General features: G+C 42.4%; 1 protein-coding gene across 4 annotated transcripts; it reads right to left on the bottom strand.

Annotated features, from left to right (window-relative positions):
• Nucleotides 1-26,463: 26,463 nt before the first annotated feature.
• Nucleotides 26,464-52,743, bottom strand: LOC147886522 (ARM repeat superfamily protein). Of its 4 annotated transcripts, XR_015543295.1 has the most exons (16): nt 52,338-52,743; nt 52,019-52,195; nt 48,861-48,985; nt 48,578-48,710; nt 48,313-48,462; nt 48,175-48,228; nt 47,879-47,974; nt 35,225-35,284; nt 29,495-29,569; nt 29,356-29,409; nt 28,649-28,750; nt 27,884-28,519; nt 27,504-27,638; nt 27,249-27,356; nt 26,886-27,138; nt 26,464-26,772 (listed from the first exon to the last, which is right to left on the bottom strand). XR_015543295.1 is itself a non-coding variant. In XM_087395350.1 (15 exons), exons 1-15 carry the CDS (start codon nt 52,695-52,697, stop codon nt 26,989-26,991), a joined length of 2,415 nt encoding a protein of 804 aa, XP_087251476.1. In that variant the 5' UTR covers nt 52,698-52,743; the 3' UTR covers nt 26,464-26,988. The 4 variants fall into 4 exon arrangements, 3 of the variants coding, with proteins under 3 accessions (XP_087251476.1, XP_087251477.1, XP_087251479.1); XM_087395350.1 differs by having other exon boundaries at nt 26,464-27,138; XM_087395351.1 differs by lacking the exon at nt 47,879-47,974 and having other exon boundaries at nt 26,464-27,138.
• Nucleotides 52,744-72,089: the final 19,346 nt, after the last annotated feature.

Below are 72,089 nucleotides of genomic sequence, written 5' to 3'. Positions count from 1 at the left end.
GAGCGTGCGTGAATGCTTGGAAGCTCAGCAGCTGTGTGGCAGGAAGGAGAAGCTCTGTGGGAAGCTTTGTGGGTGACTTTACTTGCATCCAAGTGTGCATAGACCTTGGAGGAACCTTTGGAAAAGTCACTTTGGTTTTGCGAAGTGGTTTTGAGAGCCTGTTAAGTGTTTTCAAAGAAAAAGTCGTTTTTTGAGCTTTTTCCTATTCCGTTCGATGACAAAGACTCCGTATTGACTTGTAGAAGCAACTATTGCTTGCTTTTGGTGTCCACTTCACTTCAGGAGCTTGGAAACACCTTCATTCTTGAATCTGAGATCATTTCATTGGATTTATGACTCACTGTGTCAGTTTCTGCGTTTTTCTGCCCGGGTGTTGGAACTCAAGTTTGGAGTAACCATTTGCAGATTTGTCAGTTCCGGTGGACTCAGGAGGTCCTAAAACTTCTATGTTGCTCATCATTCGCACTCCAGTGGAGTTTACAAATAGCTCTGTTTCCAAAAACGTTTTTTTCAGTCTGTGTGTTGGACCCAGTGATTGAGACCACGGTTTCCAAAACCATCTGTCCCATTGCGTTCCGGACGCCCAAAAACCCCTATCTGTCAGTTCTTGCACGATTTGGTGGAGTATTTTCAGAGATATAGATCTCTGTGTATTTGATTTCGTCTCTCTGTTATGCATTTTTCATTCTAAGGTTTTGAAACCTTAGATTTATGCCACATGGCAGTGGATAAGTGTTGACTCCCATTTCTCACTCATCGGTTGGGATTTTGGAGTTCCGACAGAAGAGAGATATTTGTAGATTTTCTTGCTGAGTCCGATTATGCAATGGTGCCCATGTTTTGAGGCATCTCAGGTTCTATTTTCAGTAGCGGCCTTTTCTGTGGGACCATGATTTCTTGAGCATACCTTATGCAGATCACTCTGGTTGCAGTTTGAGCCATGTTCGCTCATTTGTGGTGTGCATTGGCTTGCAGTGGATGATTTATAGGCCATTTGGATGCAATATTGCGATCCTTATTGGATGCGCTGATAGGCCCAGATTGCCTTGTGGGATGCTATTTTTTATGGATGCTTTCCACATGGATGCTATATTATGCTGAGGGACAGCTTTGACACATTGCAGGTGATGCACTGATAGTGTTATGCTCTCTTGGATGAGGTATTATTATGCTTATGCCCATGGACGGTGTTTATGCTTGAGGCATTTGGCACTTATTGGCATTTTGGATTGCCATTGCAGTTGGCATTTTCTTTTGGGCCAGATTTGCTCATATGGATGCATAGTACATGCACATGAGTCAGCTGTATCTTTTAATGCTTTGAGCTTTGAGTTTTGGTGATATTTCACTCTATTGTGGCATACACATTTGGGTGCACCTAGTATTTGGTGTGATTCTCTCTTGCAGGTACTAGCATTTGGGATTTTGTTTCATTTGCATCATGGCATCCTCTTCCATGTCTGAAAAGGAGTTTTTCAGCATTAAAAAGTTTGATGGGACAAACTTTTCTTTGTGGAAAGAACAAATAAGGGATGTGCTTATTCAAAACCCTTGGCAAGTATTGAAGCTAAGCCTACAGATATGTCTGAGGATGATTGGAATGAGTTGGATGCATTAGCAAAGTCTACTATTAGACTTCATCTTGCAGAGTCAATTTATTTCACAGTAGTAAATGAGCAGACTACGGAAGATTTGTGGAAGAAACTGTGTGCCACTTATGAGAAGGAAATTGCCTCTAATAAAGTTTACCTCATGAAGAGGTTGTTTGAGCTGTAGATGAAGGAAGGGGTCTCCATTGCTTCTCACTTGAATGAATTCAATATTATTTTCAGCCAGCTTCAGGCTCAGAAGATGAATTTTGATGCAGAGACTAAGGCAATATTTCTCTTATGTTCATTGCCATCCTCATGGGATACCTTCCGTACAGCTGTCAGTAACTTTGCACCTGGTGGAGTACTGAAATTTGATGATGTTATGGGTAGCTTGTTGGCTGAGGAGATTAGACGGAAGTCTATGGATGGCAACAAGCAGGATGCAGCCTTAAATGTGCAAAGGGGCAGATCACAGTTCAGGGGGAAGTCCCAAGAAAGAGGGAAGTCTCGTAGCAAATCTAGGGCACAGAACATTGAGTGTTACCACTGTGGCAAGAAGGGCCATATGAAAAAGGATTGCTACAAGCTGAAAAGAGAGCAAAAGGATAAGAAAAAGAATGCAAATTGGGGTGCAAATCAGAAAGAAGAGAGTCCAAGGGAGGACAAAGGAAAAGTGAAGATCGAGGAGATCAATGCAGTCACACATGATAGTGACAATGACGTTCTCTTCATGTCTAGTTTATCTGCAGAGTTGCTTACCACTTCAGATGATGCATATTCCCAGGATTGGATTTTGGATTTTGGTGCTTCATTCCATGTTACTCCCCATAGGGATTGGTTCTCCACTTATGACAGTGGAAAGACAGGTTGTGTGCATCTTGGAAATGACTATGCATGTGACATAGTGGGAGTAGGTGACATAAAGTTTTCTTTTGCAAATGGGTCTGCATTTATTTTGAAACATGTGAGACATGTGCCTAAGTTGACCAAGAGTCTTATTTCAGTGGGTCAGCTAGATGATGCTAGTTTTCACACCACTTTTGGCTTTCAGAGTTGGAAAATTCAGAAGGGTTCTATGCTTTTGGCCATGGGTGCCAAGTGTGGGACTTTGTATCCCTTACATGTATCACGGGTATTTGATCATGTTGTTGCAATAACCGAGTAGCCAAGAACTTCTTTGTGGCATTGCAGGTTGGGGCACATGAGCCAAAATGGAATGAAACTCTTGTGCCGTTTGGGTTATGTACCACATTTGAGTTTCTCTGATTTTGAATTTTGTGAGCACTATCTCTATGGGAAGCAAACTAAATCAACCCATAAAAGAAGGGGAAAGAAAGAGTTTGAAAAGCTTGATTTGGTGCATTCAAACGTATGTGGTCCCATGCCTACACGGTCATTAGGCAGGGCTGAATACTATGTGACATTCATTGATGATGCAACCAGGAAAGTGTGGGCTTATGCTATAGCTCGGAAGAGTGATGTGTTCCAGGTATTTCAGAAATGGCTGGCCTTGGTTGAGAATCAGTCAGGTAGAACGCTTAAATGCCTACGAACTGACAATGGTGGAGAGTATCTCTCATGACTTTCAGCATTTCTGTGATACACGTGGGATTAAGAGGGAGCTCACATCCCCTCATACTCCAAAGCAAAATCCAGTTGAAGAAAAGATGAATCGTACCATTCAGGAAAGGTTGCAATGCATGCTTTCCAATGCAAGTCTTTCTGGTGATTTTTGGGCTGAGGCAATGAAGACTGCAGTGCATGTGATCAATAGATCACCTAGTAAGAGTTTGGATGGTGGTATTCCTGAAGAGGCATGGAGTGGCAAGAAGCCCTCTTACTCTCATTTGCATATATTTGGGTGTGAGGCATATGCACATGTGCCGAAAGAGCTTCAAAAGAAGATAGATCCTAAGTCTAGGAAATACATCTTTCTGGGTTATGGTGAAAGTGGAGAGATGGGCTATCGTCTCTGGGATCCAGAAGCAAAGAAGATCATACACAACCATGATGTAGTCTTCAATGAGAAGAAGATGCATACAAGATGCATACAGCACCCATGAGGGATGTGGAAATGAGGAGAATCACTTTCCAGGATGTGAATCCCCCTGCATATGTTGATAGACAGCAAGTTGTCCATGCAACAAATGTGCAAGAAATGGTACCACCAAATACTCCCACAGGTATACAATCAAGGGTAGATGATGGATCATCTATTGGTGGAAATGATGAGCCAAATGTGGCTGATATGCAGGTGGGACAGCAAGCTAAAATGCCCTTGAGAAGATCATCTAGAGTGTCTAGACCATTTGATAGGTTTGTTCTAGGGGTAGACTATGTGATGCTTACGGATTGCGGGGAGCCTACTTGCTACAGAGGCTCTATGATGTGCGAGGATCAACACAAGTGGGAGTATGCTATGCAATCAGAGATGAGTTCACTTATGAAGAATAAGACTTGGGACTTGGTTTCTTTGCCACATGGAAAGAAAGCATTGCCATGTAAATGGGTCTACAAGATGAAGGTCACAGGTGTTGATGTGCCTAGGTACAAGGCCCGTTTGGTCGCTAAAGGATTCAAGCAACAGAAGGGTGTGGACTTTGATGAGATATTCTCTCTAGTTGTGAAGATGACCACACTTAGATGCATGCTTGGACTAGTGGCAGCAGAAGATATGGAGCTTATGCAGATGGATGTCAAGACAGCTTTCTTGCATGGGGATTTGCATGAGGAAATTTACATGGTGCAGCCGGAAGGCTTTGAAGAAAAGGGCAAAGAGCATTTAGTTTGCAAGCTGAAGAAGAGTCTCTATGGTCTTAAGCAAGTGCCTAGAGAATGGTATCAGAAGTTTGATGCTTTCATTCGGTCCCACGGTTTTAGAAGGAGTGAAATTGATCACTGCCTCTACACTAAAAGGGCTAAGGATAATAGCCTGATACTCGTGACACTATATGTGGATGATATGCTATTGGCTAGCAAGAATACTTATGAGCTAGATGCATTAAAGGCAAAGTTGCATGAGGCCTTTGATATGAAGGATTTGGGACTTGCAGGTCATATTCTTGGTATGTGTGCATCACACGTGATCGGAGTAGGAAACTCCTTTGGCTTTCACAGAAGGAGTATGTTACAAAAGTATTGCAGCGTTTCAATATGGAGGGGGGGAAGGCAGTGAGTACTCCATTGCCTCCATATGTGAAAGTGAGTCATACAGATAGTCCCAAATCAGATGAGGAGAGGGCCATGATGGCCAAGGTTGCTTATGCATCAGCAGTTGGGAGTCTTATGTATGCTATGATAGCTACTAGACCAGACATTGCATTTGCAGTGGGAGTTGTTAGCCGGTATATGGCTAATCCAGGAAAGAGGCATTGGGAGGAAATTAAGTGCATCATGAGGTACATGAAGGATACCAAGGAGATGTGCATATGCTTTGGTAAAGGAGACATGCGTGTACTTGGGTACACAAATTCAGACTATGTAGGGCATGTGGATAGTAGGAGATCCATTTCTGGTTATGTGTTCACCTTTGCAGGTGGTGCAGTGTCATGGATGTCTCATGCACAGAAGTGCGTTGCTTTGTCTACCACAAAGGCTGAGTATGTTGTAGCCACAGAGGGTTGCAAGGAGGCTATATGGCTTGATCGGCTAGTGGGAGATTTGGGGATTCATACAAGTGTACCAACATTGCATAGTGATTCCATGAGTGCTATTCAGCTAGCACGAAATCCGATCTTTCATGCAAAGACCAAACACATTGAGGTCAGGTACCATTTCATCAGGGAGGTACTTGAGGACAAGCGCATAGAGCTTGTCAAGGTTCATACAAATGATAACCCTATAGATATGCTGACGAAGAGTCTACCTAGTTAGCGGTTTGAGTATTGTCGTGTACTGATGGGCATTGGATAGTATGCTCACTGGTTGTTCTCCCTTAAAGGCACATTGTCCTTTAAGTGGGAGGTTATGGGGGTTAAAGGTCACTGTGCCTTTACCCCAGTTATGTACAATACTCAAACACATATATAAATGAATGAAAAAGAAGATTAGGGTGGTTCTGCACCCACCAAAACTTGTGTGGCTCTCTGTTTCTCTCTCTCCCTCTTCCGTTCTTGCTTTCGTTGAGAGCACTCTCACCATGAACTAAAAGGAGAAAACATTAAAAGAAATAACATTTTAATTTAATTGTCCATCATCTTTTGAAGCAATAACTAGGATTTGACAGACAAAAAATTAAATGTTGCACTAGTCAAACACATTGTTAGCAATTTTCAAAGTTGTCGGAGGAATGAAATTGGCACTATGCATGCACTTCTTCACACGCCGACTGATCTTACCACCATTTAAGGAGGTAAAGTAGAAGGACTCTGACATGCTGTCCTCCATGACCAATAGGTGTTCTTGCACATCCCTTAGAGTCCATTGCAATGTGACATTCACATTCTTGACATCTCCCTCTTCAACATCAATAGACAAACTTACTCCCGTATTGTCTTCATCATTAGAGTCTAGGGGAAGCCACTGGCCATTTGTTTTCTTCCAGCGCCTGTACTGAAAAGCTAAATACAAAATTTGGCATGACAAATGGTATCTAATAACCGCATTGTTTTTACATGCGTGACATTGAAACACATCACCCTTTTGGTCGCCTGACCTGGTTTCCCAATTCATCCCAAGTAAATCTTCAAGAGACATCTAACTACTACAATATATTAGAATAATTATTACTGCATGTTAAAATATAATTATTATATTGAAGGATGCCACCAAAATAAAATTATAATATCCATGGACCAAAATTAGTGGAATAATGGGAGAAGTTTAACCAGCAAAATTTATTGGAGAGAAAGATTGGGGGAAAAGGGGGGAGTTCTTTTGAAAAACACCAATCAATAGTTAGGAGGGGGGAGAAATCTAAAAGGGAAAATGGGGGAATCCTTTATAAGTGTGCGTTGGTCATAGTCTAGGAAAGTAAGTGTGTGTGTGTGTGACATTTTAATATGCTAGAGAGAGAGAGAGAGAGAGAGAGAGAGAGAGAGTAAGACTAGCGGGGTTGGTTTAATTTAAGTGGTGTGTGTGTGTGTGTGTGTGTGTGGCCCACCCCCAACCCAGAGGGCAAGACCACATGCTGGGGAGTAAGCCCACCATGTGGGACTTACTCCCCACCTAATAGAATGCAAACTGAAATGTATATTAAGGTAGAAAATGGAAGAGTATTCTAAGTGTAAAAAGTATTTTGTCAAATTACTGCCACAAGTGGTAGGATAATGGGATTCCTAATCAGTTGGGTCCAGTGTTTTTGCACAAGGGACCAACTATTAGAAATCAAAGGAAAGAGTAGCTATTACTAAACTGAAAAACAATTCTATGGTACTAGCCTAGGCTAGTTGGGAGATCAATGTGTGTTTAGACTTACTAATCCCATCAATAAATGAACCATACAATCGATTCAATCATAGAATAGCTTAAAAACATTAAATAAAAATTATTCACATATGGAAAATAAATACATGAAGAACTCAAAGTTATTTTTATTTCAAATGGCCAAACACCAGTAGGGTTTCAAAAAGAAGTCTAACAGTGTCGAATCCGTCAGGTAGTTCAAGCACCATGGTCAGGGTCCACTTACCTACCACCATCTAAGAGAAACTAGCTATTAGAACAAAATGGCATCAAGTGGGTAGACAGGTAATGCATGTTAACCCCAGCTTATTATTGCTTTTACCAAAAAACAAAAACTACTCTACAAATTCTAAAGTGATAAATAATAAAGTACGATAATATAAAGATTATGAAAAAGGATGGTAGCAATAATTGTGTAAACAAAAGTTATTGATTTAAAATATCCCAAGGGATGACCAAGCAATTAAAGTGAAAATATTTCTAAGGGAGGTATGCCCCACCATGTAGAATTAATGGCCACAAAACTAAAGATCATGACGGGGGTTATCCACACCCAAGATCCTCAATCATGTGACAATAAGACATAATTTCAAATGAAAGAGGAAAGACTAATTGATATCCCAAAGAAGAAATATTATTAGAAAAAGTTAGAGAATTATTAATTGAAAAGTTAGAAAGATACGCATTGAAAAGTTCAAAAAATATCCACCGAAAGGTTAGGGAAGAGTTAGAATACTACCAAATGAAAAAAGTTAGAAAAAATATATTAAATGAGAGGCACTTAGAAGAGTTAAAAGTGTGTGTGTGTGTGTGTACATATATATATATAAAGTTAAACCAAAGTGTTTATAAATGAGGTTTAACTCGAAGCTTGGACTAGAATAATCATTAGAGAGGATAGCTTAAACCATGTTTATAGGACAAGCGTAAACCACAATAACTGCTTAAGGAGCAGCAAAAGCATGGGCACGTGCCAACAACCCATGAGAGCAAGAAGGGAGATGATTCAGAATACAAAAGTGGTGCATACGTTACTACATGAGAAGAGCAAATCAGTAAAGAAGGCAATCAAGCAATAAACATAATGGAGCCACCGCCTAGGAGACGAATTAAGAGAACAATGGGACATAAAAAGGAACAAAAGCAGCCACAAGAAGGTAGTGGCGGCAAGTAGAAGAAAACTCTGAGGACCAAATGAGATGGCAGCTACAAGACATGGTGATGGAGTGACAAAGAACTTCTCGCATATGTAACCGTCCCTCTTTGAGTGTAGAGGGAGCCAACAAAGACCCACGATGAGATCAAGGGACATAGTAGACTAAGCCATAATAATAACACTAAAGTGGAAGCCGGGACGGGAAGACTATCGAGCAAGAGAGCCAAAGCAAACCAGCAAAAAGCTGAATCGTGAGCATCAAACGTGGACATCAATCATAAGTTGGTAGGCTTTTTCTACAAGCTGCCTCATTACTTGCATGCTTCCTGAATCGGACGTGAAACATCTGAGGAAAATATAAGCATAGAATAAATAAATGTGCCCATCAAAGTAGATCAAAATACATAAGTTTATGAAACACCATTTGCAACCTTAGTATCATACGAGAGGATCGATCAGGATAGTAGAAGACACCGTCAAGCATACGCTAAGCTATAGCGGCAAATGAAAGGCCGAGCCACAAACTAGACACTCCACAAAAACACAGTATTGCCGTCATGTAATTGTAAGCAAATGCCACCATAAGCTAATGCACGTGAAGATCCAACTATCCGTCGGTTCACCAGAAAATCTCCATTATGGCATATTATCTACGTATAGTTAGATACTTTTGCTAGGGGGTTGGTAGACCAAACAAATTAGTGAAAGGATAGTGCAAATGACTAAATATCTAGTCATCGAATCTCATAGAGATCAAAAGATAAGAGATGATCCAAAGGGTCGGGATTGGAAAGCACTTGAGCACATCTATAGCTAAAGAAAATACATTATTCTCCTCGCACACATGATATAGGGAGCCAGTACCTGAAGTATAGGTAGCAGTGAGAGCAAAGGAGCGAAAAGAAGCAAAGACTATACCTGGCACCAAGGTGTAAATGGAGTAGAGCAAAAAGTAAATCATGAAGAGACACCAAGAGAACCACGAGGTCGTATTTGGGGCATGTAGTAGCACACACTCAGCGGGAGAGTTCAATGGGTTGGCCATGAAAGAAGGCAGAGGGTACAGCCACAATGAGGCAAAGGTAAGAGCATAGAAATGAGCTTCGAACAATGAGGCAGAGATGCCATGAATGAGCTCACGGGGAGATAGGAGGAATTCGATAGAAGAAGGAAGTACGGAGTGTCACAAAATCTCCTGATTGCATGGCACAAGACGCTCAGGCATGGAGAAGATGATGAGTAGAAGGTTGAAAGGGGAGTCAAGCCAAGGATGAGCTGGGATGATATGCAAGGCGTGGCACACCTTACCTTCCACTGCCATCCAACTCATACTCAAGTGCACCTCTTCAAAAAGATACCTTACCCTTCTAGATTGCTAATAATCATTTAAAACCTTATTAATAATGTTCTTTCAATCTGATGGGCTCAATACAAGAAAGAACGTCTAACTACCACAATATATTAGAATATAATTTTTACCACATGTTAGAATAAAATTATTATATTAAAGGATGCCACCAAAATAACATTATAAGATCCATGGACCAAAATTAGTGGAAGAATGGGAGAAGTTTAACTAGCGAAATTTATTGGAGAGAAAGACTCAGGAGGAAGGGGGGTTTCTTTTGAAAATCACCAATCAATAATAAGGAGGGGGCATAAATCTAAAAGGGAAAATGGGGGAATCCTTTATAAGTGTACATCGGTCACAGTCCAGGAAAGTGTGTGTGTGTGTGTGTGTGTGCACGTGCATGCGCATGCGTGCGTGCATGCATATGTGCTTACATGCATGTGTGTGTGTGTGTGTGTGTGTGTGTGTGTGTGTGTGTGTGTGTGTGTGTGTGTGTGCGCACGTGCCATTAAAGGAATGTACCTATTTTTGAAAGAGTAATATAAATGTGGTGTTATACAAGAGACAAAGAGAGCCTCCATCTTTGGAGGGAAATACCTAACAAAATACAAAAGCATTTAGGATCTTCACAAGAGGACAAACAAAAGACAAGAACATGTATGACCTCCACTAGGAAACAAAAACCTTAAACCTTAAACAATTAGAAGCCCTTAAAGCTACTGCTAACCCACAATTTGCATGCTCAAATTTACCATGAACATTCCTCAAAACTATGGACCTAATTAGCAACTCACTAACCACAAGACATCCCTTAGGACCCTTGCAGGGACAAAAATGCGTTGGATGCATTTATGTTCTTCCCTGGGCTATGGTGGTTCTACACGTTATTCTCTTCCAAGTTCTATACATAATAACAATTATAGACCCCGTAGAACTATGGGATCAAGATAGGGATCTACTATGAAAATTATTCAAAAAGCACATAATATTTTGGCTCCTTAAACGTCTTCCAAGTTCGCGAAAAGACTTTAAAGACAACGATTATTATGTGCTTTCATCACATGTAGACTCTCTGGTCTTTTCTTATCATTTGGGCTGGCATGAGAGAATCAAACCCTTTGGAATACGTTTGCAAAGCATCAGTGCTCCTGCAACCATGTGTGCAAATGTGCAAAATAAGTGTGTGTGTAGAAAGTGTCTTTATAAGGGCAACAAAATCTCCTCCATAGGAGGCTCAAGGAAGTTAAGCATGGCTTCTCCACATGTTGGGAACAACCTCTTACATCAAATGCGTAAGTTTGAGGCATGAATGTGAGCTTAGTCATTTGACTTGATTGGCAAAGATCTCTAACATAATGCTATAAGCATAGGCATTGACTTCATTGGCTACTGTAAGCATAGGCATTTGACTTTATTTCTAACAAAATTGGTAAAATTGGTACAACCCACCTATCTAACAAGACAAGCTAATCATTTAGAAATATATAACAGTTGACCATCTAGGAATATATCCTCAATTCCAAGAAGAAATCATGGAAATTTGAGGTTTTTTTAAAAAGCCTATTCATGTGTAGGCGTAGTGGCAAACCAAGGTGCGCAAAAACTTCAACTTCTCTAAAACTTAAAGGCCACACGAAGGTTGCTAGGGTGGCTTGCTTTAGAAGTCAAAACGGTTTGATGCAAAGAATTGTAGCTCAAACAAAGCACTTGCCCATATCGATGAAATAACACCTTCTACTAGGCAGGGTTTGCAACTACATTACCTCCAACGAGGGTCATGGTTGTCAAATAAATGAGCAATAAATGATTTCATATACCCTCACATGGCTTCCAAAGTTTACAAGTGGAACCCCATTTGGTTCTCGCCCTTACTTTGCTATGCAAATTAGGGGCAAAGTATTGCAGTTTTTGTAATTATTTCTCTTGAAGTGTTGCATCTCCTTGATCCTCTAGTTGTGAGCCTATACGCATGCATTTAAAGTTGTGGTCTTCAACCTAGGAGAGGAAGGATGTTTTTTTTAATTTATCCATTAGGCACACAATCACAATGGTGGTGGGATTTCAAATAATAATTTCGGCTATGGTTGGAAATGTGTACAGGGGTGAACTGAATGAGGAACAAATTGAAATATGAATGACTTAGTGCTAGTACCCAAGCAAGTTTCAATGGTCTCCACATGTCCATTTTTTGTGTGCTAATTGGTCCATGCATCCAAACAACACTTGCTTGATTTCACTTGATCCTTTACCCTATAGATTCCTCATTCCTCTCCCCAAGTTCTCAGCATATTAATTACTATAGAAAGGGTCTGAGGGGCCAATATGTTGGCCCACAGCAAAACTGTTCCCCTTTTTGTTATGCTACCCTCCCTGATCTCCTAGGTGGCTACTTGTGATTTGCATAGAAGTGGAAGAAATCTAATCCCTTAGTGAGGATACTCTTTCATTTAGTGGGGAACATTATTGGCACTTTGTAAGTTGAGGCAATTGTGAAATTTATATCTTACACTGCTAACACTCCTCATGCTCCTAATCATGTGCATGCCTCTATCACTAAATAGTAAGTCATTGTCCACAGTTGCCAAAAAATGAGATTTTCTTATATTGGTCCTTGTTCTCTGAGAAGTTTTATGCATAATGTTAACCATAGATTGTACGTTTTGGGTCTAATATTCCAATGAAATGCTACATGCATAACAATGGCTTCTTTCTTCCATTTGTCATGACATTTCCAATGAAATGCTACCTGCATAATAATGGCTTCTTTCTTCTATTTGTCATGACATTGCTTGTTTGGATTCTAAGTTAATCTCCTTTTTATCTTTCCAGATCTTGTTATTCTCTCCTCTTAGAGTATAGTGGAGTGGCTTTATCTTTGGGAGATCAATTGTGCTATCAAATTTTCCTATCCCTTGGTTTAGAACAATGTGAGCTTCCATACTAGTGTATTCAATCAAGAGGTGCATTGTTTTGGCAAGCATTTAACATTGAACAATAGAAGAACATATTTTCTTCTAGCAAGCAATTTCAGGCTTAGGCAAGCATATTCTCTCTCTAAGTTCTATCTATCCTCTCTTTGTTTCTCTTTTAAAACATAGTAAAAAAAACCATCCCCCTTTTCTCCAATTCAACCCCATTTGTAAATAAATACACTATTAAAAAAAAGTCCCCACCCTTTCCTCTCATTAACCATATGCCTTTTTATTCCATTAATCATTTTATCGGCGCATAACTGCGTTGATAGCATCTACCAACTTTCAAGCCGACCTGCCCTTCATAACATATAACAAGAGTGAATGTGTGCATTGCATATGATGCATAATATGAAAGTAACAACACACATAGTCTATACTTACTCTGACATAGTGCCATGGACGGATGCCACTCAATTGGCAAAGAAACACTTCTTGGCTAAGGTGTCCACATCCACCAAACTCCAATGTGAGCTACATTATCAATAAAATTAATTATTGTTTATATATATATATATATATACACTTATTTCACACACACGTACATACATACATATATATATGTCTGTGTGTATGTACATACGTAAGTGTGTGTGTGTGTTTGTGTGCATGTGTGTGTGTGTGTGTGTGTGTGTGTGTGTGTGTGTGTGTGTGTGTGTGTGTGTGTGTGTTTGTGTGTGTGTGTGTGTGTGTGTGTGTGTGTGTGTGAGAGAGAGAGAGAGAGAGAAAGAGAGAGAGAGAGAGACTAAATATTCTAAACTTCATGTACATATTTTTGCTCATAAAGGCAAAATGATGGTGTAATTTATGTAGGGTTCTCAGCCATGGGCTGCCATGATGCATCATTTGCTCTCTCAACTTACTACCCCTGCCTTTGGTTATTAGGAGCTGGGACTTTATTTTAGGTTCTATTCAGGGAAATATCAAAGGCTGCCCACTAATCTCCAACATGTTGTTGGACTTTAAACATATTCTATCTCACTTGGAATGGAATAGCAAGGATTCATGACAAGGCAATTCTTTACGTTTCGAAAGCATAGATTGGTCGAGAGCATTTTCCCCTTCGTTGGCTTTGCAGGAGCCTCGACGTTCAAATTTTCTGAGTATTAAGGGGATCCATTCTGTTGCAGACGTGATTCATGTTGATGGGACCCCTCTTTCTTTTCCTCAGGCTGCTGCAAAATTCAATCTTAACATGCCTTACCGTCCTGTTTGGTATCTTATTACTCATATGCTTTAGCCTTATATTCCAATACCTCCTTTGGAAATTCAGGATCGGCTTCAAGACAAGACACTTCATTTGCCAAGGTCAACATGTCATCCCTTGAAGCTGTCTCGCATAACAGTTTCTTCTTTGTATAAGGTTCTTCAGCCCTTGCCTTGGGTTTCATAGTGGGCAAACAACCTTTGGCATATGAATCGTCCTGCATAATGGTGGCGGAGATTGCGAGGGATTTGGAAATCTAAAATTCCACTTCGATAGTAGGTTTTTCTTTGGAGAATATTGTTAGTTCTTCCATATGGACAGTTTCTGTCACGCAGACATGTTGCCCCATCTGTTTGTCACAGATGCTTGGCTCCACGAGAGTCAGTGCCTCATCTTCTTTGGCATTGCTCTCACACAGGACTTTTTGGAATTGTTGCGCCGGATTTTCCAATGCTGCTTTTGGAAAATCTTTCTGGTTATTTGGGATTTACCCACACAGACAGGATTTTGATTTGTTTTTTGCATGGGTTCGATATTGGGCACTATGGACTCTCTGGAAAGATAGAAATCATAGTGTCTTGGGTGATCCCGTTTTCCCCCTACACTATTTCTTCAGGCACTCTTTGCAGCAATCTTTTTTTGATTGCTTGCAGACAAGTACTTTTGATCATGATGAATATTTGTCATATCTTGACATCTTCTCTTGATGTACTTGAGCGTACTTGAGCACATCTTGCTTTGGGATTGTGACTATCATATAAAAGAAAAAACTTTTCACAAAAAAAATGCGTCGCGCATGCATGTGCATGTGTGTATATGTATGTTTGTGTGTGTGACAATTAAAGACTAAGAAATTAAATGCTAAAGATGGTTTATTCTACACTACTTGTAGGCTATCAGTATATCGTTGATGTGTATTCACAAGTGAACTCCCAAAATGTTTGTGAAAAGCACTTAGTTGACTTATATCCACCTCCATTATCATTGTGGATGATCTTAATGATTTGCTAGTCTATTTTTCCACTAGTGCTTTGAAATCCTTGAATACATTGAGAGCATCTCATTTCTGTTTCAAGACAAATATCCAAGTCTTCATCATTAGTAAAGGTGATGAAGTAGAATGCTCTCTTCAACAAAAGATAGTACAACCCAGATTTTAGAATGAATGATCTAGAGAACATATGAGCCCCAAAATATGATGTTGAATATGGTTGTTGCATGTGCTACTTTCCCATGTAAATTCATAGACAACTTTCTAAAAAATAGACATGTAAAAGACCTTGTAGCATGTTTGATATTTTCAATGAAACTAGGCTCAAGAAATTAAGGTGTCCAAACCTCTTGTGCCATTGTGTACTGAGGTATGCGTCCTAATCTTGATGGAGAGAAACGAGTGCTCTTTGAAATCGAAATTACTCATGAAAGCTTGAACATTATGCCAATCTTGGCACCTTTTAGTAATGATTAAACAAGGATTTATTTGTTGAAAATTATTCCATATCATTCAACCATTTGGCCAATGGAAAGAAGAATTGTGCCATAGTTGGAACATGAAACACCATACTTGGGGTTAGACTTGCTAGCATTCAACATCATATATACCATACTAATAAAGAATGAAGTTACGTCTAAGAAACAATTTTTACATACGACATACTTTCAATTCCTGGTGATTCATGAAGATGGCATTAAGAGTTGACAACATTTCTATGAGGCCACTTGGGTATTGTGTGACAAGAACTAGAGTGCTTGGCCAGCTGGTGAATACTTCTCTCTTTTGCTATCTTGTTGAGGTTCACATGAGTCACGTTGTCAGAAATGATGCAGAAGATTGATGTTCAATTGCATGCAACCTTTTCTAGAGATTTCGTTATCATCCAGTCCTGCTTGCACTTGATGTTGTTCATGTCGACAGTAAAACGTAGTTTTTCTTTTTTTCGGAGGAAGACAAATTCCTATTCTTTGCACTGTAAGCAAATCTATTGTCATTAGACTTCGAGCGAACGACGAGGAGATGTATTTCAGAAATGTATAAATAATAAATCAAAACCAAATTGAGCCAGAAGCATGCAACTGTGACAGGAAAAATCCAAACCCAAAGCTGCATTGCATGTACGATAAAAGTTCCAGCACCATTTGCAACTTCATTGGATCCCTTTTTTCTAAGGCACAAATGTTTATTTTTTGGGTCAAATTATGTTCCTACGCTTTAGGAAATAGTACTTCCGCGCTCTGGTCGGATGGCCCTCGAGCGTGTAGTAACCTAATGGACCTATTGTGTTGTGGCTCCTTATGTAGTACTACTCTAAAGTTCGTGCTTTGTCTACGGTGTCTGTTGTTTCCAAAACTTTGATTTCGAAATTTTCTTCGAAGGGCTTGTAACGTTGCAAGTCCTCTTTCATTTTCGCCGGTGGTTTTTTATTGTGCTTGTTTGATCCTTCGCGGCAGGTCCGTCGTGCTCCCTATGTACTTTCTGTTGTTGGGCTTGCACGTGATGCAGTAGACGACGAGGCTCGCGCGATTCCCTTGCGCGGGCGCTTCAGTGGAGGCTCCTCCTTCATCTCGAGGCTCGCGTCTTTCAATGTCGTACCTGCGTAAACATTGACAGTTACGTTAGTCATCGAGGTTTTGGGACTTTTTTTTCCCGTTTGAGTTCCATAATAGATGCATTTATTTACTTGCCCTGGTTTTTCTCTGTTGGCATGAAAGGATCGTTTCCAATACCGAAGCGCTCCTCGTATAAGTCCCTGTCGAAAATATACGTTAGCTTCTCCATTGTCATCACGGGTGCGTCGCGTCGTGCGTCCCTCCAAATTGTTCCATGAATTGTTCGAGTATAGCCGTTGCTTGATCGCGCGTCGTGTCTCTCAGCAACTCCAAGGATACGTTGTACCCGTAATGTAGCAGCTCGCACGCATACGCTGTGATTCCTTTCATCTTCGTGTCTAGTAGCTTCTGGCCCTCCAAACTTTCCATCATCCTATCGGTCTCATCGAACTCAATGTCAAGCTCGACAAGGATCTCTTTGAGGAGTCCTGCAGGAGAAGTGCAATCGATGATGAGTTTGTTGTTCTTGCAACTCGTTAATTCTTTTTCTCAATTGTTGTGTTTTTTTTAAATTTTCGGAAGCATTATGCACCATTTGCGAATCTCAAGCCTCCCGGCTCTCTTTTAGCTGGCAAACGCCTATTGCAGTTGTCAATGAAGTCGCGTAGTTCCGCATACGTGTTGAAGCCGTTGATGTAAGCTCCCGGACATTCTCTTGCATTGTTTGCTAGCCGGAATTGCTTTGTGGTTAGGAAGAACCTCCTCTTTGCTGGTGGAGGTTTTGTTGCCTTCGCGTTGCTTTTGTATAGCGCAAATAGCTGCTTGCAGGCACGACTTATTACACCGTCTTTTCAAATGAGCCGTCTTTTTAAATCTTCAAGAAAAAAAGATTCTTTCATGCTGGTGGAATTTACCTTGTCTGCGTCCATGTCTTATGCTGCAATGTCCCGAGCTTTATGATTCTCTGCACCTGTTCTCGACAACAGACAAGATATTAAAACCATTTTCCTTGCACGCATGTTTGACGCAACATATTCATGACTTGCCTCTGCCTTTTTCAATCTCTGGTAGTGAATACCTTTATGCACGTGGTTGTGTTGTCGGCTGTGAGAACTCTCGTGGAATTGGTCTGAATATGTCTGGATGTGGGCAATGTAGTATGCGCAGCCTCGTTCTCTCAGTCACTCTGGACAACATCACGTATGCCAGGCCAGGGGCAAACACTCCTCGGAATATGAGCAGCGCTTTGTTGGATATGGTTGCGCCTTGGGATTTGTGTCCCGTGATAGCGTATGCTAGGGTCAGTGGAAATGTGGACTTGTGGGACCATTTTCCATTTATTGCCTTTCGCTGATGCTTCGAGCGTCGTAATGTGAGCACGGCCGCTGTTGTGTCCATGACGACAGTGATACCGTTGATTTCCCCCCTGCTAGTTGCATTGATGCTCTTGATTTTGCACATTGCTCCATTTGCGGCACCTATTGCGAGGTCGATGTTTTCCGTTATCATTGCCTTCGCCCCCACGCAAATTTTTCCTATCTCGTTGAAGCTTTTGTCCTCCAACCATTCTTTGAGAGCTGGTTCACTCGCGGCGTTACTGTGTATTTGAACATGCACAATCGTCTCGGGAGTGTTGAATTTCTCCACAAGCTCATCGTTGAAGGTAGCGACATCGACTCTGTGTGTGCAAATGATGGTTGTTTTGGCATCGATGAAGTGGCATGCACCTTCCTTGTCGACAATGCACTGCCCCAAACAGTCGAAAATCTCGTCAGTTGTGGGCGTCCTGAGTCTTATGGTATGCAAGAATGCCAGGAACGGCATGTCTCGTGCATGTCGCACCGAGAATTGCATGTGGTACATTTTCGCTGCAGGCCAGTGCGCGGAGGACGTGATGTGGCATGGCTCGCAGAGATCCTCACGGTGTTTGCAGACTGGCGGTAATTGTGCCAGGTCACCAAAAATTATCAGCATTTTGTGTCTGAATGGCTCATGCAATGTGCCATTAGTGACATTGACGATTTGTCTTACCACGAGATCGAAAGTCATCCTTGTTAGCATGGACATCTCGTCAATGATGATCGCATTGGCTTCCTTGATTGCGAGGTGTCGCTCATCCGTCTCATGGATGTTCAGTGGGTATTGACTGCTGCGCACAGGGATCTTGAATTGGTAGTGTATAGTGGTTGCAATCCCGCTCAGCCGCGTCGCAGCCGCCCCTGTTGATGCACATAGTATTGCCGTTTTGTTTTGCGCTACCAGATGCGAAACATAGTACCGTATCAAGAAGCTTTTGTCGCTACCTGGTGTTCCACAGACAACGTGTAGCCCCGAGCTTATTGAAGCCAGGCTTTCGAAGACTCTTTGTTGTTCTACTGTCAATACGGCATTGGCGACGGTGCGAAACTCGGCCTTTTTTGCAACATCCTCGCGCGTGTTGGCCCTTTGACGGTTTGTTGGTCGATGTTAGGCGCTTCCATCAGGCAGTCTCGGATGATCGCAACCTTTTGCAATATCATATTGATCAACTGGTCCGTGTGGTCAGTCGCTAGCAAGTTCCTTTGCGTGTATTCGGTCACATACATCTCGAGGTCCTCGTTGCTCAATATGAGGCCGCGCATTTGGCATTCGACAAAGTAGGATCCAGCTGTGTTGGCAGGTGATATGAGCTCCGTTTCATTCCTGAAGCTGAGTTTTCGCAAGAGCATGTTGTAGAAGTACCCCTCTGGTTGATGTCCAGAGTGGTAGTCAGTGAATCTGACTACTCGCTCACATTTTGCCATCCTGTTGCCGAAGAGGTCAAGACCGCGATCGTTCCACGTTGCGTTTCCTTGGGCTTTCGTATCACATATTGCCTATGGTAATCATAGAACGTGCTCTCCTCGATGACGCTCGGTCTCCCGCAGTATATGTCGACCGGGTGCAGGGTGACGTTGTTGTTTCGCGAGACGATGCGTTGTCTTAGAGATGGTGGCGAGGAGTCGACATAGTGAACGGTCTCGCTCCTTGTGATTATTGGTATCTGCATGCAGTTTAGCGCGGCCTCTGTTGGAGAGGTTGGTTTTGATAGGAGGCTCGCGGCGATGAGTTTCAGCTTTACTTCGTCGAGATGTTGCAACCCCAAACGTGAGGCGTCTTCTGAATGGATGTTCAGTTTGCCCATTGGTTCAGATTTCATCGCGTACTTGAGGAGGTAGTGAGAGATTGAAGAGTTTGTCACCCGCTATATGTTCATGTGCACACCCCACAACAATAACACGGAAGGGTGGTAAGGGACGACGTTTCGGTGCTCATGTCCCGGCCGGTAATACAACCAACGTTGCGTCAGAGGGTCGAGGATGGGTTCATATTCTGGCTGTGTTTTGCGAAAGGGAAGCCGTGCTTGCAACTGTGGTGTGACGGTCCGACGTAGCACGCTTTCCTGCATACGTGCAATTGCTTCTTGAGAACTAGTTCTCGCAGCCTTGTGTTTCGAGGATCCAGGGCCTCGTCCCTGGGGACGTAAGCTGCAATCTCATTTGCAATTCGCCGACGGTCATCATGGTGGACCCACAATATGACATGGGCGTGTAGGGAGCCCCTGTTTTGTATCTCATAACGAACGACATGGTGTTGTATTCGGCCAAGCAGACCGTCGGATGAAAGCAAATGCTTGCGCATGAACATGTGGAAGCGTGCGTGGAAAAGTGCCACGCATTCAACAGGACAGTCCTTCCAAGTGAATTGCGCATTATAATGCGTTGCGATGCTCTCGATCACATTAATTTCTTGCCACCGTGTATCGATGACCTCGTCTGCAGTGAATGTCAGAAAGAAATCTGGGAGGCCCCAAGCATCGACCATCGTTATGAGGTCCTTCAGTTGCCGTCGATGCCACGATGGGGACCCCGGCATTGTTGATGGCATGCTGTAGCAAAGCACGTGTCTCATTGCATCTTCATCGGTCGTGGCAGGGTTGGCTTTCCTATATTGGTCGATGTCTCGTTGCAAGCATGTAGAGTTGCTTGAATTGGCAATCATCACTGCCTGTTTTAACTGGAACATGATCAACACGTACGGCTTGTAGAGCGTGTAGATAGAGAATAAGGTGCATATTCTCATTTTCACATAGTTGTTGAACTGTATGCAGCCATCATAGTAGCCCCGTCCGAAAGGGAACAGGAATGGGAACACTGCTGACTCCATGGTTATGTCAACGCACGCACTGCCAGCTGCTGCTACTTCATCGACGTGGAATGAAGCGACCCTCTCTGAAAGCATTTCTGTACCCCGTAGCTGTATGGAGGCAAACTCATGCTTGTCCCTTGCATCAAAGGCACGACGGTTCGCGGGGTCCACCATGTTTTGCAAAAGCAGGAGCTTAGGCTGAGATTCCGCTATTGACATTAACTCGAAGGGAGGTGTCTCATCGTGTAGTTCCAAGATACCTGCAATGGTTTGAGGACTCAAGATGCACATACCCATCTTGATGTCCGCACGCTCTGCTAAAGAATTGTACTTGCGCAATATTGGATTGTTCTCGATGTTGTATGCGAGCACACCTGATAGCTCGTTCGTCACGATTTCTTGAGCCGAGCTTAGTGGGACGTTTCGCCAAGATATCAGAGGATTGTCTAGAAGTGACCTTCGATCGAGTGTGCCATGAGCAATCGCATTTACAGTCGTGGTAACTGAAATGGATACATCTATGATGCTTAGCAGTTGCGTGTGGAGGTGGTTTGTTTTAAGCAACTGCCGAGAGTACTGTGGCATCAACCACACAATGTATCTGCTCCGCTGGGCATCTCGTGTGCAGCTTTGGCATTTCCAGTAAGTCACTTGCATGCCCATATTCTCGCAGGCATCCAAAAGTATCATGTTTCCGAGTGCGGCACTGTGGCTTGAGATCCCTATGCCTTGCGAAGAAACGATCCTTTGGTTTGCAGACAGTAGCGTGGTTATGCCACAGACATCGCAGATTTGAAGGCTAGAGAAAATAGCCGCACAATTACTAACCCATTGCTTGTATCTATTTGCGATGGTCAACCACGATGACGTAGCTGGCCTCAAGGACATCTTTCTTGATGTTATATCAAGTTGAATAGCTCGACCTCTGGCTGCTCTGAGCGTTGACGAATGGTCATGTTCGAAGGAGTTTCCGATGGTCATTTCTACATCGTGACATGAATCGATGTCTTATGTTCGGGTTTAAACACCTACAGGAATTAATAATAAAAAACATCCGAAACTTTGCTATAATTTCACTCACGTGGTTTTGTCTAAACGCAACAGGAAAACCAAAATGGACTGAACATCTATCTTTAGAAGGTGAAAGAATTGATAAAATAACTTGAATCAAGCAAATACATTTTGTTGTGCGTACCTTTAGGAGAAGACACTCGTTTGGAGGCTGCAAACATCTCGAAAACAGAAGTGTTGCAGACATGATTAGTATGTTGGTCGAACCAAGCAAATGTAATGTTCCCTTGCAGAAACAGAATGTGCGAAGAAGTGTGCGTGCTCAAGATGAGGAGTTAAAAAAAAAAAAACCATACGTAATGTATGGTGGAGAGCTGGCACATGTCTCTCCAAAAATTATATATCATAGGGGAACGTGCCATCCCCCCGTTTTGAATAGTCACCTCCAGTGTTGGAGGTGTAGCGCATTAATGCGAACCAGAGCAACAGACGGTGCAGAAACATTTCAGAATTGAAATGACCGTACATTCTACGTACGTGGAGTGTCCTTTGTGACGTCCACAGCTCGACGAGAAGTCGCCTATTTCTTTGCTGGAATGTTGGAATCTGAAAAACAAATATGATTAGTCAATATGCATTCCTCGTGTTTTGCATGTTTGGATATGTTGGTTAGCATATGTGCAATTTCCTAAAGATGATAAATTCTAGCACAAAAGCTATACACAATCTAACGTCAGACATCGTCCATGTGCTGATATCTATCTCTCGGAGGCTCAGTTCCTTTAGTAATTATTTGTCAATGCTGCGAGCTTCTAGCGAGCTAGAGAATGTCAAAATTTCTCATCAGCGTTTTAGTACTTTTGTCTATCGACCTATATGCACTATTGATTGGAAATTCTGAGTTGTAAAAGGGGGTTCACATCCCAACCTACAAGATTGTGGCAAGCCAATGCAACCTTGTTGCTTTGACCTGTGGTAGCGCTGCAATTACAAGCACACTGTGCTTCTAACTAGAGGGAACTCTCCCGGATTCCAACACGTGACCCTCTTCCTCCCACTCAAAAAACTATCGCAACTTAGTACCTATTATGCACCAATTGGCTATAGCGTTATTTTGGGGCCTTATGGCCTTATATGCCAACCTTGGTTCTTGGCTGGACTGCGCAGCTCCAAGGTTCCGTCCGTCACTACGCGGCATGTGTTAGATTATGAAAGTGAGGGTGATGAGTTATGTTCGAATACATTGAAAATGTAAAAAGATATGGCATGAAGGTATATTGGAAATGAAGCACAATTGAAAATGCTTTCTTATTTGCATAACAAATCTTTGTTTTATTGTTATGTATAATTAGATAGCATTGTTCACGTCTTGTATATAACCACACATTGATGTGGATAGAGAGTTGGCATGTGCATAGAAAGTTGGCATGTATATAACCATATAATCATGTGAAAACATGATCATTTGGGCACAAATTTCACATGATATATAACCACATGTTCGTGTAACTACACGCTCATGTAGGGGGAGAGTTGGCACAGTTTCTCTCCAAAAATTATAAGACCAAGGAATGTGCCGTTCCTTGGGATCTTGCATCATGTATTTTGCAAATTGCATAATGTATGTGCGTTCCTTGGAATCTTGCATCGTGTATTTTGCAAATTGCATAATGTTTTTTGGACATTGCATAATTCTTCATTGTCAAAGCCATGTAGAACCCTCTGTCATTCCGTCGAAATTTCTTACTTTCAGACGGCTAATATATATTGTGTCCAATCAAGCGTATCAAGAAATATATGTGGCTTACCATCATGAAAATGGCATCTCGACTCACTGACCTCATAGCTTCCTCCATCTCTTGCCACAAAATGCAACTAGGCCTGCCTGCAAAGGTGGAAGGCTCATATTGTAAGCCACCAATTCCATATAGGAATCGCTAACTAAAGACTTGGCCATTCCGGGTCAAAAGTGCAATTCCACATACAGGAGTATACGTATTAGATCAAGTACTAAGAGCTTGGTTTTTAATTAGACCTGGAACTCGTAAAGAATTCTTCCATCTCGCATGACATTCTTCTCAAAACCACAGCGAGCTCCTGATGATGACGCAGCGAGCTCTTGATGATGACACGACGGCAAGTGCACACAGATGAACCGGCAGCTCTTCGCATTCCACGGAGCTACCTGAATTCTCAAACATGTAGAGCTGCCTTCACGTCATAGACTTCTATCGTGATGATCGAAAATATATTAGAATGGATTGAGACCAACAATTGCATCCAAGCATGTGGTTTGGAGCGGATGTCTGTCAGCATTTCAATGGATGCTCTTGTGGAGCGAGGGCATGAGATTGGTTTGCTACTTCAAGGATAGAAATTTGTAGATCGAAGTTCTTTCTACGTGATCTATGGGCGATCAAGCACGTAGGAGGCTCTACAAGACATCATTGTGGATGAGTTCACCCGATCGCGCTGAATGCAAGTCTGAGAGGGATCTCTGAGCGAGGGGAGCCACGAAAACCCAAAATCAAGAGCAGTGATAGGAAGAATGATTCTCAGGAACGCGAGGAAGAATCCATGAGAAAAGGGTCTATGAACGGAGGAGGTGGGAAGCGAGGAACGATCTAGAAGGGGAGAGACAATTGGAGAGGTTTTTCTGAACCGAAGTTCGCAACCCAACATCATGGGCATCTTTGCCATTTGAATTTACACTGTCGCATCCACCGAATCACTCAATTGCAGAGATCGCTGACCTGCGATCAATCGGAGCTCGTGCTCCCCATGCTGGGCCGCCTTCATGATGAGGAATTGCTTAGCTTGGACTATTATCTAGCCGACCAGTAAAAGAGCCCAAACACATGTTCTTGGAAAGACGTTTGGCAATTTCCAAAACCGATCGGATGACATCTTTGTACTCAGCTTCGCAATCTTCATAAGACTTCATGGCAGAAACAACAGGAGGATCTGCATTTTCCTCAACGTTTTCTTGTGAAACTAACGAATTCCAGGTTGACGCTGAGGAAGATGCGGCCCCACTGATGCCAACAAAGAAGCACAAGATGGGGGGTGAGTGAGGGACTTGGTGGGGGGAACAAGGGCGGCGAGGAGGGCTTCGATGGAGAGGGAGGAGGAGGAAAGCATGGATTGATTGGACGACGGAAGCATCGATGTAGCCGACCAGTAAAAGAGCCCAAACACATGTTCTTGGAAAGACGTTTGGCAATTTCCAAAACCGATCGGATGACATCTCTGTACTCAGCTTCGCAATCTTCATAAGACTTCATGGCAGAAACAACAGGAGGATCTGCATTTTCCTCAACGTTTTCTTGTGAAACTAACGAATTCCAGGTTGACGCTGAGGAAGATGCGGCCCCACTGATGCCAACAAAGAAGCACAAGATGGGGGGTGAGTGAGGGACTTGGTGGGGGGAACAAGGGCGGCGAGGCGGGCTTCGATGGAGAGGGAGGAGAAGGAAAGCATGGATTGATTGGACGACGGAAGCGTCGATGACAAGGGGGAGCCATGGTGAAGGTGAAGCTAGAGCTCGTGGGGCTATGGTGTTGAGCGAGCTCGACGGCTATATGGCTATGGCGACGGAAAGCTTTCACACAACAAACAAAGCTCGAAACTCACAGGAAGTAAAGCAAAGGACCACCTTATTAGCAAGCGTCGGCCGGTCGAGCAAAGCGATCGTGCAAGGCAGATGGCAGCGAGCGAAGTGGATCAGCAACGGAGGAGAATTCTGCGAGAGCTTCAATCTCTAGTTGGCGGGGATGACTCCACAACGGCAGGACTGGATCTGGAAGCTGATGTGACGGACACGGAGTGGTTCTACTTGGTGTCGATGATCTACTCGTGCCCCCTTGGTAGAGGAACACTTGGGCTGGCAGAGATACTCGTATTTATGTATGTTTCACCTATATTTAAAGGTGCAGTTGGCTTTTTACTTGGCTTTCAAAGCTTGGCTTTTTACGCAGATGGCTTTTCAAAAGCTTTCAAAGCAAAGCTTTTGGGCTTTCAGAATTTAAATCTAAGGGTGTATATTGTGCCATGTGGAAGCACAGGATTTCAGAATTTGAAAAAACGTTCTAGTGCTGGCCAAGTAAAAAAGTTGACACCTCCTTTCGAAGAAGTTTTTCCTGTGTTACAATTAAGGACGATTGGATCTCGAAGTGGAGCCCCTACTATAAGATTAGACATCACCCGCGCATCATCCCCTCTTAGTTACAATGATCGCTGATGCTTGGCTTCTCGACCCCTCTTTGTATTAAATTGAGAAGCACAAGGAGGAGCTTGATAGTAACGACCACCAAGCAAATTGCAGGGACCAATGGCCCAAACAGGCAAATAAAGATGCACATGTTGCACACGTACAACCTCAACCATAACAACCCTTTGGTACTTCAAACGCTACAAGCATTTTCCACCTATTGTACGACCCCTCTTTGTATTAAATTGAGAAGCACAAGGAGGAGCTTGATAGTAACGACCACCAAGCAAATTGCAGGGACCAATGGCCCAAACAGGCCAATAAAGATGCACATGTTGCACACGTACAACCTCAACCATAACAACCCTTTGGTTCTTCAAACGCTACAAGCATTTTCCACCTATTGTAGCAAGGTCTAACCCAATTTGATCTCGAGCATTCTAAACTGTGGGAAAACTTTATATAAACGTTCTCTAGGTGATGGTTGTAACAAGCTCCAACTAGTTGACGCTAATGAACTACAAACTATTGCTTCAACACATTTTTTATTGTTCCACTTTTGACTTTTATGACAACAATTCTTGCTGTTGGATTTGCTTAGCCCCAACGTAGAAGCACCTCCATTCAACACACAATTTCTATGGCGTTTTATAAAATCATCCAATAAATATATTCAAAATGCTTTTGAATCCATAATATATTCCTCCACAGAAAACAATTGTGGAAAAACAGCTCTAGAGGCTTAATTTATGAGATACGAGTCCCTTGCTTCAATTGACCATGGTTTAATCTATTGGACAAGTCAACATCTTGCCATGGAAGAATTTTCCCCAGTAAACCTTTAGATCAAATAAATAAACACTTGCTCCAAAGAGAGTATCCCTCTCAATCAAGTAAAATTGCAACTGAATGGCAAGTACATATGAGTTTCTGCTGCTTTTACTTATTATACATCTTTGCATACATAAAATTGAAACCTCACACTGGAGACTATCAATGACAGTATATTGGTATATCTTATTAAAGCAGGCACCTTGCATTTGAAATGACACATCTGTACAAAGATTTAGTAGTTCATACTTGTATGCAAGGTGCCCCTCAAAACATCCCTGAAGCTACGAGGACCTGATCAGATAGCTTGGAGGTGGAACTGCCCTACAAAATTTTGTTGTGGATGAAATGCAGTGTTAGCTCTGTAAGAACTCATGTCAGTAATATTCTCTTCTGATACACAATAAGCTCAAGCATAAAAGGAGGGAGGGATCTACCATGGCAGCTCGACACAGCAATTGGGTTAGAAACTTCATCATGCGATGAATTGTACTACAAAGAACGTCTCAACAATTCAAGACACGACACGTGCACAATCAACTACTGTTTCCAGGCCTTCTTTCCACGGAACTGTTTTGTGGACCTCTTCTTTGCCTTCTTTTCAGTCCGAGATTTTGCAGCCTTTGCTCGTTTAGCAGCTAGAGGCATGCTTTTTCGCTTTTCTTTCTGCCTATTACTCAGGCCTCCAGTCTGTAAGATACAAAAGGAGAACCCAATTTATATGAACTCTTCCTGTAAAGGGAAAATGCTTAACTTTTAAAGATCTCTTAAACCACTTCCGTATGCACTTAACCAGATACCTTCTTCTGTTTAACAGACGTCCGGGAACCGTACCCAGGCCGCTCTTCCTGGCCAGCTTTAACACTAGCAACACGTTCCTCTTTTTCTCGCCGCCTACGTATGTTTGCCTGAAACAAATCAACACTTCATGAGTGCAACAACTTCAGTCTTCTACATTTCCAGAGGTGTATTTGATGTGTGGGAGTTGGGGCAGGGGTGGGGACAGAGACCTCAAAACCAGCCCTCAATCTACTGCTAGGATCAATCTGTTATACCTCAAGAGAAGCTGGGTTAACCCGTCGTTCATGTATGTGTTCGGAACTTGGAATCCTCACATTATCTTCTTTCTTTTTCTTTCCAGACTTACCAAAACCATGCTCAGCTAAAGTAGCTTGAGCTGCTTTCCTAGCCTGCCAGTAGACCAAGAAAGGCATCAATGAATATATTCTCAAAAACCCCCTCAAAACAACAGTATTGTCAATTACAATTCTCAGAGATATCAAAAATTTCTCGCTAGAAAGAGAGTTAGGCTCTTCATGGAAATGCACAATTAATCAAAAAAACCCTCTCTCTTCATGGAAAGAGAGTTGAGTACTTCATGGAAATGCACAGATAATCAAAAAACCAACTCACAGAACAAGGCCAACTATATTACCTGAAGTTTTCTGATGCGCCCAAAATCTTTATCTGAGAGGAATCCATCCCCATCTTGACCTGAGATGATAGGAAACTGATTATGATCATTACCTTGAGAAGATGCAATTTTTTTCAAATACCTGAGACTACGTTGTGGCTTCTCAGTGTCAACACCCCCATCAATTTTTATCTTTTTGATGGGATGTACAGCCTCCCCCAAATCATCTTCATGTTTGGACTTATTTTCCCCGTCACCCTGCTCATCTATCTTGGAATCTTCAGCATCTTCCAGCTGTGATATCTCCTCCTCACTACATGAATCTTCACCAGGCATGTCATCATCATCATCACCATCATCTGTGACGTCTTCTTCCTCAGAGCTTTGGATTTCCAAATCACCATCTCCCTCTTCTTCTTCCTCTAACGATTCATCCCCTGATATGTTGCCACTTGGCAAATCTCCAGCATCATCCTCGTCACTTGTCATAAGGCCATCACTATCACTTTCTGAGCCAACAGGCTCCTTATTATCTTCGGCTAGTAATTCAATACCAGGCACACTGCTTTGCACCATTTTTTCCCCAAAGGCCTTTGGCCTTGCCAAGAGATCTGCACCTCGGCCACGATCTTTTTTCTCCAACAACGAAGGAAAGACCTGCACAAGAAAAAGTAGGGGGATTTGGCACCAACTTATTCAGAAAAAATGTATTTAAACCCTCAGGAATTATCAGTACTGCAATGCTCAATGCTTTCTTGCAGAAAGCCAACCAGGGAAATATAATACCTGTCTAAAGATAGCGATTATTGAATGAGCTGCAGATGAGACAGCCTTTTCACGCGACTTCTTGTACATCGCAAGATCATGGAGTAATTCCTGTGTCATTATCTGCATACCACATCTTAAGAAGATATCAGCACCCATTCCACCCTAGGCTCAACTGTGACAGTTTCACTTCGTTGTCCCTTGGTCATCTAAGAAGATAATGAATTTCCTTTTCTACGGATAAATATCATCAGTCTTTATTGTTAACCATGATTGCTTCGATTCTAGGTCCAAGTTTCATACATCATGATTCGATGCTGTTCTAAGAGGTCCTAATGTTTTCCAAGTTCCAACCAACAGCCATGGCAAGGTCCTTTGGTTCCATAGTCATGGGCTTGGTGAGCTCAGATCTGTTACTTCTACATACACACTGCCATAAAAACCATACACACTGCAATAAAAACCAGTTCTTGCTGCTTTCTAAGTTATTTTAATTTGTGAAAAATGGCACATAACAATGCTATCCCTCAACATTTCTGCATCTGTAGTAAATGCTTAACAAATGACATGAAGCTCTTCAGGACGTAAGGCTATAAGAAACCGACTTCTCTCTAAAATCAGGCAGGAAACATCAGGTGTTGATTTCTATGTCCCATTCAAGGAAATGATGACTGCTAGAACATAGTTTTATTTAATTATTTTATTGATGTAGAGTCTGAGGCTTGTACCAGAGGCATTCGCATGCACATCTCCCGCACAACATTCAATCCAACTGCTATGACCTGTATGACAATCCTGCAAGATATTAGTTGCTATCATTGTACTCTACTATCAGCTATATAGCAAATAAGTACTGAAATGGCAAACCTCAGGGCGTGCTCGATCATGTACAAATTGGTTTACAAGCTGCCGTAATAGGGATTCAACAGCATCAGGAGGCACCTGATACCACAACAACACTTTAAAAGACAGTTCCATGTCAACTGTACTCCCCAGGCTCCCCTTCTCATTTTATCGATGCAACAAGTATGCTCTTTCCACTAGGATTACAGTAGAGAAGATAAGAAGCAAGCAGCCCTTGCACTCAACAAAAATTAATGTCTGAACCAATTAAAATCAGTAAGGGCATTTTCAAGCAAAGCTGCACACTCTCATAGACTCCCATATGTATATCCAGCTCTAGAAGGACTAAACCCTTCAATCGTAACAAGGCATGCTTGACCTCTCTAGGATTAGGCCCGTCACCGGAGTGTGAGCAACAATACGTAGCTGCATCAGGGGGACCAGATGACTCACCGGTTCTTCTACACTACCGGTGCAACTCTACAAGGACCCAGCTTCAATGCTTAAGGGACTCTACATCCATACTAAACTCAGATTCCCAGAAGGTCCTCAAGATGACCATCCTCTTCTGCCCAAGCATAGTACCCCTCACTGATGGAGTCTCGAGAGATTTGGGCACAAGTGCTATAAATAGCCCGCCCCAGTGGTTTGTTTTTAAATTACAACTAGGAGTTTCTAGGCCATCATGTCGAGGTCTCCCCTCTTCTTCCAAAACTTATGGCAAATCATCTTGACCCCCTCCAGCGTGCTTTTTAGAAAATCTTTGATGTTGGGAGCATGCCCACCTCACTCTTTTTACATCTCATCCTAGAGAGGACTCGGGAGGATGAGCGAGGAGTGGGGGGAAGACATAAATTTGGCAATAGTGCCCCTCCACCCTCCTAGCCCAGGTCTTGAGTCCTTGCCTTTGGTCTCTCTTCCTAACCTCATCCAAGACACTCGTATTTGGCATTTGGGAGGCTATTGGTTGGGCACAATAGTATGAGCCTCTAATAGTACTTCTACAAGCCTTTGACAAGGCATAAGATCATGTAGATTGTGGACTCTTCATGGGAACGATGCGCAAGATCAGCTTCTTAGAGAGATGGATTATGTGCACGTCCACACTCTATCCAAGAAGTGCAAGTCAAGTTGTCATTGTGACGCACACTGAAAGGCCTTCCCAAACTTGAGATCTCTTGCCGCCTTCCTCCTTTTTTGTCGCCAAGGCCTTGGATATTATTTTAAGACAGAGGACCATTGCCTTATAGACCACAAACAGCCTAAGCCTAGAGCTCGCCTCCTTGACCAATGCACGCATTGCTTCAAGCAACTGGAGCAATTGGTACATGTACTTAGATTTCTCTTGGCCTCATTGAGCTATAACAAACTGGAGTTTGAGAGCTTTCAAGTGAACACATGAGACTACAAAAAGCAATACCTTGGCTACCACTTGAGGAACAAAAATTTGGCAAAACACCAAATTGAATCAGTCCCCTCTTGAGAGCATTTGTCACAAGCTGTTCTACTAGGGCACTACAAAACACACCAAAAGTCCCACATCCTGCTTTCACATGGGATGCATAGGTCGGATGAGGAAGTTGGGTCATAACTTCCTCAAGGCAAATTTAAATGGGACCAAGGTGGCTTGGCACACCATGATCCTCCCCCCTAGGCAAAGGGTGGATTTGGAATCATTCGCTAAAAGAAGCACATCACGACATTATTAGGCAAGCTCATTGTTCAAAGACTACTCCCAACACATAGCCTTGATGCAACTGCTACAACATGGCTTGGCAACCTCCTTTGAGATGAGGAGAATTTGAAATTGCTTAGGCTTACGTCTATCTCAAACTAGCCCAGATGCAAAGAGGAGATTGAGCCACAATCACCCACACAAACATGGTAGTGACATGTTGGGGGCTTGAACACATGTGAGCTCGGCCTAGTGGAACAATGGGTCAATGCACCCGCTCAGTGAATGAAGCCACATGGGACTTCTTATAAGAGATCATTGACCCGACCTAAGAGACCTCATATGAGGAGGACAAAGGGGCAGCATAGTTGTAGGTTAGGCAACGCTGGCAAGCATGTCATAGTAGTGTATCGGTCCTCAAACTCGTGACTTGATCTCTAGATTGTTCACATAGCATCTCGTATATATTATTCACATTAAATACCTTGGGCTCATGTACAATGTATATTTCCGATGTGATGAATCATGATACAATATAGACCGATTGTAGTCATGTATTTGAGCTTTGAAACCAGCAATCACTATAAACAATTGATTATCCATGACTTTATTGTTTATTATATCATACATGAACCAATCGGATATATTCTGATTGGAATACTTGCTGCCATTACTCTTTGCAACGTTTTAAAACCATATCTATCTTTATTATTGTGCGACAGTCAGGCCCAAAAGAGAGAGGAACGAAAGAAAGACGTATTAACATCTGCTAAAGGCCAAAAAGCCTATGAGACCAAGGAAGCTACAAATAACATGAGAGTAAATCCCCATGGAGGAAACTGGGAGATTCTGAAAGTCACTGTCTGGAAGATGGCATCAACCTGGAGAGGGGTCATGGCGAACTTGCTGTATAATCTGATGGGGGACTAAGGGCTTTCTCCGAATCATCCTAGATCCCATAATCATCTATAGTCTCTCAAATCTCTTCCACTCTGTTGCTAGAGAATCACTCCCCCAGAAAGGTGCTGCATACATGGCAGTGGGTCTCACCAGCGTATCAAAAAGCCAACCCTTCGTCGGAGGGTCTTGGAAATGTGCTTGGAAGCACTGCCTCTCTAGTTGGGCCAGAGCACCTAGTCCTCGTGTGAGTCGTGACGTACTTGCATGGGTCATCGTGAAGCCTGGTCCGGTGAACACTACTCCCAAGTATGTGTAGGACTGCACTATCTCACTTGCACGTCTCGGTATGTGAAACTATGGTGACGCGACACTGCTCGCGAGGTGTTGAAGATCATAACCTTGGTTTTCCCAAGGTTAATTGTCAAGTCTCTCTCTCTGCAGAACATCTCCAGAACCTCTAGATGTTTCTGCAGTCCCTCTGTACCATAAGGTCAGCCAGAAATGAGCCTCTCCGCTAGGCGGTCTATGAAGAAAGTGATCTCATCAATATAGAGCCCGAAGAGAGTAGGTGAGACAGGGCAGCCTTGTTTCACTCCGATAGTGCTCTCAACCCAGTCTGATAGACCACCTGGGGCACATACCCTCCCTCTGACAGACTCGTATAGACTCATGACCCCCAAGATCATGATCTCTAGGAGTTGCAACTCCTGTAGCCTCCTGATCAGGCGAGAACGTGGGACAGTATCAAATGCCTCACGAAAGCTACGAAGCATGTGTAGACTTTCTGATGCCTTGACTTCACCTCCTCAATAATACCCCTCAGGGTGAAAATGTGCTCTGGAGTGGAGTGTTGTCTCCAAAAACTTGCCTGCCCAAGAGCCCGTTGCCAACTGTTGATCTCTCTCTCTAGCACCAACCCATATATCTTAGCCAGAGTATGGCCAAAAGAGTGCGGTAGTTCCCAGTGTCCATGGGATCGCCTGCCTTGTGTATCGGTACTATGGTGGTGGTGCTCCAAGTAGACGGAAAGCCATGGCACACAACATGGTTGAACAATTGTGCTAATGCTGGGGTCACGACCTCTTGTCCATGTGCAAAGTCCTCAGTGCGTAGCCCCTCGTGATCTAGTGATCTCTGGTTGTGAAGCCGGAGAAGAGCAGCCCGTACATTCTGTGCAGTAAACAAGTGACACGTAGTAGGTCTAGGCAGAGAGGACATATCAGGTGGTGCTTGACCCGGGACATCATAGAGAGAGCATGCATATGTATGCTAGACTGCTGGATCGGTGATGGGGATGGGCCACTTTCCCTCCAACAATAGTCTCCATCCCGTAGTAGGATCTCCACCGCAAAAGTTGAGATTGATATATATAGTCAGGATATGACTATGTTGTGCTTAGGACTTAGTACTGCCATTTTGATTTTTTTTGCATTCTGCATTGGTGTGGATGCTCATTTAGTAGCTCCACTACTACAGCTCATTGTATCAGGTTTTTCACAGTCTCATAGACCCATCGGTCTTCTGAAGACTTTAATAAACTTTTTTTCTTTCTTTCAGCCTCCCTTGTGCCCTCATCTCCTCTTGCTGCCATAAGATGAACCATTCCCTCCCTCTAATGCTCTTGCTGTAGCAATGTGAGATCATCGCCCAAGTATATTCTCGTCCCTTCCAAGGTTGCCCTCATACTCATGAGGGTAGACCTGTCCATTGCTGCCCGGAACTTCATTATGAGGGGTCTCGTTGGGGCCTCAGCTTTGCCAACCCTCCATATTGTCTCGCATGTGAGGAAGACTCCCATCTTAATGAACAAGGTATTGGCATATGAAATAGGGGTATCTCCCACTGTTAGGGCCCCTAACCAAGATATTCAAAGCCTTGCTGCTGCTCCTCTTTTCTTCCTCCAGAGCCTCAGAGATGATCTCTTTCTTGGGGGCTGCCGCACCTTTCTTTACCACATTCTTCCATCCTAACATATCTGTTTCCCCTTTGGTGATTTGTTTTGTAAACTCAGCATGCTTTCCTTGTATGGTTGTCTACAAGGCTTCCATCTCCTTCTTGAGCTTCTCATTCTCCAATTTCATTTGCTCCATTACCTTGTGTGCTCCTTCCGGCGTTCCTTGCATGTCTCTTAGTTGCTGTAATTCTGTCCCCATTGCTTGCATTTTGTCATTAAGGCTCGCTTTTTTCAGTTTCCCATGTTGCCTTCTCCTTTTCCCACTCATCCTTCTTGTTTCTCTCCTTTCTCCACTCATCTTGCATATGCCCTCCTTGCTTCTTGACTTCATTGAGTGTCTTATCAATGTGTGCTTTCTCTGCCATCAATGCCACATTGTTGGCCTCGAGGCTATCTACTTTCTCAATCAAAGCCACACAAATCTTACTAAGGTGAGTGAGAACCTCAGAGGTGTTTTTAGGTGGTGATCCTGCCATGTTAGCTGGCGTTGCATTTCAAGGGCTTCTACATAGCCTCATGTCGTCATTACGCCAATGTATGGAGCTGCTCACAGTTTATTGCATGTTCCAGGAATGAGAGACAGGTAGTTGCTGCCCTGGGGGCCTTCGAATGTGCTGGTAATCTTTCTCTACCCTTGCCTTTGGCTTTCCACTATTGCATTTGCTGGTGTAGCTTTCCTCTTTTATCTTTCTTGATGTTGATGCTGGTTTCCTTGACTTGCTTTTTTTTTTTTCCCTGTGGGTGCAGGTTCAGAGCTTGTGGCGGGGGCTATGTTGGTAGGCCTTGCAAGCCTTGCAGGCCTCGTAGGCCCTGAGGGAGACCGGGAGACAGCTGCTGCATGACAGGTGAGGTGGAGCGGGTGGGGGGAGGTTGAGGTGCCTGGGACGGGAGCTGGAGGCTGTGGCGTCCGTGGAGGTGCCCACGACTGGTAGGTCCCACGACGAGGAGCTGGATGGTGCCGCGAACAGGTAGGTGGGCAGGGAGGGAGGGAGGGGGCTGGAGGAGAGGGAAGGAGAGGGCTGGCAGGGAGGAAGGGAAGGGGTTGGCAGAGGGGGGGGGGGGGGGGGGGGGAGAGAGAGAGAGAGAGAGAGAGAGAGAGAGAGAGAGAGGACCAGTGACAAAGAGAGCCAAACCAATCCAAACCAATGGTAGCTCTTCACTTGTTTGAAGGTCTTAACTTTTCGAAGATTGCCACAATTTTTTTTACAAAATTAATATAGCATACCATGTCATGACAAGCTTGAACAGCTGCTGCGAGGAGATGTGTTACATCACGTTGATGAGGCTGCACATTCAAAAAGTAGAATTAGTTAATCCAAAATATGCAGAGTGACAATCAATCAGCTGCATGGATCTTCAAAGACTTGTGGAAAGCAACCAGTCATAGCAAAGAATTATAGAATTCTCACCACATCTAGAGTTAAAGAGATTCTCTCTCTCTCTCTCTCTGCCTGCCTGCCTGCCTGCCTGCCTGCCTCTCTCTCTCTCTCTCTCTCTCTCTCTCTCTCTCTATATATATATATATATATATTCTCTACCAAGCAAAACAAAAGGGAACAGGAGAAGGGGAGATGGCGAAAGCAAATAAAGGGGATAAGGAAAAAGAGAAACTCAAGGAGAAGGGGAAGCAACAGAGACAACTCACTATCAAGGATGTGAACAAGCATAGCAACCGTAATGGCCTACAGTTTGATAGCACTGCCACACAGAAGGCAGCCAACAAGGCCTCTTCCCAAACAGCTTCAAACTCCACATCAGCTTCTACATCTTCATCATCACCGACATCGTCTACACAATCCTTGGAGGTGACAGTACCACTATCCTTGGGTGTGTTAGTGCCAAAGGAAGTGCCAGATTTTGCAGCAGCATCATCATCATTGCTTGGATCGGCAGCTCCGCTATGCCCCACCACAGTATGCCTCTTTTCTGTCACCCTGACCCCTTATCCAACCACCTTCCCCTCCTCAGTTGGTCTCACCACATACGCACTCCCAGGTCAGACCAAAGAGTACCATTGCAGTTCCACACACCATGCTCAGTCTGTTCTGTACCCCCGTCCATAGCTCCCGACATCGTCACGTGCTGTATGCATCCCTTTCTCCCCTTTCTTTTTACCATCTCTGTAGGCAACACACTTCCCTTCCTGTCTGGCTGCCATTGCTTTGACCATCCCTTCCCTCGTGCTCTTGCTGCAGAAGTTTGAGGTCATAATCCAAATATGTTTTTGCATTGGTCTTACCCACTCTCCATGCTTCCTCAAAAGGAGGTTGACACCCATCTTGGTGATCAAAGCTTCAGCATCCACCATAGGGGTATCCCAAACTGCTAGTCCTCTAAGAAGGACATTTAGGCCTTACTGTTTCCGTCTCCTATCCTCTTCTAAGGCATCAAATATGAACAACTTTTTTGGGACTAATGCACCCTTCTTGACGAGCGCTTTCCATACCGGCATCTGTGCTTTCCCTTTAGTGATTTTGCTGTGTAAGTTCAGCATGTTTCCCTTTTATGGTGGCTTGCATAGCTCCTTTCATGCCTTGGAGCTGCTGTATCTGCATCCCCATAGCTTGCATCCCGTCTTTTATGCTAGTTTTTTCTATTTCCCATTCCACCTTTTCCTTCTCCCATTCTTCTCTCTTGCTCTTCTCCTTTCTCCACTCTTCTTGTATCTTTCTTCACTTCAGCTAATATTTTGTTACATGTGTTTTCTCAGCTAGCAAGGCCAAGTTTGTGACTTCAAAATTGTCAAATTTCTCAATCAAAACCAAACAAATTTTCTTGAGATGGGCAATGACATCAGAGGTAGCTTTATGTGGCGTCCCTGCCATGTAGGTTGTCATAGCATTATCCGAAGCCTGCTTCCCCCATGTATCTTCCATAGAACCCATGTCAGCATATTCTGCACTTCCTCCCAGAAAACCTTGATGACAGTTTCCCTTTTTACATATCAAAATTATTTATTGTCATCTGTTTGCTGTTTTACTAACCTCCTTACATCCTACATCCTACATCATCTGTTTACTAACCTCCTTACATCCTACATCAGCCTCCCAAGCAGCACTTCACATTGATGGCATGCAGTGGAGACCTAGGGTGCAACTGGGACAGGTCATGCAGATGGAGCAGGTCCTCGTGGGTACCTAGAGCAGTACAAACAGCTTCAAAATCTGAATCTTTGTGGTCTAGGGGGGTTGGCACAATTCTAGAGCTGAGTTTTGACAGGTCCTTGGAGGCTTGGAGCTAGATCTTCAAGGTCTAGAGCAGGTCATGCAGGTCCAAGGTGACTTCATGTTACAGGTGCAAAATCATGACTGTTTCTTGGCCTTCAGCTGATGCCCGAGGGCAAGGTGGAACAGCCTGGGGGCTGATGGAGAGGTCCATGGGCAGGATGAGCAGAGGTGGGAGTTGAAGCAGCCCACGATCAGGGTGGAGCCGTCAGCGAGGTGCCATGACAGGTGCTTGGTTGTTGGTTACTGCTGGAGCAGGCTGTGATCAGCGTGGAGCAGCCAAGATGGCCTAGCAACTACCGCGATAGGGTTGGAGGGAGGAAACAACAGTTTTGAAAATCCAACCTGAAACCATCGCCAAAAAGCAGCTCAGTTTACAATCTTGACTGCAGAAATCTGTTTTTGGAGCTGAAAATTGTTTAGGGACTGTTTTTTGACGTTTTCAAGTCCGATTCTGAAGTTTTCCCCATTTTTTGACCTGTTTTAACAAAAACGACACCATTCTGGAGCTGTTCGTATGGATGTCCGTATATGTCCATGCAATCATACAGATTCACCACTTTTGATTGCGACATGCCTGTACAGCCTCTTGTTACCTATCCATCCAGTTTTTGGTGAATTTGGACCTCCATACAGCTGAAACAGCATGTTTTCCTCGCAGTTCAGCCACCATTTGTTGTTGTAGAAGTGCTTTTGCAGATTTCAAAGTGTACTTTGAGCATTGAGCTTTTGTAGTGACATTGCCTAGTTCAGGTCGATTTCGGGGCTCCTGTGTAACATTTGCAAGCAAATTGCAGAAAAGTTGCAGATTTGCACACATTGCATTGACATTGAGGTGATTTTCCTCTAGAAATTGGGGCTTTTGTGTCACATTTGCAGATTTCGCAATGACAATTGCTCCTTTTGGTCACATTTTGGAGCTTTTGCAGTACTTTCCCTCTTTCACCTCCAAAATTTTGGATTTTGGATCTATTGCCGGTAGATTGCAGGATATTTTCAGATTTGCAGGTTATTTTGTCACATTCGCACTCACTTGCAGGGCTTGGTAAGTTGTGATTTTGCTGCTGCAATTTCTTTTTGCCATAAGCTATTGGTTGGCCTCGTGTGCCGCCTCTTTCTTGGCTCACAGGTGCCCAGGCAGTGCTACATGAGTCATTCTTTGGTTGGGTACTTTGCTGATTTTATTTTGGAGCTTTGAAAAGCTTTGTGAATCATCTGGAAACCACTCAAAGAGAGTGCAGCTGGGGTGCAGTGTGATTGCATCTGGACAGCCAATGAAATTGCACTCGGAAAAGAGAATGCCTTTGGGTTGAGCCTATGGGTTAAGTGCACTTATGTGATGGTGTCTATGCTTGAAAGCCTTGCGAAGGCTTAGTGAATTGGGGCTGCGTGCTCAGTTGCAGGGAAGGTCTCCTAGATGCAACTTGTAATCATTTCACTGTGAAATATAAAGAAATACCGAAAGGGGCGCCACGGTATTTGGGGCCAATCGGGTGCACTTGTCTATGTTTGTTGAGCAGGGGCATTCTAGCCTCCATCCCTTTTTCAGTGGTTTTGTTTGTGAACAAATGGGTAAATGCCAAATGGTGATCATGCAATGGTTAATGGTTGTGATATATGCTTTGTGAGCTGTAAATAAGCTGCAAGGCACACAGAGATAGAAAGCTCAAGGGTAAAGTTATCCGTCGCTACTTGGTAAAATTTCAAAATTACCCATCACTTGATGCAAAATGGATGGAGGAAGGTAAACTGGCAGATTCACCTGAGATATTGCAGCTTTACCTTGATGCTTTCCAATTAGAGCCGACTGCGTCTGGAGCATTACCTGGTGTTCAAGAGGGGGGTAGCACCTCCAATCCCTCAGTACAGACGGGCTCCACGTGATTTTATGAGGTCGCTTGATGACACTGTATGTTTCATCCGAGATACTGAGCTGACAGTATTTTTGCTGTGAGACTTCATGATATTGATGCATCTTGACTATTGATCGCAGAGGATCACATAGATTTTGAGCAGTGTATATGGATGGATGCATGCCTCTCCTAGCCATATTTTCACTGTCTCTATATACTATAGCTGCGGCTTTCTTGTATACTCTTTTATGCTATATTTCATGCTCGCTCCTGTGTTTTGGGGCAGCAAACTGTGGTTTGATGTTTCAAGAGAGGGGCATGTCACGGGGGCGTGAAATTCTAAGTACTTTAATATACTACAAGACCGTGACAACTTTGGTTTTAAAAGTCCAAGCATGGGCTTAATAATGTGTAATTAAACGCGGCATGGTGCCTAGCACATAAGCGTAATTAATCCCTAGGCCCAAAGGCATTCCAAGGAATTAAAAGAGTGGTTGTTGGGAAATGATGATGTGGCATTTTTAATGGGCCCCCTAGAGAGCCATGTACCTTCAGTGGCCCCCCCTAGAGTTCCAGGTGGCTCTAGTGCCTTCTACATGCTCCTTTGCCATTCCTGGACCTTCCTGGGCCTTCTAAACTTCACATGTGTGGTTTTCTCTCTCATCTTCTTCCTTTGTTGAGATTTTGGACTGGTTTTTCAGCCTCCTTCAGCTGAATTCCGTTTTTCTTCAATTCCATTTTTCTTCATAACTCCTCACCCGTTTGGATTCCTCGACTTCCATTTGACCCGATGGCTTCCCCTCTGCCTCCCCTTCGCAGTAATATGCTTTTCCCTCCGTGCGTTTGGTAGAATGGGCAGAGCTGAGCACTTCCTTTGCTGGTCGAACTTGCAAAAGTGGCTTTTTCTGGACCTTTTTGCTTCTACCGCCTCATAGGCCTCTCCTCTTGCAAAGCTACAACTTTCTGTTGAATTTCGAGTGGTCCCACGCGCTGGTTGGCTGGTTTTTCTCAGTTTTGGAGGACTTTCCGGCGATGAAACTTCTCCAAAACCTTCTCAATGCATTCCTCTCTGAAGGATGCTTATTTTGAGCCCAAGAACTCCCATTTCTTCGTGACAGAAGTGCTTCTTTTTGCATTTTTCAGTGGAATTCTTACTGGTCGGCTCTTGTAAATGCTCTTTCTTCATGCCTTTGCACTCCTCTTTGGCTGAGAATGCAATTGGGCATTGGCTACTATGTCCTCTTGGCGATTGAGGACTTGGTTCGAGTTTTCAGGGCTTGGTAAGTTGTGATTTTGCTGCTGCAATTTCTTTTTGCCATGAGCTATTGGTTGGCCTCGTGTGCCGTCTCTTTCTTGGCTCACAGGTGCCCAGGCAGTGCTACATGAGTCATTCTTTGGTTGGGTACTTTGCTGATTTTATTTTGGAGCTTTGAAAAGCTTTGTGAATGCCATCTGGAAACCACTCAAAGAGAGTGCAGCTGGGGTGCAGTGTGATTGCATCTGGACAGCCAATGGAATTGCACTCGAAAAAGAGAATGCCTTTGGGTTGAGCCTATGGGTTAAGTGCACTTATGTGATGGCGTTCTATGCTTGAAAGCCTTGCGAAGGCTTAGTGAATTGGGGCTGCGTGCTCAATTGCAGGGAAGGTCTCCCAGATGCAACTTGTAATCATTTCACTGTAAAATATAAAGAAATACCGAAAGAGGTGCCACGGTGTTCGGGGCCACTCGGGTGCACTTGTCTATGTTTGTTGAGCAGGGGCATTCTAGCCTCCATTCCTTTTTCAGTGGTTTTGTTTGTGAACAAATGGGTAAATGCCAAATGGTGATCATGCAATGGTTAATGGTTGTGATATATGCTTTGTGAGCTGTAAATAAGTGCTGAAGTGATTAAGGTTTAGTTCCACTGCCCTTTGAGTGATTAGAGGCTGGTTTCAGATTGTGCATTTTGCTCAGCGTTTGAGCAGCTTACTTGGCATTTACATTTACAGAGTTTTTGTTGTCATTTTTTGGGTTGGCATTTGCACATTTGCAGTCAGCTTTGGAGCAGCCAGCTCATTGCATTGTAGCCTTGAGGCTTTGACATTTGCAGGTCATTTTCTTTTGAGGATTCTCTTTTGCAATGGCTCACCATCAGCCGCTTGGAATTATTGCCCATGAAGACAAGCTTGATGGTACCAACTACCCCATGTGTTCATACTTGGTATGCAACATGTTGGTATCCTAGAACATTTGGGGTATTGTAAATATGGATCAGAGACTAGACCTATCTCTACCTACACAGGCACATGTAGTGATTGCTATGAATAGCAAGAGGGAGGTTATACCTCACATTCGGTCTTGCAAGACAGCCAAGGATGCATGGGATACTTTGGCCAGTCTTTATCAAATTCGCAATGAGGCCCAAGTTGCCTATTTGCGCAGGCAACTGGATAATGTTAAGATGAACAAAGGGGACAACATGGATGCATGTCTCACCAAGATTAAGGATTTTAGAGAGCAGCTCATCAATGTTGATGAGATTGTACCACATTGTAGTGTCTATGACACTCGATGGGCTCCCTGACTCAGACCAGGAATTCGCTACGACACTGAGGCTAGTGGCCATGGGTAACCCCAACCACTATAGCTTCAATCAGATTGTTGCCCTACTACTACAGGGGAGCACAGTCGCTCCAATTGGGTTGCTTCTATTCATGCAAATCAAGCTTTTGCTACAAATCACAAAGGAAAAGGTAAAGGGGGCAAGAACTTCAGCACGACCAAACCCTCTGACACTTCATCTACTTCCATCCCATCTGATGGGAAAAAAAAATCAAAGCGCTATAATTATTGCAGGAAGCCCGGTCATGACATCTCAAAATGTCGCAAGCGCATTGCTTCAGACAAGAAAAAACAGCAAAAAGGTGTTGCTATAGCAGCAAATGTCTGCCCTCAACCACGCATCCTAACCTGTGAAGAGGATTGGCCAAGGTGAGGTCACTTTTGTGTAAGGGGATACAGTCACACTTCTAGAATTGCTTTACATTTCAAGTATCAAAAAGAACCTGATTTCTACCTCAGCCATCTCCCTAAATGGCTTCACGGTTCTTTTTTATGGTTATCGTTGTGCCGTGTATGACAACCGGCATGATGATTGTATTGTACTTACTGGTCACATTGTACCATCTTGATGCCTATACAGTCAGCTATTGAAGCAAATTTGGTCTCTGAATCTGTCATTTCAGATTCACATTTGTGGCATGAGAGATTGGGGCATCTGAATTATAAAAGTTTGGTGAAAATGCATTCAAAGGATATGGTGGTAAACCTCCCACCCATGCATGCACCTACCCAACATGTCTCTGAGGGTTGGGCAAATGCATCAGTTCTCATTTCCCAAAGATGGGACCGTTGGTGCGTCCAAGAAGTTGCATCTCATGCACAGTGATGTATGCGAGCCGATGCGGACAGCATCACTTGGGGGTGACTTATAGTTCTCCACTTTTGTGGATGACTTCACCAAATTGATGGCATGAAGGCTAAGCAGATGTCTTCTCTTGTTTCAAGCGCTTTCTTGCATGATACTTCAGCCATACCATCAAGGGGGGTTTGTTAGCACTTAACCCTGGTATGTGCCTTGAAGGATTAGTCAACCTCTTGTACTTTCTCATTATCCATTTGCAAGTAATCTCGTTTCCTCAACTTCTTGTTTGCTCCCTTGCATTCCATCTCCATTCCATTGCTCCCTGCACCCAACAAAGAGGGAGACAGCTTCCTAGCCCTAGGGGGAGCAATCAGAGGGCGCCCCAATAGGCTGCCCCTAGACTCTGGAGGATGAGGCTTTCTTTGATGTGTCAAAAAACTACCCAGCCACAGGGGTCCCGAGCACCAAGGCACCTACACAGTAGTAGGACTCCAGAGCTCCCGCCGCTTCGACAGACCCTCCCCCTCCTCCGAATCTTCCCCTGCCCCATCCTCCCCCATGCCTTCTCTCCCACACGCCCCCCCCCCTGATTGCAGTCACTCTCACTACTCGCCCTCCCCCCTGCCACATCTCCACATCCCACACTTGGTGAGGATGGAACTTCTTCAACAAGATTTCATTGACTTTGCTCGACAACTCCTTTTCATCGAGATCGACATCGAAGCTTTTTACAAGGTCCCTTTCTAAGATCTCTTCCTTTCTGTCGTCGTGCCCCATGCTTGTCTTTGTTGATGCAGAGGCCTTAACATCGGTACTGCCTCCTTTCAATTGTCTTGTAACTTCTTCAAGAAGCTCGTCCTCAATGTCTCGACCTCCAGCTCAACTAGTAATATGGCTTCTATCGCAAATACCAACTAAATTGGAGCATGTCCTATGGAAACTTTGAAATGATATCGAGTAAGCCCAAAAAGTGATCGGTAAGCACTCTCTACCAACTCGTTGACCTGTGGACAGTTACAGGGCATGGAATGTGTCAAGCAAATCTTCAACTTAGCTATCAAAGCTTTCACCACCTCATTTCGAAAACTTCTCCCACGATCTACGAACACCTCCATAGGCACTCCAAACCTTGCTACAAACCATATTCACAACAAAAACCACTACCGTAGGTCTCTTGCAGTTCATTGTAGCCTTTACTTCTATCCAACAGGTTGCATAATCAAAAGACACCAAAATATACAGATTTCCACTTGAACTCCTAGGCAAGGGCCCCAAAAATCCATCCACCACCACTCAAATAGTGCATAAGCCTTCCTTGTATGCAAGGGTCTTGCTCTTCCAGAATTTATAAATTCTTCACAGGTTTTGCGATACTCATACATTCTTTTGAAATCTGGGCCACCAATACCCTCCTTGTCAGATCATCCTAGCAAGGGTCTCCCTCGAAGAATACCCATACACTCATGATGGCTGAAAACACGAGTCACCTCCCGAGGAAGCATCACCCTCCTCAAAACTCCATCAAGTCTCATCTTGAAGACGTATTCCCCGACAAAAATGAATCCTAGCCAACCTCTGCTTCTCGCCTATACTCACAACAGCAAGAAACTCCATGTCACTAAGATAGTCATCAACCGTCTTGAGATCTTCCCATCCTACATTGATCAAACGCACACATTGGCACTAGATTCATCTCCAGTGCCTCTCGAGCTAAGTCTACAAACCCATTGGCTCGCTGTGGAGGAAAATGATCTTCCACTTGTCGAATTTTTTTTCAAGACGGAACCTTCTATTAGAAGCTTTGAAAATCCAACGTCATCAATCTGTGAGCACCGAAAAAGAAGTGTTGACTATCGATTTCCCAACAATCTTTAAACAACTTCATGCACAGGTCTCAAACTCAATTGACAACCAACTATGAATCATCAAGGATCTCCAACTCCTTGAGTCTCTTTTCCGAAAATAGTATCAACCCTATTCAGCTTCATTATTCGACCTCACATCCATCTATAATTGCTTCCGAGTGGCCACAATCTCTCCTTACCATTATGTGAGGCCGCACCTGCGACCTTCACCCTCTTAGAAGCTAAGAAATATCCATTACGGCACGCTTACCTGTACAAAAGTGCTACTCCCTTTCCTCGGTTGATCGGTCCCTCCACTAAGAGGCATCTACAACCAATTCCCACATTGTTAACTCCTGGGACGTACTAAATCATTCCATTGAACTACTGGAATATCTAGCTTCATTGAACATGTATGTCTGCCCATTAAGCAGTTGGCATGGTCTGTAACCATTGCAATGCCTCATGATCAGTTTTGACTGTGGACTCCTACTCAAACAAGAAATGCTTCCACTTTTTAAGAGCACTAATACGAGCAAGAATTATTTATCATGTGCAAAGCACCTTATTTCATTGTATCAACTTGCATCCTTTGAACACCATAGGATGCCCATGTCCTCCAATGTTGCAACGATGGCAGGCAATGGCATCGGTATTCACATCAAAAGGTGGAGAAATTCACCGTGCGTGTGGTGCATAAAGCAAAAGCAATCTTTAACCAAGAACGTTCACACATGAGAAGAAGAAGAAGAAGAAGATATATTAACGTCCACAGGAGACCTCACGGGTCTATGGGACAAAAAAAAACACACACCAAAATCATCAACATCAGTTAGAGACTTAGAGTCTTTAGGGGAGTATATCAGCTCAGCCCCAGTTTATTTAGATGCATAACCAGCTACTAATTTTATCTTAGAAAAAAATTTGGCTTCAGCAACATCTCCTTTGTTTGAGCTGATTCAGGGTAAGCTCCTCAAATATCCATACCCATGTGCCTTTCAATTTGTTTATCTGTCGGAGAATCTTGACTCTACCTGCCCTCTCTGTGAACTCAACTTGTACTTGTGTTCCCTTCTGAGAGATCCAACTAATGTCAGTTTTATCCCATTCTATCTGTGGTATCTCCTTCTTGAGACTTGTGATCTTCTCTTCTACTATGTATCCCACCGTAAAATCATCTGTAGGACAGCCCATACAATCCTCTGGCAGCCCCCCTATGCGCAATCAGAGAGAGAGAGAGAGAGAGAGAGAGAGAGAGAGAGGAGATATATTAACGTCCTCAGGAGGCCTCACAGGCCTATAGGACAGAGTACACCAAGCAAAAATAACTCATACAAGCATTGAAGGGCTGAAACAAATGGCATGCTAGGGCCCTTGCTGAGTGGTATGCTAAGCTAAAGAGCTCAAGAGCTCAAACAAAACTGAAATCTACATAAAATCTGTATAAATGTGTGTGTGTGTGTGTGTGTGTGTGTGTGTGTGTGTGTGTGTGTGTGTGTGAAAGAGAGAGAAGAATGCAAATCACAAGTACAAGTCTTGGAAACTGTGCTCTCCTCTACTAAATGTCAATAGCCTTCCTGATGGAGAGTGGAGCCCCATCCTCCATCACAATGAAACAATGCATGTGATGGAGAGTGCGAGTGGAACTTCCGCTCTCCATCAGAATGAAACCAGGAATGTGATGGAGAGTAGCAGTGGAACTCCAACTTATATAGCCTAGTGGCCATAGGAGAATAGATCCCACCACCCAACCACTCAAACTGGTTGACATACCACGTCATCAGCCGATAAGTCCAGGTAGCATTTTTGCTAGCTGATTGATAATTGTAAGTGGAAATTCACACATCACGTTGCTTTCAGTGTTTCATAGGTGCAAAAAATTAAAAAGGAGCAATCAAACTCCAATATTCATTCTAAGACGAAAGTGCTAATCCCAAGTGGCAAGGAAAGTGCTAATCCCAAGTGGCAAGGACAGACTTATGGTCTGATCAACCTGTGCTAGCCAAAGATGTTCTTTTGAGTGAATGGACAAGAATTGAACCTTGCACCAGCCTGCCCACATGCGAGATCTCCAACCAGAAAGCATTGTTGTTCTAAGAGATGGGCAGTGCACATTTTAGTTAGAAAGCTTCGGCCAAATAGGGGGAGCTCTCCCCGCAAGTGTACCATTACTCAAATAATGCACATGGATCCTCTCTGGCATTGACTCAAGCGCTGCCGAAAAGTTGCCTCAAGGCGGGCCTCTCAAATATGTCTTCTGTCAGTGCCCCATCCCCTATCTTATGTAAAAAACAGGCAAGCTAACTTATTCTCTAACAGTGCTACTGATTGAGTGTGGAAGCATGCTGCCTAAACTTACAATATATAGAGAGAACATACATGTGCATGCATGCATGTGAGTGATGGGGCGAGCACACAAGACTGGGTGCTGCTGGCGCTCCTCCATAGAGTACTTCTGAATAGCTAAGGCGAGAGGGTGAGTGACGATTACAATGATATATAGAGAAGGCAAACTACCACTCCTGTGGGGTGAAGAGAACAGGTGGAGTGGAGAGAGAAGGGCTGCGCACATTGGAAGGCGGGTTTGCTCTTGCTGAATTCGAGAGTTGCTACTCAAATACGGTGGTTGTCATGGGCTTCCTCAGTCCCTGGCGTGCTGCCTCTATATAAGTAGGAGCTTTGGACTGATCTAGGGCTCCAGCAGCCCGCGTGGCACCTGTGTGGGCAGCACAGTAGCAGCAGGACAACAGCAAACAGCCGCATCACCATGTGCGTGGAAAAGCAGCAGATACACGCAGCAGCAGCAGATATGCAATGGATCAGTGCCAGAACTGGCCCAGGGCCTTGCAGCAAACTCAAGCAATGTGCAGGGCAGCAAAATGGTTTTTAATAGGCTCAGATCTGGCCCAGATCAGGTCTGGTCGGGTATATAGGCAGACTGAACCATGTCTGCGAGGTGGCAGTTACAGACCAAGCCAATCTGTGAAATAGCAATTATAAGAGCCTTGCATGCAATTAAAAGGGGCCGATCACCTTATTCTATCTATATCAGTCAGCAGCAGCACATCAGTAACGTTCAGTTCTACAGCAGAGCTTCAAGCCTCCACAATTCAGTGGGGGTCTACAGCAAGAGTGCCATTGTTTTGCCAATTGTAGAGGAAAAAGGGAGAACATGCTTTGCCTCTCTCCACTCTTTGGCTACAGAAGGCTCCTAACCTTCACCAATAATTGGAACAATTCATATCAATAGAACAAATACACTCAGGTGGGAGGCCGTTCAGCATTGAAAATGTCAATTTTACATAATGTAAAACATTCATGAAATCTACGCAATGTCTTCCTCATACACTTTGAAACAATCAGAGCAGAAAATTTATATTTTTGACCCCATACATTTTACAATCAAAGCAGAAATCTTATATTTTTGACCAGAAACCGAGATTCTAGAAAATGTACACACGTCTAGAAGTGTAAAAGGGAGAAAGTGCATCAGTTCCCTAATGTATGCGAGAGAGAGATGAAAGGGAACTAGAGAGAAGAAATATAGACACACCTGAATGTATTTCTGAAGAAAGGGATAAAAATTCAAAAGTATCAGACGATGTAGTCCTACAACTCTGGAAATCACTTTCATCATCATAAGTTTGACCTGAAAAGTTTACACAATGTACCCATTACTCCTACTTGACACACAGCTGTAAAACTAGGTCTGATACATTGACGCAGGAGCAAAAATTGAAATTCCTCTTCCTTCAACAATACGAATATTGCCCATGTGGAACAAATAAACAACATATGTTCTACAGGTAAGAACAAAATCAGGTAAAATCTCCTAAATATTTCACTCACCTCAAATCGTTCATTGCAGGTTTGAAGACGAGAAAATAACTTCTCTGCAAATCCCTGAGCAAAGACTGTGTCAAACAGGAGAAGATTTTGAACCACTGTATATAATTTCATCTGCTAATACCAAGATCAGGCCCTCACTTGAGCATCATGCAAATGTTGCAAAGGTGAAGAGGTGCTTGTATCTGCACCATCTATTTGAGTGCGCTGTTTTTTTTTCAAGCTTCGGATCACCCGTTGCAGCTTTGCCTGTTTTCTTTTGCGGCTTGAAAATGTGCCTTTATGATGAGCCTGAGAAAATGAACAAAATAAAGATCATTCCATATTCTATTAGTGCATCCAAAGTTTTCCACAACCTCAGATTCCATATAATCTCTAAAGAACAACGAATGGAAAAACTTCTTGCCTTATAAATAGCCTCTCTGCTGACAGCTACAGATGGCTTCTTGTCTTCATCCTCGTCCTCACTTGATTCATCCTCATCTTCTTCATCCATTCGCTCATAGCCAAGAAGAAATGACAAAGTAGCCTTTAAAATCCTGCAGTAAACCCAGGATTTTTTCAAAAGATCTAGGTTGCTATGTTATGTGCTGACGTTTTTAAGGGAACCTGTACCTTGGATAAAAGGAATTTCAAGAGTTAAGAAATTGAGCAAGCACACATTTTGTCAGTAAAGCTACTGCACGCACGTGGAAGACTTGTGGAAACACGCACTACATATGGCATTCACAGTCCTTTCATCAACCCACAGCTTCCGCCTGTGCAGGTCACACAGCACTATCAGTGCCCTCTTTGATCTGGCTTCATTGTCTTCCTGTTATTTACATGAAGTACACAAGCAAATTTTTCAGTGTCTGTCAATCAACTTCAGACAGTACAATCTGCTCAACAAGCACAAAAAATTTGTATAGCACATTGAGCTCACAATCTTCAAGCATACAAAATGACCCAAGTAACTTTAGAGTTGAATCGTAATAAATAGACCAATTTATGGTTGGGTGTTGACATGCTAGCCAACACCACGTGTGTCCTTGTGTTTGTTTTTTAACCTGTAATGGCGTTTGCAGGTAGCTTGTAGATTCCACCCACCTTTTACTACCATATCTGATTCATTTAAATGGCACCCCATATCTGAACTTTCATTTAAGTGGGTGCAGAGGATAGCATTGTACCCCTAGGTTAGCTGTGGCTAACCTGCAAGGGTTAGATAATTGAAATGAAGGCCGGGGACTTCACAATGCGGTGTAGACCCTGTAAACAACAATACCTTGTTAACACAGGGTCACCCCTTCCTCTTGAGGGGCTCCTTCCTTCACGTTGGAGGCTATCACAAGCATGCTGAGCTTGGCTCCGATACCTTGTTAGAGAATTAGACCTGCCTGCTGTAGCAAACTCTTGCAGCAGACGACACTCAGGATAGCCTCGTACTCTCTCCAATCACCGCTCAATGCAAGAGTAGTAGATGAAACACAATCTGGAAATCACAACAGAAGTAAAGACAGAAGATAAATCTGCATTAATGTCATCCACTGCTATGGGACAAAGGCTCAAAGGTGGACGACAAGTGTCAATCTCAAAGGTTTAGAATACTATATCCAAAATTTGTGAAAAAAACTAATATCTCGGCTGCTCCTCACTACTCATACATGCTTTCTTTGTTGGCTTCTGTGGGAAGGAGTGAGGAGGCAAATGGCCCCTCCTTATATTGATCTAGGAGGGGCAACCCTGGCCGACCACTAGGGGGGGATTATGGCTGACCTAGATCAGGCCAACCATCCACACACTCAAGCCTTCAGCCTCTCAGCACTGAAGCTGATCCAGCAGCGCGAGAATGCGGCTTGTCTAGCCCACCGTTGGTGGAAGAAGATTGCAGCAACTACTGCCCTTTGCAGCTACTCCTCTTGCAACCTTTTGCCCTTCATTCTAGAAGGAAGAACTTGTTCAGTTTTGTCATCTCCTTTGTTACTTTGTTGCTGCACTTTTGTTGAGTTGTTTTCCAGCAAGTATTCATCTCTTTGCTTCCGTTGTACCATGATTTCTAACACGTTAATCTCTCTCTCTCTATATATATATATAGAGAGAGAGATAGATAGATAGATAGATAGATAGATAGAGATTAACGTGTTATATATATATATATATATATATATAGAGAGAGAGAGAGAGAGAGAGATAGATAGATAGATAGAGATTAACGTGTTAGAAATCATGGTACAACAGAAGCAAAGAGATGAATACTTTATATATAGATAGATAGATAGATAGATAGATAGATAGATAGAGATTAACGTGTTAGAAATCATGGTACAACGAAAGCAAAGAGATGAATACTTGCTGGAAAACAAATATATATATATATATATACCTAGATGAATCCGAGAACATTCCCAAACTCATCCTCTAAAAACACAACATAGTGCAGTTTCAATCTCATGATAGTCACTCATAAGGTTGAAAACCATAAACTCCATCACACATAGTAGGGACTAGCTACTATGACATCCCCACCATCATCATCAACGCCCAACAGTGGGGGTAGACCATAGTATAAAAACATGCTCTCACACATACAAATCCACACACCCACACATATTTGAGCATACATTTATACAAAGTCTTCGTACTGAGTTTCTGTCAGCACTCCGGAGGTGAAGGGCAAACTCCATATATATATATATGGAGAGAGAAAGAAAGAAAGATATATTAACGTCCGCAGGAGGCCTCACGGGCCTATGGGACAAAGTGCAAAGTACACATAAAGGGAAAAACTCATACAAGCCACAATGGGCTGGAGCAAAGGGTGCGCTAAGACCCATGTGAATATTATGCTGAAATAAAGATCTCAATAGCTCAAGCAAAATTAAGTACAAAACATATCAAAAGTAGGCTGAGAGCTGCAGCTCGAATTCAAATTCCGAAACCCAACACTGTGGTGGCTCGTCTATGAGTGATGAAAATGTCTCAGATCTGCGTCTATCAAGTTGTCTCATGCTGTGGTGGCGAAGGGGGACGTGGTCTCCTCGATCTCTAAACCCGCTGCTCTATGTTCAGAGTGACCCCTAGTCTTGGGCGGTCTCCTTTGAGGAAAGCTGTGATAGGTCGGACCTCAATAGAGTGCTCTCTGGTTGCTCTCCGTGTTGCGTGTGCCTCTGCAGCCCTCTCTCGATAATGCAAACTGCCTGCATATCAGCTAGCTTCTCCTCCTCCACCCCACTATGGCCTATCGAGATCTTGACAAGCGTTTCGTTTAGAAACATGTAAAATTAGTGTATTTTATATAAATTATTAAATTAGTGTTATCTGTATAAATTATATTTCAAAAAACCTTCCACTTTTCACACGTTTCTTAGAAACGTTTCGGACAGAAACCCTTCTTCACGTTTCTACTGCCCGAAACGCGCTTTCTGGTTACACTACTCTAAACATTGTCCCATAGAGTTCAAAGAGAGCAGACCGCGTCTTGCGAAAGCGCGAGACAACTTGACAGATGCAGATACGAGATATTTTCACAGCTCACCAGAGAGCCATCACTGTGCTGGGAGCCATCACTGTGCTGGACTTCGGTTTCTGAGTCCCAACTCTGTGATTGACTTGATTCAGTTTGTACTTGATTGTAATGATTTTGCTAGTATAGATTAGTACTCAGCAAGGGCCCTAGCATGCCCTTTGCTCCAACCCACTGAGGTCTACTTTTTTGTGCACTTTGTCCATAGGCCTGAGAGGCCTCCCACTGACGTTAATACATCTTTCTTTCTTTCTTTCTCGTTCTCTCTTTCCCAATAAGAGAACAAATAGATAAATGCATTAGAGTCCCAGAAAAATAAAAACGGTGATTTTGGCAATAAACCTGGAGCAAACGGAACAGCACGTTCTGTAAAGCCCGATTCTTGGACTCGTTTCTGTGCTTCAAATTCATTCGACGGACATCGTGCACCACGTGAAGTGAGGCCAGCTTTCTCAAAGCCCTGTCGCCAAGGGTTTGAAGCTCCATCAAGACTGGCAGTATCTCGACCAGTTCTATCATCTACATCCACGCAATATTAGAACCAAACAAAAAGAACGTCAAAGCTCCGAGTTTGATATCTAGGACCATTTAAAGCCTGGCTTCCAAATCAACAGAGCTGATAAAAAAAGATTAAAAATACAAGGCACCTCTGAAAACCAACCTGGCGGTTTCTTAGAAGAATGAGGGCCTGAGTAAGCTGACGGCGCAACGTGGGTTGTAAAGTATTCCCCTTGGATTGAAGCAATACTAGAATCTGCTGAGGAAACTGATTGAGATGCTTAGGGTAAACTGGTGTGGCATGTGCCAGGAACATGGTCATTTCAGCAAGCTCCTTTGCAGCAGTGGGGTCGTTAGCAAAAGAAGACGAAGAAGACTGCAGCTGGAAGACAGAAAGGCAAGCTTCAAAGTGACGCAATTGGAGGAGGAGCTCCTCCTCGTAACCTTGAGGATCACATTTCATGCGTGATTGGAGAGCCAAGAGGGTCAATCGACCCCCTTCCCTGCCTGTGGACGAAGCCATAGCTGGATGATCAGCAGGATACCTCAGAGCTTCACAACTTCTCTTAATTGAAAGCTTCTTAAGTTCATTAGCACTTCCTCCTCAGGGGTATTTGCGTTAATTAAAATCCTAATAGTAGAGGTTCTCGAGAATAGGTGCCCCCACCATCTTGAACAATCCAACGGTGAGTGTCGATTAAGGTAAGTTAATGGTGTTAGTATTAATGCATTCGAGAAGCTTCGTGGAGGCGCCGAATTCGAGAAGGCTTGAAATCTAGAAAGTTCTCAGCTGTTGCCCTTCGCAAGTTTAGAAGGGGGAGGGAGGGGGAGAAGGGCGGAGAGTTGACGGAGGGTGGAGGAAGGAGGAAGAGAGCAGGGCAGGGAGAGCATGGTAGAGAGAGGCGGCGCCGGTAGGCAGTAAGGAGGAGCAAGGCATAAAATTCGCCAATTAGCTTAGGTTAATCAAGACTAGGGGTGGGCAACACACTAATTAATCAATTTTTTATTCTGAAGAGCGAGTAGAGGAGAGTAGTAATGCCTCCGTACAGGTATTAGGGCCTCCTCACGCATCGGGTGCACTTTGAGAACCATATCCATATTTCTAGCGTTGCTCGGCAATTCGGCCTGCCTGGAAGTTTCTTTTTAAGTGGTTGTCTTTAGCTAAGATCCTGGTCTTGATTCAGTGGAAGTAGGCCCTTCTAGGAGACAGTGGAAATCTTGATTGACTCCCAGTTGCGATTTGGTCCCTTTTGTGGACTGTTTTTCTATGTAGGCTTTGGTTGATCCGTAATAACATCATTTTTTGTAGATTATAGTCTTGTTTTGCCCTAAGGCTTACTGAATTTTGCCAAGAGATTTTAGATGTCCTTCAAGTATACTCTAGTAGGCATTTTGACTATGTGGTGGCACATAGTGCTTTGAGTTCTATCTCAGTTTTGTAACTTTTCTTTTCTTTTATTCAACTTCTTCTTCTTTCATTACAAAAAAAACAAACAAAATGCCCAAGGCCACCAAGGATCCTTAGAGGCCAAAGGAGCACCCCACGTGTGAACTCGGGATGTGCCCGCACCTTTGCCACCCTAGCATGCATGGGGGAAAGCCCTTAGAGATAGTGTTTGAGTGGAGCATTGAAACTCTTTTGTGAATCTCCACATTAAACAAAATTAATTTAGGAGATCCTTTGCATCTCTCTTTTGCAACATTTGCTTTAGCATTATACCCACAGGTAGTGCCAATGCCTACTTGTGCACTCTTGTTAACATGGCAGGTCCTATATGCTAAAAAGCATAGCTTCTCTTAAGGTCTAAACTCACTAAATGTGGGTGGATCGAGCAAGCACTGCGGATGAGTTAAGGTAGTTAAGGAGGACCCCTTAACCCACATGGAAAATAAAGGTCTTACTTAGCAGTTATGTACTTTAAGCAAGATTCTTGCTAAAGTCTAAATGAATTCAAAAGTAAACCTATGAATTCATTTGAAAGAGACTACACCATAGAACTCATTTGAAAGAGACTAAGCCTTCATAATATTGAGCTCAAAGAATGGAGTTAATTATAGTGTAATTCACTAATGGAATTTGTTCCCAATGAAATCCTTTTGGATCATTAGAGTATTGGCATGCATATGTTGTTGGATTATTAAAATACGATGTCATTTCCTTAAAAATGATATCTACGAAGACAAGGAGTCTTCTCTTAACATTATCATTAAGGCATATGCCTTAAATTCTTCATTATAGGTTGTGAAAACACACTTGATGGATTTGGTATCAAGTTTGTTTCTTAGTTCATCTAGTATATGAGCATAGTCAAGAGAGCCAAATATTTCCAAATGATTGATACAAGGCTTGACATGTACAAATGCTTCTTCTAGTGTAATATCCTAAAAGGTTTCAATGAGTAGACTATAGTAGCACAAGCTTTACCCAAAAAAGAACATGATAACTTGTCATACATCTTGTTGTTCTACAAACACTAGGTTCTCCCTTTTGCAACTACATTTGGTTAGGAGTATACCTATAAGTGAATTGCCTTTTGATGTCATGATGTGCGTAAAAAGCTTTGAATTGATCTAATTTGTATTCTCATCCATTGTTACATACGATATTTTACCCCACTTGTTGGTTTAATTCTCAGAAAAAACTTTGAATTCCTTGATGCATTTATACTTTTGCTTTAGAAAGGAAGGTATTTTACTCCACCTGTGAGTCTAATTCCCAAGAAGGACTTTCAAGTCCTTGATGTCCTTTTTGCTTTACAAAATAGGTCTAATTTTTTCATGGAAAACCATCAAGGAAGATGATAAAATATAAAGCTTTATTCAAGGATAGAGAGTAAATGAAATATCCAAATTGCTAGAACAAGATGTGGGGAATGGTTGGCAATCTTTCTTAAGATTCATAAATGGTGTCTTGAAAATAGACCTATGTAGGGCATTGGAGAATATTAGCTGTTTTTAAGGAAATCAAACTTTTGAAGTTGAGGTGTCCAAATCTATTGAGCCATAAAGTACTTAAATAAGCCCGGTGATTTTGTTGATTAGCAACTAGTGCTCTCTAAATGGGAATTGTTGAAGAAGCCTTAACCAATCTTGGCACCTTTAGGGACTTGCAAGTTCCTTGATAATGCACCCATACTTGTTAAAATACAAGTTTCATAATATTTTCTATCATTTATCCAAATAAAAAGATTTTGTGGCATAGGTGGTTGCACACAAATCTAACCACCAAACATTACTTATGTGATTATCTTCTTTATTTGCATTGTATATTGTAGCATTTCTATGAAATAGGGATTTTGTGTTGAACTTTGTCTGAGTATTGATCTTGACATTGCTCATTTGAATAACGTGCAAACTATTTATGCTATTGATTTCCTTGATTTTGATTCAGGTTTTGATTTTGATGCTGACTAGCAACTAGGGTGTATTGACCATTGGCAACATCTCACTACTTCTTTATACATTTATATTCTGAATGAGCTAGGTTTCCACACAGTCAAAATATCCAATTCTTTGACTATCTCCTCTTCCAAAGTTGCCTCTTTCTATTAAATTCCATGTCCCCCTTTGAGTTGTACAACCTTGATGACGATGACCTAATAAAGATTATAAAGATTGATAACTATTTAAGTCTACCAGGGCTATGGGAAAATATTCCTTTAGTTTCTACCTCCTTGAGAACCTCTTCCTCTTGCAAAGGAGGCTTATTCATGATTGCTTGAACCTTTGTTAATCCCTCTTCCTCCTTTTGCATTAGGATGTTTGAATCGATTTCAAATGAAGGCAAAGCATCCTTGGTGACTATTGCTGTAACAAACTAACTATCACAAGGGCTAAGACAAAATATCTAAATTTTAGTGACGATAGGGTGTACAAAGGAACTAAAGAGAAATAGTTTACCCAATTAAAAGACCAAGGTAACATCACAAATCAAATTATCCAAAGCACCCAAAGGAAATAATCTCTCTCTCTCTCTCTCTCTCTCTCTCTCTCTCTCTCTCTCTCTCTCTCTCTCTCTTCATCCATTAAAAAGTACTTGTAGAACATCGAAGGGGAAGATTAGACTTTTGAGACAATTGAAGGCATGGTCATATTTATCACATCATCTTGACTATGGTTAATGTTGCTTACTATGTAGACTTTTTAGAGAGCCACTACAAGAGGACCACATGAAAACAGACATTAAACTTGCTAACTAAAGCAAGTATGGAACGAAAAGAACTAGCGTTCAAACGTTGCAACTTCTGACTTCTAGTTAGCAAGAGGCAAGTTTAGCAAGTCTCAAAACTTTATTGCATTTCTCAAAACCACCACAAAATCTAGCTGACCTTTACGTGCCACCAATTGCATGAGCCCTAAAATAAACCTTAAGGTGTCCCATCTACACCACTTGCTCGTATTGTACCCAACCTATACTTCATGGATGGAGGCTAAAGAGAGGTTCGGCCTAGCTCCTTGAGGGTTTGTCTTCCCCTTACCCCCCCCTTGTACATGACCTTGAGAATAACCATAGGCTCTTGTTGGTTTTTGGCTTGCCCAAAGGAAGGCCTTAGTATTGATTTGTGATTAGAAGGGAGAAAGAATTTAGCGTGTTTTTGGGAGGACTTCGTGTTATGGGAAATTACGTGATTGGTCCACGTGTGCTTGTATTGAGTGGACACCAGCTTGCCATGTGTACATTTTGTGCTTTATGACATGCACAGGTCTATAGGGGTTTTCGGTGGCTGATTTTGTGTGTTTGCATTGAATGGATGGGATTTTGGGTGTAGAACATGGTGACTATGATTTCTGTGGAAAACGTTTGGTGCGGATGAGTATTCTCATTGGAATCGTTTGCCAATGCTTAAAGGCAAGAGTGTTTAAAGTGTTGTTTTTCTCTTAGAGGCGAGGAATATTTTGTCAGTAGATTGTTCTGTAGTTCTTGAAAGGGGGAACTATGGAGGAGAGGCGCGTGCAACAAAATTCATCACTTTAGTGCTCAGATTGCATTCCAAAGAGTTGTTATTGCATGCAAGGGATATCCAAGGGAGCTACTTCATGCAGGGCTCACATACAAAACACAAAGCGGAGCCAGTCGAGAACACGTCCTGTAGTTGTTGTTGATTGTTTTCATCTATGTTTGTTTCATGGCTGAGAGTGAGGTATCCCGTGAATCCATGGGCAAATGTCAAGTGTCTCCCATCTTGATGAGTATGAGCAATAACACTTTCCAGTGTGGTCAACTCGTGTCTTCTTCTTGAATGTTCAATTTGTTCATAAATTCAATTTCGATGATTCGATTTCTATTTCTGATGGCACACTTGCAGAGATGCTGAAGTGGGCTACTGGTAAGGACATGGAGGACACTAGTGACGATGCTATTTCTACCATGATTCATGAGACAAGTGCCTTATTTGAGTATTGTATTTGTTCGTGCATGCAGAACCTCATTGCAATAAAATTTTCCAGCCGTTTGAGTGCCAAGAAACAGCAACAAAAATGTAATAGCATCATGAGTTCGCTTGTTCTGCTTACTTCTATTGGTGCTCCACCGAAGCAATCTGTGCTCATCATGAAGAACTCTGCCATTAACAAGAGCGCCAAGCAAGATATTCATAAGGCATTTCAAGTTGATGCACGGGAGGCCTACGATGAAGGTCCATAATAAGTGGTTTTCTCTGGTTTGCTAAACTTGGTTATGTCAATTAAATAATCTGTTGCACTATGCGGGAGTGTCTTACTCCAACGGTAAACTTTCTAAACGTATATTTGTAGAGAATATGTCTTGGTCTCTCAGGATTAGTACGTTTCATTTTTGAAGATTTCTCTAGAGTGTCAAAATTTTAGCAGGAATAATCATTGCATTTCTATTCAGCTCCATAGCGTGTGACAGTTTTGGGTACGAGTGAGAGTCTTATTTCAACTTTAAATCGTGAAACTCTTGGCTAATATTCTTATGTTTTTGGCAATATATTGTCTTCCTTGGAGGTTGGCATGATGTGGTTTTTTCTTGAGGATGTAGTTAATTGGTGGGGTTTTTTGTGGTAGTGTGATGGCTTCGGAATTTTTAAAGACTTGGCACTTCAAGGGTGATACCCCTTTGTGTTTGGAGGCATTGTTTTGGGTTTCATAATACTTGGAAATGTATTATTACTTTTTAATGGTAGGATGAAATAAATGCACATGTTTTCTTACATTTGTTACATAGATTGCGATTATGGATGAAAAATGATTTGAGCATGCAGTCTAATTTTGTTGTACTACAAAACAATAACGAGACTTTACTTCCTTATAACTTCTTGCTTTATGTGCTTGTCGTGAACTCTTTAATATGGTGAAACATAGTTTTCCATTTACATTTGGTTTCCCAACCAATCAACAATTCTAAAAGATATTCGATTACGTACATGATCTCCACAAAGAGAGAAATGGTCAAATCAAACAGATCCCACTTCACAGGATTCTCATTAATATATAAAATTTCAAACACATGCTAGCCATCCAAGAATTTAGCATTTTAATTCCATTGATTCAACTCAATTAGTTCAGTGTTTAAGTCCTCTTCTAATTCCATATGACTTCTATTTTTAACAAAAAAGAAGCGATCTTTGATTTGCAAGGACTACACACAAGCTTTTTCTTGTACCTTGTAATGATCAAATTCATCTTTCGAGATTTTTCGAGTCTCCATGTGAATAGGGCCATACACGTGGAGTTGTGCCATAGTAAAGATACCTAAATACATGCCAAGTGAGTGTAAAACATTAAAACGACCTGCAAGATCAAGCACAATCACAACTAATCATTTGACGAGCTTGATGTACTCTTTTGTGGGGACTTGTGCCAAGCAGGTCCTACAAGGATACTTGGGCGTGGGCTATGTCTCTCAAGAAAGTTGTAATATAGAGCCTATTGTAGGTGGATCATGAGGCCATGATCTCTCGCCATGACTCTACCATCCGCACCCTAGATGTGTGTATGAAACAAAGCTCGAGCCCAAGTTTACCAGAGTGTGAAGAGCCTAATTCGAGGTGATGTGAAGATACATAAGAGAGAGACGGAGTGAAGATATGTTAGGTTTGGAAGCTTGTATATAAGTAGAGGAGTGGTATTATACAACAAGAAGAGTTTTGTAGATTACGATTTGATCAAAGTTAGTGCCATACACGTGGAGTCCCGCCATAACAAAGACACCTAAATGCATGCAAAGTAATTTTTTCTTTGGCATTCTCAAGCTTGTACATAGACGATATGTAAATAGTTGCCAGATGACACTGTCCATCCATTTTTTGGGGTTTGCAAGTTCCCAATCCCCAACATCCAAAATCATATGCCACATCTTGGTGTATGTGTTTGCATCCCTTCCACTTAGGAGAAATCCACCATGGCATACGTGTTTTTCCATTAAAGGAATAATTCACCCTTCCAAACTCCGTCGAGGAGTCCTTAAGATGCACATGTAAACTATATAATAAGTCTGGCAAAGGCATCTCTTTTGCTTGTGTTGTTGGCATATCACCTTCCATCCCTGAATGCAGCACATGCATCTCTTTTGCTTGTGAACTCTCCACCCCAAGCATATCAACTTCCATTCATGAATGCACCATAGGCATATCCCTTCCTTGTATCACTGAATGCATATCCCCACATGGCATCTCTAAATGCACTTAAAATACCTTTGTAAAATATGTCTACTCCAAATACCTTGCAAGCAACTCCCCTCAAAAGTACATGCTTCCAAAATATTTGCCACAAATGACAAAGTATTTGTCTTACTTATCCTAGGCCTTTGGTTTGGCTTGAGTACGGGTTCTTCAACATGAAGACTTTCTGTAGATGAATCCTCACAATCCTCCATCCACCGCCTAAAGGTTGCTTCTTGGTTGAAGAACATTTCTTTTGGGTGCTCCCTAAATAAGCACTTTGGGTAGTCCTCATTTACAAGCTCCATGTATTTTCTAAGAATATGTTCTGCAAGCACTTTGCTGCCATTGATTTGCAAGTTGCGAGACAACTCTTGCATCTTCTTCTCTCGTACAAAAAGGCTTGATTTCTCCTTCTAAGTTCATCTATTTATACATATCAAATCCCCACATGTTATAGTCTATGAGACTAAAAAACCTAACAGAGTAGCAAAAAAAGAGAGTCCATGGAGCCACTAAAGTGACCCCAACTTGAAATCCAACTCCATCGCCTCCATGAAAATAGATAGAGGTTGTTGTCCTTATATAAGAATCATCAATATTATATACATGACATAACCATAAGCAAACAACGTATGTGTGTAAACATCTTCATCCATAGTCCTCGTTTAGGAGTTTGTATGGTGTATTATTAGACTCCTTTGGATTTGATGACTTGGACAAAATAAAGCTCCAAATGGTTCCACAACCTTATTGGGCTCAAATACTTCCATACAAAGCCCTCAATAAATATAATCCATAAAATGGATTTTGAAAGAAATTCTAAGCAGACGAGCATACTGAGGGGTGCTTTGCAAAGACCTGCATGCTTGCGGGTACTTTTTAGACATTTCAATCACAAAAGACCTGAGTCCTGTAGAATTTTTATTTTGTCAACACTTTATGGTCTAAAAGCTAGTTAAAAGAAAGTTATGCTTTCACTCCACAATCTCAAAGCTAGAAAGCTACATGTTTCACTTGGAAATATGTAGCTCACATCTAGCCATCATTAAGGCTACAACTCACGATGCATACAATCAGTCATGATGCTCATGCTAAGTAAGCTATTGATGGCGCAAACATTCAAAACTTTCCAAACAAATAGATAGCAAAACAACATCCAAATGCAACACACAAGCATCTAAATAAGTAAACACTTTGCAAATGCTCGAGCAAGAGAAGCGTGAGCAAACGCTTGAGTAGGAGATGCATAGAATCAGATAAATGAAACTAGACTCTCCAAGCATAGAAGAGAGCTTGCTCCAGGACCTTCAGCACAAACTAGTAGAATAACCAAGAAAATGGCGGTGTATAGAGCCTTACCCACTGCTAGCCCTTTTTAATATTGCAACGCAAACCTTCCCAAACTCTACCTTACCTTATACTAGAATGATACCATACTTGCACAATCTCCAAATATAACCCAAACCAAATGAACCAACAAACACTTAATGAGCAAATACTTAGGGCTTTGCTTTTGGTAGAACCTATGTGCTACAAACATCAAGGAACTAGGTATAGCTTAAAGCATAATGTTGCCTCTTCACTTTTGCTAGCAATCGAGTGCCATGATTGGTATAGTTTCTGTGTAACTAGCTCAAATACCATAGCATCAATTTTTGGTAATCCCTTGGATATAGGCATGCCAAGAGGACAGCAATGAGCCTTCATCCCTGATCAATCTTGGAGAGCAACAAAATGTACCGCTCATATCCTCATACAAAAACTTGGTATAGTAGATTAGCAACCTATCCTAATCATAACTTTAGAATTTGTCCTAATCATAACTTTAGCGTTGCAATTCATGAAATAATCCATAACCATTATAATGTAGTGTGCTTGTGTGCAAACTATTTTGTTGATAGGTCCTACAAACATTATGCCCCATTTTGGGAATGGTCTAATTGACGTCATAGGTTGTAAGGACATCCTATCTTTTTGATGTGTTATAACAAAATATCAACATTCATCACAACTAGTTACATACATAGTGGGGTCATGCCATAGATAAAGATCTCCCTCAAAGGTAGATCAAGTAGTTCCACTCCTACCTACCATATGTCGTCCAGTCCATATAGAGTCGATAGATGTGACTATCCATGTGTGTGTGCCAGATCCATCATCGAGTTTTCTCTTGATGTAAAACTGAGTACTCTAAGATCACAGAGAAATTCAGTCATGCTTGTGAGAGAATGGAGTATGGAATGGGATTGAGGAGAGCAACTTGGGGAAAAGCCCTTATAAAAATTATCGCAAGGCATGATTGGACATCCGAGATGTCTATGAAGCCCAAATCCATACTATCTTGTTCATTTTCAGCTGGTCCTAGTCAACACATTCTAAATCCGAATAGCACATCTCAAAGCTGCTAGTCCAAGGGATGAAATTCACAACCATGAGAGAATGTAGATATTGGTAGAACCAAGATCGATATCTAGCTTGTTCAGTTACAACTACTCGTACAAACATTCAAATGAGTTCGTAGCACCCTCACTATGCATCGAATCACTGAATGAGATGTGATTCTTGGATTAGTCCAGCTCTTCTTGATCATGTCATGACCCACAAAGGAGTTAATGGCTTACTCTGAGCTCTTTATTCAAAAATCAAGAGATGCATGGCAATATTATGACATATATTGGAACTTGGAAGAACTTTTACTGGAAACAATCACAATGTGGACAACGTAGCGATTCATATTGTGCTTGACTAAGCATCATCACAAATATTGTTGTCTTCCTTCATGGTTGAGGTCCTGGTGGAAGATGATACTTTTACACTTGTGGGCATAGAGCAAAAGCTCAGACCGCATAGCGCCAGATTGCTATAGTTACCCGTCCTACTTCTTTTGTAGTTCATCCTCTTTACGACTCCTTCATAAAGTTCTACAAGAAGATCGGGATCCTTCTCAATGTACGTCTGGTATTCAACATAGATGTTTATTTTGTCCATGTCCAGTGATGTAGCAATAACAATGGCATCTCTTGAATCATATCGCTTGGCCAATTCCAAGTTGCTTAGTGTACTCTCTTTGGACACATTATTTATTATCCACTCCTCGCATATCGCCTTCAACAGTTTGACACCATTCTTTTTTGCAGTGCAAAAGAGCGACACAGAGTGTTTCTTCATGATGTGTAGATGTATAGCCATGTAGTATAGAAGAATCCAATGAATGCTTTCAACACTTCATGCATTAGGTCATCTTTGACGACAGCGTTGATCTAGGCTTCAACAAAATATTGCTGTGAAGACAGGTGATCTCCCAATGCAATGACCCAAAGTAACCTAGTAATGAGAATGCAAGTCAAAATCCTGGACGGCAAATGGAACCAAAATAATGGGCCTAAATCACTACCTCATGGATGCAAGGCCACTACCTCAAGCATCTAGGTGAGAAGCTCCAACTGTTAGAGTCTCTCCCACTGCTTTTTGTTCAAGCGGTCTCACATACCACAACCCCTTCCTCTCAAGGGTCTTCAACACACTAGCTGCTCTCTCTCTCTCTCTCTCTCTCTCTCTCTCTCTCTCTCTCGCAATAATGACAACATGATGTATTATTGTTGCACCCCTTTGGGTTTCTTCACACTGACACTACGATGGAATATTGTTTTTTCTTGCAACAACATCATAGACATCAACCTTGGTGGATGCGACTCTCTCCACAATACTGAAAATGTCACTTCACAAAACACACATTTTGAGGCTTCAAAAGTGAGTATTTTCATTAGAAAAAAACCTTAATACACCTTGAATTTGTGTTTACAATGATATAGTACGAGGCTGTCAACCTAGCTTTTGCCTAGATTTCAGATTGTTGTAGGCTTTCTTATAGCGGGATTAGATACAAAATATGAGATTCTACACAAAAATTCTAGCTTGTTTCATTGTTTTACTCCATCGCACAATCCAGAAGTTGTGACAAAGTAGAACTTTGCTTCTAATTAGAATGTAGTGAGAGCGTTACGAAAATCAATGCTATTTGTGGCTGACTGTTGAATGCACTGAGCATTACAAAGATCGCTACTATTCTTAGCTAAGCGTAATCTTTCTCCTAGTCTTGCTTGGAGGCAAGCTTCTTGTAGGGTCAAGTAATTTTTCTCCTCATCTTAGAGACAAAGCTTCTTGCAAAGTTAAGATTGCCCACATATTTCTTGTACTCTTGGTTGATTAAGGACTCCTCGACTTTGTAACGATCATCTCTACCATATTCTCACATTATGTTCATAAATCCTATTAGCATCCTCTACTGTCCAACTTTGGCTTTCCCACCAATCAACACTTGCAAAAGATATTTGGTTACATACATGGTCTACGCAAAGAGAGGAATGCTCAAATCAAATAGATCCCACTTAACAGGATTGTTGTTAATATATAAATTTCCCACTACATAATAGCCATCCCATAATTTGGCAATTGAATTATGCGCATTCGACTCAATCATTGCATTTTTAAAGTCCTCTTCCAATTCTTTATGACTTCTGTTTTCAAGAAAAAAGAAGCGGTCTTTGATTTGCAAGGTTTGCACACAAGTTTCTTCTTGTACCTTGTAACGATCAAATTCTTCTTTCAAGATTTTCCTTCTCCATGTGAATAGTGCCATACACGTGGAGTTGTGCCATAGCAAAGACACATAAATGCATGCCAAGTAAGTGTTGTTTGGCATTCTCAAGCTTGTACATAGAGGATATGTCAGTAATTGCCATATGATGCTATCCATCCATTTTTTGGGGTTTGCAAGTTCCCAATCCTTAGCATCCAAAATCATATGCCACAACTTGGCATATGTGTTTACATCCCTTCTACTGAAGGAGAAATCCCCCTTAGTGTGTGTGTTTTTCCATTAAAGGAGAAATCTACCATTCCAAAATCCATCTAGGAGTCCTCAAGATGCACATGTAAATTAAATAATGAATGACAATGCCATCTTTTTTGCTTATGATGTTGGCATATCACATTCCATCCTTGAATGTAGCAAATGCATCTCTTTTTCTTGTGAACTCTCCACCCCAAGCATATCACCTTCCATTCATGAATGCACCATAGGCGCATCCTTTCCTTGTACCGCTGAATGCATAACCCTAGATGGCATCTCTGAAAATCCTCTGTAAAATATGTCTACTCCAAATACCTTGCAAGCAACTCCAATATATAGGCCACAAATGACAAAGGATTTATCTTATTGACATTTCCTTGGGTGCTCTATAAATAAGCACTTTGGGCAATCCTCATTTACAGGCTCCACGCATTTTTTGAGAATATGAAAAAGGACTTTGGCAGGCATATGAAAAGACATATTAATAAAGCATCCTTTCTTTTTGCACTCGAGGGAGGGATTTGCCACCACGATTTCCCTTTGAGGGCGAAAGGAGAATGAGCATACCAAGGGTGCTTTGCAAAGACTTACATGCTTGCAGGTGCTCTTTAGACATTTCGATCACAAAAGACCTGAGTCCTACAGAATTTTTGCTTCGTCAAAACTTTATGGTCGAAAAGCTAGTTAAAAGAAAGTTGTACTTTCACTCGACAATGTAAAAGCTAAAAAGCTACGTTTTTCACATGGAGGTACATAGCTCACATCTAACCAGTGCTCATGATGCATACAATCTGTCACAATGCTCATTCTAAGCTAAGCTTGTAAGCTATCTTGGCACAAACACACAAAACTTTCCAAACAAACATATACCAAACCAACACCCAAATGCGACACACAAGCATCTAAATATGTTAATGCTTTGCAAACTCTTGAGTAGGAGCACAAACAAATGCTTGAGTAGCAGAATCATAGACATACGAAACTAGAGTCTCCAAGCATAGAAGAGAGCTTGCTCTCCAAGAGCTTTAGCACAAGGTAGGAGAATAACCAAGAAAATGGCGGTGTTAATGAGCCTCACCAAATGCCAACCTGTTCAAGATTGCAACACTAACCTTCCCCAACTCTACCTTATCTTATGCTAGTATTATACTGTACTTGAACAATCTCCAAGGATAACCCAAACCAAATGAACCAGCAAACACATAGGGCTTTGCCTTTAGCAGAACCTTTGTGCTGCAAACGGCAAGGTTCTAGGTACAGATTAAAGCATAATGCTGCCTCTTCACTTTTGCTAGCAACCAAGCGTGATGATTGGCATAGCTTCTATGCAACTAGCTCAAATACCCTAGCATTGATTTTTGGTAATACCTTGGACATAGGCATGAGTATTGGCCATGTATTTCCCATCAAGGCATATGTTGTAGGAAGATTTTTATATAATCTAAAACATTTTCTAAAACACGCCTTCCAACCTCAACACTTTCCCACTTTCGACAAGCACACAAGATGGTCAACCAAACAACAATATCAAGTTGGAAAGGCATCTTTTCTACCAAGCCCACTGCCTTGTTTACTTGACCTGCATGACTAAAGAGATCAATCATGCAAGTATAGTGCTCAATAATTAAAAGAATGTCATATTCTTTGGTCATAGTCTAGAATTATTTCTAGCCCTTGTCTCTAGTAGACCCAAATGACTACATACAGTGAGAAAACTATTGCATTTGGACGTATGCCTTCTAGCCCCATTCTCTTGAACAAATCGAACACAAGTTCATTCTCTCCCTAACAAGTATATCCTACAATCAAGGCACTCCTTCCATGGTATAACATCCCTTTTGGGAAGCACGTCAAACAAATGCTGGGCTTCAACCACTGCTCCCACACCTAGAATACATATCGACAAGACTAGTTGTCACAATTGCAATAGTCTCAAAACCCCTGGTTATTTGAGAATGAAGAAGTTTCCACTTTGCCGAGCTATTGTGTTCAAGATGCTTTCAGAAGGGCAACAAAGTTAGCATTATTTACTGAGATGCCTTGATCTTGCATTTGTACAAAAAGTCTAAAAGACTTCTCATTTTCTTCCTACTCAGCATGCCCTAAGATCGTGCTATTCCATGTAACCACATTACGATGAGGTAGTTCATCAAAGATACATCATGCATGCTCCATGCTTGCACATTTCATGTATAGTTTTACCAAGGTGGTTCCAAAAAATACAATCAGCTCGAAGACACCACAAGCATGTTCGCATGCACTTGATCCAAGAGTATGACGAGACGATGGCAAAGAACACCTTGGGCTTCTATGACTTCACTATTCTTGTCGAACTATCGGATGGAGAGTGACATGATGAGCTCCAGCAAGCGTTTGTGAGCCAAGTATCTAACCTTGGCTATGGAGAAAAGATGAGTGGCTTGATGCCTTCCAACTAATCTAGCCCCTTGCTTGAAGCTAACACAACTTTGTTGCTTGCAATTCTCAGGTGTTCTCCAATTCATGAATCTTAACACCCAGCTTATAGACTATGTGTGCAACATTTGTGGAGGAGCTCATGTCAGCCATGACCCACGAGCTCCTTTCTCTTACTCTTGCAAGGCACCTCAATATGCCATCAAAGTGTCTCTCTTGAAGAGGAGTATCTTCCTACATGATGGTTCGGATGTGATGATCCATATTCGTGGCGCATAGGTTGACAACTGGCTCGGACTTGATTCACCTTTCTTGGATTTGTACAGCAAGGATGCTCTTTGGGCTAGGTCCTTGCTTTCCCACATTAGGCCCTAGCTTTGAGGTGTGCCTCTTGTAGTGCAGTAGTTCTTGGAAAGGCATTCGCTTCCCACCATGAAATTGACTGGGGAGGAGGAACTTATGTGTTCTTTGGGATGTGGACAAATATAAAAAGGCGTGCTCCCAAAAATTTGTCTCAAGAACATGATTTTGATGCCCATGACTCACTACACAAGCATGCTCAATGCCATCGAGGCTTGTCTTATTGCATTCTGGATAACCTTTGCGCAAATTCGTGAGCTGTCATACGATGGTTGATACAGCCCAGATGCTGTTGAGATGAGGAAGAGGACCTTGCAACAGACATATTGGCTCATGGGATCTACATGGCACAATAGGTGGTGGATTTTCATAACAATATCTGTAGCACCTTTCGAAGGCTTCACCCCATTGAGCATTTTCAAAGACAAACATTGTGTGAAGCTTGCTTTTCCTACAATCTTTTATGGACATCCGACTCGAGATCGTACACCTTGCCTAAGCGCACACCTTACCAAGAAATAGCCCAATTGGAGCTCACCAATAAGGATCACCATTTTGCACGTTCCATAGAAAATTTATTTTTCAAATTAATGAAAATACTAGTCACATGAGTTATGTTTTCAACATGGGTGCGCATGAGGAAAGGCAAGTTGCAAGGTGAAACCATTATTGCAAAAGATGCCGTCCAAGACACAAATGTTGAGCGCCTTTTGCAATCACACATAGGCTTTTGCGACTTCATGTGCATGTGGACACCAGCTGACTACAAGCACAAGCTCAAGAACAATCTTTTCATAATGTTGCGACAGTGGAGACACAAATATTTTTTCCTCACGTTCTTAGCTCTGCAGAAAAGACATGGGAACCGCTTGTTTCATGTGTAAGTTGGTTGCATCCACAAACACGATTCCAGCATCGACGAGCAATGGAACCACCATTCGTGACCTCCTTCACCTTAACCCCATCACAATTGCAAGATACTATGTCCACAAGTTTCAAGCTATGAAGTGTTTCCTCAAACGACATCCTCTATCCTTGGTAAAGTCATAGACCTCTTCTTCGTCATAGAGTTTTCCAAAATTGAGGTAGTCAACATGACCATAGTTTGCTGTGGATTGAGAATGCACCAGCTTATGGCAAAGCACCTAATGAAGAGATTGAGGAATTCGTTAACAAGTACATAACCACAGACATTTCAAAGTTCACCTATGAGCCCAAGGACATGCAGCTGCACAAACATAGGAATATGTGCAAAAATAGGAGCAGAGATTGTTGCTTATGCTTCCCTCGGAGAGAAACAAAAATATTGGTTCCACTAAAAGACAATGAAGTTGCCCGCACCTCGAAGATGTGCTACAAGCATATTTCTGCAAGATTTCGGCTCGTTCTTGGAGGCATTGGCAATGCCAGAAAAAGAGTACATCATCAATGCACTATGTCACACAACCTATGCTCTTCATTAAGAGACATCCGAAAGACATCTACACAAACAATTACAATGCAATAGTAACCAAAATTTGGGGAGCAAACATAGACATTTAGTTTGCAGACATTTCAAAGTTCACATATATGCTTCTGCTTCCCTCGGAGAGAAACAAAAATATTGGTTCCACTTGAAGACAATGAAGTTGACCGCACATCGAAGATGTGCTACAAGCATATTTCTTTCGTTTAGAAAACAACTACATACACCTGCAAGATTTTGGCTCGTTCTTGGAGGCACTGGCAATGCCAGAAAAAGAGTACATCATCAATGCACTACGTCACACAACCTATGCTCTTCATCAAGAGACATCCGAAAGACATCTACACAAACAATTACAATACAATAGTATCCAAAATTTGGGGAGAAAACATAGACATTTAGTTTTTCTTGAACCCCGATGGAGCCGCAACATACTACACCTCATACATGACTAAGGTGGACAAGGCAATAAGCAAAGCTGTGAAACAAGCTTTCCAACTATGCATTCAAACAAATGCTTCAAAAAATGAGCACATTCGTAAAGTTGGGAACGCTATATTAAACACACAACACATTAGTGCACAACAAGCAATGTAATTATCACTTTTCTTGCTTTTGACAAGAAGCACAATAGAGTTCTGCTACATTAACAGTAGCTCGCCTGAAAGTCAAACTGTGCCACTCAAGAGATAACCCCAACTCGAAAAAATGGATCCACTAAGCAACATCTTGTTCAATGATATTATCATAAAATTTTCAAAGAGAAGTTCGAACCGTGCAAGTTTGTGCTCGCTAAGTACGCAAGCAACTATTCAAACCATGAATAGGGCTCCAAGAAGCACAAGCATGCAAAAGCTATTCATTTCAATAACTATAACAATGCAAGTGAGCACGAGAACCTTTACCATGAGCTTTGTTTGCTTTACTTGCCTTTCATTGAACGTGAAAACATCCTCAATGAAGAAATCCACACATGGCATGACATTTACAATGCAAACGAGCAAGTAATTGAAAGCTACAAGTCAAAACCTAGCAAACACATTTTATGTAGCGTGTGAGAATAGAGTCCAGCTACCTCATCCATGACCATGTCCACATACAGCACCCACCAAGAGGATGCTAATGACTTCGACTTTCAAAGAGAACTTGACTCATCAAGTTAGGTGCCTCTGGTTCATCACTCTCAGCACTTCACATACCCTCTCATGCCCACCCAAGAAGACCATCGTGCACTGCACATGCTAAACAAAGAACAACATCTCTTGCTTGAAGACATCCTCTTAAAAAAATGTTTCGGAGAAATCATGCCGCTTTGCTCGTTCTTGTCAGGGACTCTGGCACATGCAAAACATTCACACCACTTCTCCTCATGCAAGCCCTTTTGTGTTATCATTCACACGATGAATCATTGGATATGGACTTGCTGAAAGCGTTGCTTCTGGCTTACATTGACAAAGCAGCCTACAATATAGGAGGTACGACAATACATTTCACTCTCCATTTGCCTTTGCTATGAAGTATGTACAAAAGCCTTTCCGGGGAGATGCTCCAAGCGTTGTCGCACCTGTACAAAGACCTGAAACTTATTGTCATTGACAAGATATCTCTGGTGGGACTGAACATGTTTATAGCATATGACATGCGCATGCACAAGATCAAGCACAATCATGACCAACCATTCGGCCGGCATGTCCTACAAAGGATACTTGGGTTTTCTATTATAGGATACTTGGTTTTTCTATGGCATTGGCAATGGATCCTTCAATGTGGACGAACAATGTCATGTAGTATGATTTGACAACAACAATGTGCAAACTCCATGTTTTTGGAACAACTTAATTGTATACGCATTAGCAAACACACTGCACATGACATCGATCAACTTAACTGCTCATATTGTCAATGACCTTCGTGAAAGAAGTTCGTTCCCCATCTCTTCTACACTCCAAGGACAAACACAACCATCTTCGAAATTCTTGACACAAAGCCACATTAGTTAAAATCAAAGGACATAAGACATTGGACATGCAACAAGATAATCAACATCCCAACAGACCCAAAGGCAACAGGAGGCCTACCTGGTGAGCTACGCTTGAAGGAAGGTAGCATCATCGTAATTTGCTCTGGCAACCTTGGCATTGCTGATGGGCTTGTATACGGTGTAGACGAGATCTTCATGGATGCGGACATGAGCAAACAATCCCCAATCGTTTGGATTCAATTCACCAACACCAAGGTAGAAAGCAAACTCGCCTTGCACGCTCTTTCCTGTACACGGATAGCATTCCATCGTATTGGACCCCTATCCTTTAGATATCGCATGAATTTCGAATAGGTAAAAACCACATGAACACAATATGCCACTACCAATTCCCAATTTAACCAGCGGCACCAAGGACAATCCATTGTGCCCAAGGTCTTTCAATGGACTCCCTTGCCTTCGGCCCTTTGCACATTAAAGCACATGGCTTAGTATACGCAGCCCTCTCGCGCATTTGCAACCCCGTATTCCTCTACTTGCTTTCTCCACTAGAGCATAAGCACATCAAAGTCAACCCAACAGTCCTCAAAGGAGTTGTGCGTCTTACAACCACATGTGCTTGGTCAACCAAACAAATAGATTTCAAGCAGGCATGTCCACCTACATTGTCCTTGCAATCTCTCAACACAAGGTCATTCCTTGCACACAAGGCCGACATAAATGCATGTGGAAGCATGCTTGTGCTGCTGCTGGTTTCCTTTGCCTCTAAGACTTCACACCCCGATGGCACATGTTGCCCATATTCCACGATTCTAGCACACACATGGAAGTGAAGGGTTGGGTGTGGCAACATAATACCAAAGCGACATCGCACTTGCATAAGAAGAATTCTGCTACAAAGAAGGTGTGGAGTGCTAGCTCATGGTGCTTCGCGCTCAACGCATTGGCACAATTGCGATTATAAACGTGTATAAGTCGTCCAGAGCCAGAACAATCACTCTTCTAGGAGTGCTTGGTGAGTTCACACGCCTGGTGAAGCCAGGGCGATTTCAACATTTGCTACAAAAAACAAAGTCCTTCGTTGATGACTAGACTTCAACACTTCATGCACCTACATAACATTGAGCAACTAATCAACGTGCCAACAATAATAATTGGCTCCACGCTTGACCACATTTGGGTGCGTAAGTTGTCCAATTCACATTTGGGTGTGTAAA

This window comes from Dipteris shenzhenensis, chromosome 24 (assembly GCF_047967505.1).
Source record: "Dipteris shenzhenensis isolate YYH24624 ecotype China chromosome 24, Dip_SZ_1.0, whole genome shotgun sequence".
Taxonomy (NCBI): Eukaryota; Viridiplantae; Streptophyta; class Polypodiopsida; order Gleicheniales; family Dipteridaceae; genus Dipteris; species Dipteris shenzhenensis.
The sequence above is the reverse complement of the archived record's forward strand: the minus strand, read 5'-3'. Positions and strand labels throughout refer to the sequence as shown.

Bases quoted from the DNA above. Each gene is read 5' to 3' on its own strand.
- LOC147886522 (XM_087395350.1), bottom strand. From the start codon at position 52,697: ATGGCTTCGTCCACAGGCAGGGAAGGGGGTCGATTGACCCTCTTGGCT. The intron at 28,751-29,355 runs GTACAAGCCTCA...TGTGGTATGCAG, and splicing joins TGTGCATGCGAATGCCTCTG to ATAATGACACAGGAATTACT. The intron at 27,639-27,883 runs GTAATATAGTTG...GTCTACTGGCAG, and splicing joins GGCGCATCAGAAAACTTCAG to GCTAGGAAAGCAGCTCAAGC.